This window comes from Podarcis erhardii (genome assembly GCF_964252035.2).
Source record: "Podarcis erhardii genome assembly, chromosome: 3".
In the NCBI taxonomy this organism is placed as follows: domain Eukaryota; kingdom Metazoa; phylum Chordata; class Lepidosauria; order Squamata; family Lacertidae; genus Podarcis; species Podarcis erhardii.
Window position 1 is genome coordinate 54,690,195 of NC_138507.1, and position 61,238 is coordinate 54,751,432.

The following is a 61,238-nucleotide window of genomic DNA, read 5'->3' on the forward strand; positions in this document are numbered from 1 at the left end:
GGCCATCAATTTAAATCTGACCCATGGCTCTGACTTACACACTGATTGGGACAATGCAACAGTGGGCAGCCTGTGGCCCTCAGCCTATTTTTATGCGGATGGCAAGTCCCTGATAGATTAACCCTGAGGAAAGCTTCACAGCCCTGATATGATAGCTGTCAATGTCACAAAGATACTACATTCCCACTCTGCAACTCAGGCTGCATGCACAACATACATTTGAAGCACATGACTTCCCCCAAAGTATCCTGGGAGCTGGAGCTTGTTAAGGGTGCTGGGAATTATAGCTCTGTGAGGGGTAAACTACAGTTTCCAGGATTCTTTGCAGGAGGCCATATGCTTTTATTGTATGGTGTAATCCCCTTAGGCATCTTTAGGGGTGATGGATGGCTCCCAAGCCCTGCACCTTTAAGTTTTACAGCCTGGACGCAGAATAAGGGCCAAATTTGAGCAGAACCTGCCTCATCCACTCAAAGAGTTTTAGGCACCAGGGGAACTGATGCAGAAAGGCTGCTCTGTTCAGCTTTGGTGAGGCTGGAGGTGTGGGGGGTGGAATTGCCTTCGCCTACCCAGGCAAGCTTTTGCTTAAAATTTTGTTATTTAGCTCCCACACCAATAACTTCCCCTTGCAGGTTCTGCTTGTGTTCGATTTTAATAAAGTAGCCCATCATTTAGCCCACACATTGGTATCAGGTTTTATTTCAATGGCCACAAAACCAGAGCTTAGAAAGTAAAAAGTAACTTGTTCTAGTTTCAGGTCCAAAAAGGAACTGACTCCAGTTCACTCTCATCTCTTTACAGACTGAATTGGTTTGGTTTACAATTCAATGCAAGTTCATCCAAATGATTGTTAGTACTTTTTCAGCTTTGAGAATGTTACAAACTACTCTGCTGAAGTATAAATTATACATAAGGAGATATCAAAATACACACACAGTAGACTGTATATTATTTGGTCTATTTTCCCCCAACAATTATAATCTTTAAGCAGGCCAAAGTGCGGAAAGAATAATATTTTTTTAAAAAGAGAGAGAATGAAGCTGAAGATTAACTACAGTAGGAATCGTTCGAAGTGCTGGGGAATAGCATATCTGGGCTGCTGCTATTTTCAAGTGCATTTCAGACACATATCAGCAAATTCAGGTTGTACAACCTCCCCACATGCAAATAAGAATGAATGCTTTAAAAAAAAATAGCGAAGAGAGTCACACATCCCTGCAAACTTAGTGCAAATGAATCAGGATGAATGTTCACTACGCAGATCATCAGAAAGTGAACAAAAGGTGCAGAGGAAAGAGGGATTCACTGAGTCCTGTAATCATGGCTCCCCCACAAATACAGAGCAGATCTGCATATATGGGCACCTTCTTGAAAAGAGCCCTTGCAAGACATTTGACATTTTCCCAGATTTGAAAAGGCCACCAGGTGATTGGATTTTTAATTTGATTCAAAATGGATAAAGAGCATCTACTGGTAAAGTGATTTTATTTGTTTGCATGGAGCTCAGCATAGATACATACAAACACAAATGTGTTAATTATTAATGATCAGTATTAAAATTTGTTCTTTAAATTTGATTTAAGAAGAAAATATTTGATATTCAATATCCAACAGGAACAGGCTCTAGATCTGCAAATATTAGTAGCATGGTATTGGCAGAAATGTTCCTTCCTTGTCTATAAATTCTAGCTGAAAGGGGACCAGCTTCAACGTGCCATATTAAATTGGCATTTAGCACAGTGAAACTGCAGATGATCTTCTATGATCGTAGAAACAAAATGCTAGCAGGTTCATATTTATTATGCAGATGTATTGCATTAGAATACATCACTACACATGACAAAATTTCTCCTTAAACATTGGCTGTTAGAAAACTGCTTTTTGGATTATGCAGGAACAGCTGCAGACATTTGTGTTTTCAAAATATATAGTATTGATGAAAGGTAGTTCCTTTACAGCTCCATAAGTCCCTCCATAAAAATAGCCTTTTGAGTTCTCATGAAGACACACTAAAGGATTATCAAGGAAAAAGGCAGAAAAATAAATAGGGGAGGTGGGAGAGAGAGAGAGAGAGAGAGAGATGACATTGCAAGGATGCACAGAAATAAAATTTTATTGGCCCAATGTATTTTGAAATACACTTATTTTGGGGACACTACAGATAACAGCAATGAATGTTTCATATAATATAGCACTAACAATTATACAATATTACACAGGGTGTAATACAGGATGTTTTTGTAAGAAAGAAGCCCACCAAATGGTGGAGATGTGCAGAGACAGGGACTATAAAGGTGGTTTGCCTTGGCTTTTAATTCTTCCCTCTCTGTGACTTTTGGGGTCCTTGGTCCTTACTGCAGGCTTCTGCAACCCCCTCTTGCACATGCAGCTGTGCCCATTAGAGGACGGATCTTGCCCCATTTTCGTTTTCTGTTCTTTTTCAATTCTCCCAAAATTACAATTGCCAACCAAACATTGCATTCCATAGTCCTGACTTGTGTCAACATATGCAGCCTTATTTGTGCATCTGAACACAGACACAGAAATAAACAGCTAAATGGGTTTGAGTTATTATTGTTGCTATTCTCTGTACATATTCTTAGTAACCCATTCCTTTTTTTATTACAGCCTCTGCTTAGTTTTCTTCGCTACTAGGAAAGGAAGCACGTGACTGACATCCACGCTCGCTGTCGCTTAGGAGGCATAAGCAATGCCTGCGTTAATTTCACATGACCAGATAATCTTGAAAAGATCTCTAGTTAAAAGTAAAAGTTGGAAAGATAAATTTAGGCACCAAGCTTGGCGTGGGGTGGGGGTGGAAGCAGGTTTGGAGACAAAAACACATTCCCCAGCCATGATGACAAACAGCTTAGGAAAAAATCACTTGATACTCACTGTTAGTTCAGGAGTATTAAAGCAATATTTAGCCTTTCAATCCTCACTTACTTTTCATGAAACACGTTGCGCCGTCTTGGTATTCAGATTCCTTGATTAACAAAGCATTTCATGGAGACTTAAAGGGCAAACTATCTTAGATCCACTGTGCTGGCAAAACACTCTGGGTATTTTTGCAGTACAGAAGGAAAAGTTAAAATAATGACTTCTAAGTCAAACTGAGTATTTACAGAGCAGACACATGATGGTTGACCTGGCTAAGTATAGACCACTGGAGAAGCATTCACATTACTTTTCTTTATAATTATCTAGAGCCGATGAGGTGATCTCCATACAAATGGAAATATGATGTCATTGCAATATTTTTTAAGCCAGATATATAGATAGCTTGCTGATTGTTTCCTTAAATGAACAAAATGATCCCACATTTAACAAAAAATATTGTTATTCCCTTTAAACCAATGTGCCACTATCAGAGAGGAGGGGCCATATATATTGCAAGTGACTTATTTTATTTTATTAAACTCTACACTTCAGATATAAAATTCAAAGAAGAATGGTGTCGCATGTGTTTACTAAAGCAGAGAAGCATTATTATTATTTTTAAAAAATATGCCTCTTGCTATTGCATGATCTTAGACATTTAAAGGTTTGCACTGTTAAAAATGAATTCCCATGTTCTCCTGACCAGGATCCACATTAACAGAAGAATCCTATGTATGTATAATCAGAAGTATTCTCCCCATTGAGGATAATAAGTCTTACTGCCAGATAAGTGTATACAGTAATCTGTGGCACTCCAGTAGGGATGGGAAAATTTATCCATTTCAATTTATCTCTGTTTTTCAATAATCAAAGCTCTTTTTTAAAAAAAATACCCTACATTGTTTGGAATCACAATATGGCATTCATCAGGATCCAGGCCTAGAATGTTATGTCAGTAGCAGACTAAAGGTCAATTCACACAATTAGATTGACACGATGGGAATGTGAATCAGCTTTCAGTCAAGGTGTTTAAGTACCCAAGGTTGGCCACATTATTTTGTCAGTTGAGGCAGAGCATCCTGCAAGCATCTCTCACTGGCAAGAAAAATACAACAATACATCAAATAGGAATTTGTTGTCTTTTCATGATGCCCAAAACCAGCTGTCTGAGGCAGCTGCCTCACTCTGCCTAGTGATAGGGCAGGCCCTTTCAGACTGTGCAGATGGATGGAATCAGAACCTGGCAAGCAGCAGGCTGTTCCCCAAACAAAAAGACACTTCTATTTTTTCTACCTGATATGACCAATCAGAAGGCACCTTACTGTCTATCAGAGAAAATCAGCACATCAGGAACAGGCAGTTTCATGCCGAAATGGTATAGTCCTAGGAGTGGGATACAATGTGATTCTTAATGTGGATGTAGGTGGCAGGGCCAACCCTGCCCTTAGGCAGCTGCCTCAGGTGGCAGATGCTGAGAAGCAGGAGGTGTTCAAAAACAGAGCAGTGTGTACCACACAACCTGCCCTGGACCTCTAACCTAGCCTGCTGCACTCAAGTGCCCTGGAGGGAACTGCCCATTCACCTCGGTTGAGGGATGGGGGAGAAATGCAATTCAGTTTGCATTTAAGGAAGAACTGACCTTATTCACGCTTTCTGAAACAATACGAGAACCCAAATGCAGCCATCCTTTGAAATCTACACTTTCCTGAATTTTGCATTTCAGTTCTCCATCCAAGTTATGTGTGCGAAAAATGCAGGGAGTAGTGGAAAATCACAACAACAAAATGCCTCCTGTGATGGATGAAATGCTTTCCAAAAATGTGCTCAATGGGCAAAGTTCAGTTGGTAGAGCATGAAACTCCTAATCTCAGGGTTGTGGGTTCAAGCCCCACTTTGGGGGGGAAGATTCCTGCATTGCAGGGGGTTGGGCTAGATGACTCTCGTAATCTCTTCTGATTCTATGAGTGTGGTTAGGAGAAATTCGTACTGAAATATTGGAGAATTTTCATGAAACCTTTTTTTCAAATTGCAAACTGATGTGGAGGACTAATCTTAAGCGTGGGGAACTGAGAAACAGAGAGAAACTGAAATGGGTATGTTTTCCAATCCCCACCAGTGTTGGAGCAAGATTCAGCTGCTGGTTCAACTAGCTGTTTTTGTGAGGCATAGGGTGGGGCATCTTGTCCTTCACCTCCGACGTTAAAATATCTTATGCTAGCCCTGCTAGCACCATTCTGAAGGATGCTGTGCATGGGCTCCAGGGAAAACCTTTGTTCCTTTCAGCTGACAACAACTTCTGACATGCCCAATATGCCAAGTTTTTTTAGCCCCACAACTTCACAACATTAAAGAACAACCTAAATAGGTATTGTGTGAAGCAGAGAAGTTGCCAGTTGACCTGATCTCATAGAGACCATTTGGAGGCCAAAGAAAGAACGAGAGCTCAAGGCAGCATCACCACTACTCTGGTGTAGAAGGGCCATGGGCTTGGTTTTTTTACTCAGTTCCAGCTTTACTAAAATTAGGCAACTGATTTATGCCTATCCAGGCCTGAGGTCTTCATGTGTTGATGCATCTCTAAACACAGTGTTCTCATCCCCTCAGGTTTCACAAGCAAAGCAGGATTCAGCTAATAAAATGGTCCCATGGAGAGCTTCCAAGTGGCCTCTTCTTAGTGCTGTGCTCACGGATGGCTGGTCACTATGGAGCACACATGGAAGCAGAGTGCTGAAAGGTACTAAAGGAGCATTTGGCGCAGACCATCACCACCCCCTGTCGTAGCCATGAGAAAATACTACAAATCGGTTCTCGCTACCCTTGCAAGATAGTCACAACATGCAGCCCATATCCCAAGTTGCCACAAAGTATGAGTTTTCTTGCCTACTATGCAAATAATAAAACTAAGCTTGTATTTATATGGCAAAGGCCTCATGCAAAGATTCCAGCTGGGCATCCACTGGTCTGGAAAGCATTCAGCATAAATGGGGGAATCTGGCTCACTTATCTGTTGCTTCCTACGGCCCCTCCAAACAGCTTTGTGTAAGCGCTTCACGGACAGAACTGGAAACCATCGCCCAACAGTTAGCTGTGCATCTGAACTGACAGCACCAATGGTTCTAACTCATCCTAAAGACAGATAAATTCAATTTCTTTGAGCTTCCTGTGGTGGTATCAAGCAGAACTGACTCACACTATGCTTTGTCAGTGGTGATGGTCTGATGGATTGCTCCTCAAATATCTGCAATATGGACTGTGAGAACTTCACTACCAGCCAGGATGTTAGGATCATTTCCAGAACTAAAATAATATCAGGTATCAAAAGACTCTTGTGAAATTTGAATGTTATTATCATTAATCAAATCATAATACTACAGGACCTATTCAGAAGTGGCCAAACACTTTCTACCCTGAGAAATATCAATGACCCCTTCTACACACACACACCATTTGGGGAATAAACAGCTGGTTTTATTAATTGCTGTTGCTATTAATAACTATTGTTGATATTTTAACTCTTGTTGCTCAATGTTAAAGGGAGTGCAAGGAGTTTTTAATTGGATGATTAATACTTAATTTATTATCTTTGTTTATTTAAGAAAATTTTGCACATGACCTTGAAGGGGCAAGTCTGTCCTAAAAGGAAGTATATAGCTCAGATAATAAATACAAATACTGCTGCTTTTTGGACTCATTTTTTGCAGTAGCTGCAGTCTTTTTTATTGTTACTGGGTGACAATCATTGGTGTCCATCCACTTTCACAATGGAAATCCTATTGCTGCTTCAGTGCCCTCCATTTGAAGGGCTGTCTAGCCCAAGTACAGTTTAAAAAATGAAGAACCCAGAGCAAGGAGACCACAGCTGCCCATCACCTTGGCAGCAGACTGAGTAGGCACATACGTCACCTAACCACAGTCTGGTGAGATGTATTTTATCCCCTATTTAAGTTGCAGTAATTACTTCTAAAATTTGCATCTATTATAAAATTAGCATGTGGAAATTGTATGCAAATCCATGCTCCCTTTTGTCGTCGTCTTCTTCTTCTTCTTCTTCTTCTGCTTCTGCTTCTGCTTCTGCTTTGATGATGCAATTCCTCCTCCTTTCCTTCTAGGAAATCTGCTAGACTCTAGAGAAACTGGCTTTTCCATTCTCTTCTTTGTCCTCCATTCTCCCACATGCCCCAAAATCAGTTCTGTCCCCTCACCTGGGCCACCAGGATCAATGATCAGATTTAGCTCCCCCTCCAGTCTGCCCTTGAGTGTTTTCTCCCATATAATTCTTGTTTTTACTGATAATTCCTTCGTCTGTTCTTCTGTAAACCGCTTTGTGGCTTTTTCTTTTTACAATCAAGCAGCACATACATTTCATGGACTAAATAAATTGTAATATCATTTGTTACTCTTACCATTACTATGCTATGCCACCAAAGTGCTCTAATGTGCAATTAAAATCTAAACACCACAGATGTAAGTTAATAACACCTGCTCACCTCTCTGAGCATCATTTTGGTGGTAGCTAGAGCTGGCACTGAATGGACATTGGGGGGGCTGGCCCTGAAGAGGACCCCAGCCCAGGGTGTGTGCTCCCTCAAGGGAGCCTTTAATATGTAGGCCCCTTTGCACCATACCTGATATAAAGATGGGCACTTTGCTGGTGTAAAACAAATGTATAAATAATGTGCCATCTCTTCTTTGGGGATCAGTAATGAACTTCCGTAAGCATTCCCCTCCAACACACAAAAATCAAAATGCAATCTGCCTATTTTCCTTTGCTCACGTGCACCCATCCTCATGAATTCCCACCGACTTAAGGTATTTTATGTCTGACAGCTTCATGTCAGTTCTTTCCCCCCCTTATGCTATAAGCCTACCGCAAACTCCAAAACACTTCTTAGTGGAAGGAGTTTGGCCTTTGAACTCCTTTCCTCTTCTTGATTGCTTGTTTTGTAAAATGACTACGAGAAAGCTCAAATGCAGCGGAGGTGTGATTAATTACTGCCACTGTCCAGTGCAGGTTCAAGATAATATAGGAGGAGAGAAGAATCTCAAGAATCCAAGTATTCCATTAATGACAGAGAAAAGTAGCAATAAGCTGTTTACTTTGCTGACGGAATCCTGCGCACAGGTGCTGAGTGTTCCATGGCTTAGATAAAAGATGGTTCAAGAGTCAAAAGAGCTCATTCAGACCTTTGAATCTTAATCCGGTGTTATCGATATCACATCCTGACCCCACAGGTTACAATGGCTTGGATACTCAGAGAAGTTAACTTAAGGAAGTTCATCAAAGGAAAGGTTCTGAGCCCCATGAACCCCTGAAAAGGCTTCGAACAATGTGGGTGGGGTGGTGAGGGCTGCTGGGGTGTGGTGGAGGCTTTCCTTAAGTTAATCTTAGGATCCAATCCAGTAGATATATAGGAATTTTTCTGCTCCTGTGAGGACAAAGTACAGAAGTCCCCCTCTGGGAGTGAAATTTGTAAGACACAGGGCATGGTCAAACAGACATTATTTAGGATATGGAGTCAGCAATGAAGACAGATGGTTTGGTGGAATAAAACATTTCAAACTGCTTTGTATCTCTTAACGATTTATCTTTCTTTGCCAGTCCTCGGACACATACACCCCAACACTTTAAAGTCCCTTATGGTTTAAATAAAAAGTGTTGCTTGTGGCATCTGCAGGCCTAACACATCAACTAGAGCAATGTTTCCCAAACTTGGGTCTCCAGCTGTTTTTGGACTACAACTCCCATCACCCTAGCTAGCAAGACCAGTGGTCAGGGATGATGGGAACTGTAGCCCAAAAACAGCTGGAGACCCAAGTTTGGAAACACTGAACTAGAGAGTAAGTTCTGCTGAATTCAGGAGGACTGATTTTTAAACATACTTTGGATCACACTGTGCAGTCTGCATTGAAATCAGTGGCACATAGGCCCAGTTGTGCCTGCAGTTTTCTAATCATCTTAATCCCATGAAAATTTAACAACAACCGTGCTGTTATAACTATACTAGCTGTACTGTTGCCATGTTTTCAGTGGAGTGCAGCAGTATCTATTAAAGTTGTAAGGGTGCAAATTTCTAGACAGCTGACTTCAAGGTGTGAATTATTGAGGACGGGGGATATTTTGGATTCAATATAATGAAATTTCTCGTTTTTTCCAGTCCCATGATTCTTGGCAGAACTGTTGTAACTTATGTGGTCTTGAACCTAAAGAGGTTTTGCCCTTGCATTTTAAAGTCAAAGCTCCTGGTTTCTCTGCACACATAAAAAAAAAAATCTGTCCTTTATTGAAGTGCCAGACTGAAAGCTGAACTCCTGAAAACCTAACCCTCTGTGTCTGTGAAAGATGACTCATCTTTTCCAGGCATCAGGCCCAATCCTAGGAGATGGTGGACACTCACACCTTTTTGTTAATTTCAAAGGGTACTATACATTCAAGTTGTCCTCAGAGAGGATCGTATATCTTACTTACATGCTTCACAGAGTAAGAGGTTTCAGCTAATCCAATGTACAAGGAACTGGCAGTCCAAAACAGAACTAGCTGCTTGCCATCATTCAGAGATACAGTCCACCCATCACATGTTTACTCTTGCCCGTGGAAATAATGGACCTGAAAATCGCTTACTTGTGGCTGGATCCTGCCTTCAATAAAATAGCAAAACAACAATAAAGCATTAAAGCGTCATCCACAATGGCCTTTAATTGGTATGAGTTATGGGACTCATTCCTGAAGAGGACACACGAAATGGAGACACATTGCCTAGTGAAGTGTGTGTTATTTACAGCTTCTCCCATACATCATCTCAGTTCCATGGTCTACCCTTTAAGTCTCCAGTTGCATACACAACCTCCACTCAGTGCCATTCCACATCTGTGAAACTGACTGGCTATAGAACATGGTGATCATAGTATTATGGCAGGGTCGGAGATCACACATCTTTAGCATGGCGTATGAAAAAAGAGGCCAGCACATTCTAAATGCATAGAACCAGGGCATCTTTTCTGCTCCTTTTAATTTACCCCCCTGCAGCCTAGATTTCAAAGCTTGTTATTTTTGCAAAAGCAATGCACTTTTGTTGTTTGCTCCACTGGGGGCAGGTTAGATTTCCAAACCTGAAGAGCACTTGAGTGCACCTCACTTAACTGGCTGTGAGAAGAGGCATGGCATGACCTTGGCAAGAAAAGCCATGCCAGTTCAGCTTGCAAGCTTATCATAGTTTTTAGCTGGCTGACAAGTATATTGCTGTTCCTTTTCTGCATTGGTTTCATTTTGAAGTCCCACAATAAATTATGAGCAACTTACACAGTCCCCAAGGAAACAGACTGAAGTGGACAAGAGGAGAAAAGTTGTTTAGTGCCAACCCAGCCATGAGGCAAGATGAGGCAACCGCCTACACAGGGGCAGCAAATCCCAGTGTAGATTATTCCACTCCCTCTTTCCCTCCCTGATGTAGATCTTCGGTCACCCCTTCTTCCCTGACAGGGAGGGCAATGCCATTTTGTGGTTTGCCTTGAGATCAAAATGTATTTGGTGGGCACTGACATTGGTGGCAGACTTGCCTTTCAAGAATAGAAGTGCACATGGGTGACTTCCTTAGAAGGGACATCAGGGTTGTGCACCTTTAATTATGATCCCTCCCAGTCTCTCCGACTGCCATTGCTCAATGGTGGAGCAACTGTTTTGCATGCATAAGGTTCCAGGTTCATTCTCCTCCGTTTCCAGGTAGGACTGGGATGGAGACAACCTGGCCTGAAACCTTGGAGAACCATTGCCAGTGAATGTAAAGCAATACTGAACTAGATTGACCAAGGGTATGACTCAGTGTGAAGCTGCTTCCTGTGTTCCCATAATTTTACAACCAGTACTTTCAGTAGCAGTAACACTGGTTTGTCTATTTTTATGAGGATGAACCAAATGTCTGGAATATTCCAGTGTTAAACTACAGTAGCTGTTGACACAGGATAACTGCTGCTACCTGCGTTGTTTTTGCTGCCTTGGCAGCCCCAAAGTGACCATCAGGTTGTGTATCCATAGCAGCAACTGGAGGAGGAATGACCGCTGGGAGAGAAGAAACGCCATGGTGCATCTGGACTTCTTCACGTTCCTCATCTGCAATAAAACATGTCTCTCCCATATCGGTCTCCACAGCCACATCAGGCGCTATAACTCTCCAAAAGCAAACGCTTGACTTCACCCACCCAAAGGCGCACTCCTCCATTGTCTCCTGAGACAGACAGATGCCAACAAATTAGGATAAAGTGTGACTGCAAACGTTTAAAATGCAAGTTTGCACACACAATAATGGGCTCATTTATGGCACTTCAGTTAATCCAGAATCACTATTGTAGGCCAATTTGTTGTCAATACACTCCATAAGAACGTTCCCAGAAAAATGCTATTCTGGAACACAGGGCACTGCCTTATACCAAGTCATGCCGTTGGTCCATCTAGCTCAACACTGACTGGCCACTCAGTGATACTAAGTAAACCCACTGTAAAGGGGAGTAACCAGAGCGCACTTAGCCCTGGACCCTCTCTAACTAAAAGTTAACCAAGCCCGTTGGCTGTCAGGTATGAAAGCTCGAGACAGAATTTGGGTACAAAGAAGCAACAATAATAATCTGCCAGGCCTCCCCAAGAGAAAATGTCTTGAGCATTCTAGCCTATGCCCACATTACCCACCTGCCTACCATGGCAGTTTCTGATGCATCAGATAAAAAGAGAGGAGGTGAAATCTCTTACAAAAGGAGGCATGTTTGCTTAAGGCATACAGACTTTGAGAAAAGAGAGGCTTTGCATAATCTCACATTAACAACAGCAGCAGCAAAATATTCAGCTTCTCAGCTTTATCATAGGCAGGTCAATACTTTCATATATTCATAGGACTCGTGCTGGTAGCTTACAGCACCAGGAAAGTATGCCTGGATGAAAGCTTATACAGCATCAAGTATGCTTAACCATGCCACTGCTGTCAGTCCTTCACATTTCACGAGCGTATTGCTTCGGTAGCAGAGCTGGTGTTTCATTGCCCTTCCAATCCAAATACTAATATAACAGAAATGCTTTAACACTGCCTCGCCTCCCTGAATATTGAAAGCATTGGAATACATGAGCAGGCTTTTCCTTTCCTTTTCTTAAAGTGCACTGGCCTCATTCATTCCCATCCTAAACGCTGAGCTGTAATCAAAGTTTCAGAAAAATACAGGCTCCACTGCAAGGAGTTTGTCTTTCATGATGTTCTTCTGTAGAAATATTCCCACACTGTAAATATATGAGGCAACTTAAAGCAAGCACCATAATACATTGTGTTAAGGGCAGCGTAGGCTGGGTGAGTGGAATATACAAGCTATGAAATTTCACAGAACTTCATTAGTTAATCTGAAGATGGTAAAAATTTAGGACAACCGGGATGGTAAATGGTCTGAAAATGACAACTGCAAGCATACCATATATTTAAAGTACATAACTTCCCCCCAATAATCCTGGGAACTGTAGTTTGTTAAGGGTGCTGGGAATTGTAGCTCTGTTCCCAGGATTCTTTGAGGGAAGCCATGGACTTTAAATATACGCAGCCACAGTTGAAATAACTATGTATGTTTAGCTTGGAGAAGAGACAATTAAGGAGAGACATGAAGGCTGTCTTCAAATATCATTAGTAGCAGTAGTAGTATTTATTTCAATTTAATATCAGAAGGCTGTTGTGCATAAAACAGCACAGACTTGCTCTATACTGTCCCAGTGGGTGGAAATTTCAGTGAAGCATATTGAGAGAAACTTCCTAATGATAACAGCATTGGGCATGTTTTGGGCAAGGTGGGTTCTCCTTCACTGGAGGTGTTTGAGCTGGGTGGTCATCTGAAATGGATGCCATAGTTGCATCTTGTGTTGTAGATGCTGCACTGAGCACAGGGATGGCCTAGATCTGAGATGGGGGACCTGTGGCCCTCCAGATGTCTTAGGCTTCGACTCCCATCAGCCCCAGCCAGCATGGCCAAGGGCCAGGGGATGATGGGCGTTGTAGTCCAACAACTTCTGGAGGACCACAGGTTCCCCATCTCGGGACTAGATGACTTCCAACGTTCCTTGGTTCAGGGTTCTATAACTCTATTGTTTCGCCTATTTTTGATATTTGTAGGCTGATAATCTACCTACTAGATAGCAACATTTTTTCTAGCTGCTATTTCCCTAAAATTTTACCACATTGGAGCAGGGATGATGTAAGAATGCTTGCTGATTGTTCTTGGGTCTAAGAAATAGGAGCAATGCAGTGTGACTTTATTCAAGCTATATGCCCTTGATCAATATTATTGTGGTCATACTTTTCTCTAAGGCAACCTTCCCTGGTGCTCCACAGATTTTTGAGCTGCAACTCCTATCATCCCTGACTATTGACTCTGCTATTTGGGGCTGATGGAAGATGGAATCTGAAGGTCATTAGGCTGGGGAAGGTAGGTGTAAACAGTAGGAATTTAAACAAATTTTCCTGTTCTGGGGCAATAAGGCTTTCAGAATCTGTTGTAACAAGAGTTAGTTAGGCATTTTGGGGTGTTGACTGATGGCTATGAAATTGCACTGACCATGTGTTTGCTTATATACCTCCAATAACACTTCCCCAATCTGTACATATAGAAAATAATAGTTCACTACAAAGCCTTGCTTATATTTTCAGTAATGAGCTCCATCTACTGAGGGAAATGGGAGCACTGGCAAAATGCCCTGTGTTGCCCAGAAACTTGCACAATCTAACACCAACCTAATGTGTGCCAATAGAAGATATTGTTGTACCTCGTCTGGGGACAATACAGCAGTCAACATTTAGTCAACATTCTTAAATGTGTCATTTTATTCTGCTAACACAGTGTGCTATCCACAGTTAATTTAACAAATCATTAGCATCATTTATTTGAATTCCCTTATTCCAGAATAATTCACTGCTATGTAGGACACAACAAGCAGTCATAATAATAATAATAATAATAATAATAATTTATTATTTGTACCCCGCCCATCTGGCTGGGTTTCCCCAGCCACTCTGGGCGGCTTCCAACAGAGATGAAAATACACTAAAATGTCACATATTAAAAACTTCCCTGAACAGGGCTGCCTTCAGATGTCTTCTGAATGTCAGGTAGTTGTTTATCGCTTTGACATCTGATGGGAGGGCATTCCACAGGGCGGGCGCCACTACCGAGAAGGCCCTCTGCCTGGTTCCCTGTAACTTAGCCTCTCGCAGTGAGGGAACCGCCAGAAGGCCCTCGGAGCTGGACCTCAGTGTCCGGGCAGAACGATGGGGGAGGAGACGCTCCTTCAGATATACTGGACCGAGGCCATTTAGGGCTTTAAAGGTCAGCACCAACACTTTGAATTGTGCTCGGAAACGTACTGGGAGCCAATGTAGGTCTTTCAAGACCGGTGTTATATGGTCTCGGCGGCCGCTCCCAGTCACCAGTCTAGCTGCTGCATTCTGGATTAGTTGTATAATTAAGGTTTAAAGCACTCTGGAATTCATGGTTTTGAATGTTCTGCTGAAACTCTGATTCTACTGGATTTTGAAGACTCCATTTGCCAGATATAAACCTTCTGCACCATGCCATCTTCTTCACCATACAAACAGGCAGCAGCAGTATCAGTTCCCAACCAGATCCCAAAACCCTACTGCAATATTATAGATTTCTTCTTTCCAAAAATAAGGGTGCTCAAATGTGTTGACCAATGGTATAAAAAGGTAAAGGTAAAGGGACCCCTGACCGTTAGGTTCAGTTGCGGACGAACAATAAAATATTGATTTCTCCTAGAAAGCTAGTGACATTTTTTTAAAAAATGAATGTTTTCATTACTATTACAGCTAGGATTTGTATACATTCTCTTTATTATGCAAGAAGGTCCCGTCTCTATCATTTTTAGAATTAAATTTTAAGCAGAATTTCTCATCGTCTCACAATGACTAGCTTTCCTAGGAAAATATTTTTGAGTCTTCTGTGGGTGAGCTGGTGTCAGCCACCTACTTAAGCTATCTATGGAATGAGGGTGACACACTGTGGTCAGAAGAAAGCATGACTTCGCTTTAGTTCTGAATGTAGTATAAACACTGAAAACTGGGAAACACTGGCCTGTGAGCGCTCGAATTGGAGAACAGCCTTTATCAAAGGTGTCACAGATGCTCAAACTCAGGACAAAAGGGAGAAACATGCTAAGAGGAAGGCACGCTTGGCAAACCCTCACCATGATCAACTCCAGCCTGGAAACCTATGTCTCCACTGTGGGAGGACGTGTGGATCCAGAATTGGCCTCCACAGTCACTTACAGAAATTGGAATAATCTATCAGGAAACTCTCCCATGCATGCACCACAAAATGGATGGGAGGAATGAGCACAAATAGGCATGAGATATGGGTGGTGAATGATGTAGTTAGTGACTAATTTCTAAAATGCACTGACAGTTGCCTAAACCAGAATTTTCCTCTATACAGTGCCCAGCTGAATGAGGGATTTGTTGAGGAGAAAGTTTGGTTTTTGCAGCTGAAAGGCTGTGAGCTCCCTTCTCCCAATGCAACCTGCTACACAGAGATGAGAAAATCTGTGGCCCTCCAGATGCGGTTGGACTACAGCTTTAAGCACCCCCAACCATTGTTCATACTGACTGGGGCTGATGGGAGTTGTCCAACAACATTTGGAGGGCCATAGACTCCCCACCCACAACCTATTACTTTCCACCTTTCACCCAAATCTCTTGCTTTTTATCTCTCCTGCCCATGTGAGCAAAGTGAGGCAAAGGTGAACAGACAGACATACAGCTAGACTTGCAGTGGTGTAGCACATTATTATAGAAAATTTGGTCTGCAGTGCCATCTCATTGCCACGTTCTTGGTTTTATCGCCTTGAGTCTTGTCAGGGAAAAAGGCGAGGAATGAATGAACGAACAAATGAATGAATGAATGGAACAAGGAGACCCATCAGAGACTTTCAGTTTACGGGATTTTTTTTTTCCTTACAAAGATATCTGCCAGACCCTTAAGTAACAATAGGTAAAGGTAAAGGGACCCCTGACCATTAGGTCCAGTCGTGGCCGACTCTGGGGTTGTGGCACTCATCTCGCTTTATTGGCCGAGGGAGCCGGCGTACAGCTTCCGGGTCATGTGGCCAGCATGACTAAGCCACTTTTGGTGAACCAGAGCAGTGCATGGAAACACCGTTTACCTTCCTGCCGGAGCAGTACCTATTTATCTACTTGCACTTTGACGTGCTTTCGAACTGCTAGGTTGGCAGGAGCAGGGACCGAGCAACGGGAGCTCACCCCATCGTGGGGATTCAAACCGCTAACCTTCTGATCGGCAAGTCCTAGGCTCTGTGGCTTAACCCACAGCGCCACCCGCGTCCCTTACTAAGTAACAATACAATAGTACAAATTAACTAGCTCAAAGGTTTCCCAAAACTTTGCTACAGACACTCTTGCTGCTGTCACAAGGTGAGAAAGGAGTTCCTTACTTTTAAGGTCTTTATTGGCTTCAGAGGAAAAAGTTTCTCCCCTTGTCCTCTGCTCAACTAATGTTCCTCAACCCTCTCTGGGGCCACTTCCCCCCACTCCCCTTGCAACACGCTCCTGCACCTGCAGGCTGTCAACCTTCTCTTCTGAGCAATCCCTTGGTGACACATTAAGGCAGAGAGGAAAAATGTGTAGTATTCATACTCAGGGGTCACCAAGTAATTTAACACCCTTCCTTCCACAGGTCACAAAAATAGACAGACAGATTTTTTCCATAATATGACACATATTAATCTCTCTGAGGATGATGTACAGCCGGTAATCTGCAATGCAACCCCACATCATAAGATGCGACATAAATTTAGCTTCTTGAAAGGCTCTTGGACTTATTATGGCATCTCCCTGGGCAGTGCTCCTCAGCAGGGACCTTAACCACATTGCATGCTCTGCTGCTCTGCAATAAACCACACATCTCACACGGTGCTTCCAGACATGGGTGGTTTAGCAGCACCCATGGTTCAGACTTTGCATTGCAAGAAATGGCTGACAAGGGATCAGCTGCGTTGTCTGCACAGCTGGTGGGAATGCTTGAGATAGGTTTGTATGTGGCAGATTGCTAAAGATATACTTGGGAGAGATTACCATACAGGAACCGCTTCTATCTTGATTATTTTCTTTAGTTGCTAATGATGCTGTTTTGTATTTGGTTTTATGTTTAACAGAATATTTTAATTTTTTCATGTTGCATTAAATATCTATTTTGTATTTGACCCCTCATTTGTCATGTTTTATTTCATGTTGTTCTGGTAGGTTGTGATCCACTTTGAGATTTTAAGATTTTTGGAGTCTTACCTATTCCCACCTGGACATTCCAGGAACTGAAAATGGATCCTATGTTGTACTACTGACCTATCTTCCTGACTTAATGAATAAAAGTGAACCCTCACACTTCTATCCGCTGCAACTCACCTGGCCTTGGTTTCATAGCATCATACTATTGTTGTAAACAATAAAAATCTGCCCTTTTCCCCTTATGTGGTATCCAAGAGCCCGTATAGAGTCCTTACGTGGGTTCCCTATTGGTAGGAGAAAATAACAGAGGTCAACCAGAGAATATTGAGAAGCAAAGCAGCTAGTAAGCCTGATCTTTATTGATCTGTTGCAACAGGGTGCTCCCCTGACCCGCAGGAAAGGAGGAGGACCTCGAACAATGGCGTGCAAGGCCTTATATAGACATTTTAAATTCCCTGCCCTGGAGCTTAAGACCACTCCTCCATACATCATACATGCATCACAGAAGGGGTGTAACCCAAGACCACCCCCCACAAACATCATGCCTACATCACAGAAAAGGTGGTCTACAACAGAAATTTGAATGTTGTTGTTTTTCCTGTCTGCCAGGTAATCTGATAATGCCTTATCTGATTGCCTTTCCTGGTAATCTTTTCCTGGTAGTCTGTCACCCTTTGAAATGGTGATTACTAAATTCCTATAAGAAGGAAGGTTTTTTTCACCTCCTCCCTCTTTGCAGAGAAACATCTGGTCAGCTTGGGAGTCAAAATGGTTTCAGGACTGTCTTCCTGTGCTGCTTCAGACATGTGGTTTATATATTTATGTACATGTTTGCTTGGTACATTTATTAACATTTAATATATATCTAAGACCTTAAAATTCTTCCAGTAGCACCTTAAAGACCAACTAAGTCAGTTCTTGGTATGAGCTTTCGTGTGCATGCACACTTCTTCAGATACACTGAAACAGAAGTTTCCAGACCCTTCTATATAGTGAGAAGGTGGGGAGGGGTATTACTCAGAAGGGTGGTGGGAATGGGTGATTGGCAGATAGCTGTGATGAGCCTGTTGACGACTCTTAACGACTGCAATAGGTCTTACAGGAAGGTCTTACAAGACCTATCCAATAGGTCTTACAAGACCTATTGCAGTCGTTAAGAGTCGTCAACAGGCTCATCACAGCTATCTGCCAATCACCCATTCCCACCACCCTTCTGAGTAATACCCCTCCCCACCTTCTCACTATATAGAAGGGTCTGGAAACTTCTGTTTCAGTGTATCTGAAGAAGTGTGCATGCACACGAAAGCTCATACCAAGAACTGACTTAGTTGGTCTTTAAGGTGCTACTGGAAGGAATTTGTTTTGTTTTGACTATGGCAGACCAACACGGCTACCTATCTGTAACTTAAAATTCTTATTACACTATGACCTGCTGAGTTAGCCAGCTCCACTAGCTCCATCCTCCATCAATATCTGTGAGATTCAAAACCATACCTCTGTAATCATGAAACTTGCTGTGGCTGACATCCAGAGGCTACAATCTCATGTCATGCTGCTCTCAAGAATTTGTCCTACATACTTAACTTATACCAGGCAACTCAAAAACCTGCAGTCAGAAAGATCTGAAATTGGATAAGACATAGACGATGAAGCATTTTTCTTTTTTGAAAAAATGTGCTATGCAAACATAATCAATAATTCTAACAGCAGCCTCAGTGGGCTGTATGGATCCATCTTTTTCTTATAGGTCCGGCAGTTTTATTGATTTATTTTAGGGTCCTTGTACGAGACCACCCAGCTCGCAGAGGGTCAAGATAAAAGTTCCAGCTGTCTTTTGTAACAAGGAGCTGTTAGATAATTATTAACCTTTGAGTGACTATCAGCCCAAATGTTATCTTGGGGGTGATTAGTTTTCTTGGTTGTTTCATATGAGACTCCCTGGCTTCAATGCTACACACACCTCTTGGTACTGGATGGATCCCTTTCAAGCTGTCACGTGCAGTCTTAGCTAAAGATGCAGCACTAACCCCATTTACCTGGGAGTAAGCCCCACTGAATTCAGGAGGACTTATTTCTGAGCAGACATGGTTAGGACTTCAACCATAATCACGGGGAGTCAGCAATCTCTACCCTGGGAGCATAATATATTTCTTTATACATATGAGCCCCTTTTTTTCAGTGGACAGACTGAATTGTGGCATGCCCTTTCTTACCTACTTGTCTTATTCCCATCTTCTTCAAATCAACAAACTCTCTGGGTGTGAGCATGGGAGAAACACACACAGTCACTCAGCAGTCTCTCATACAAAATATGTCGGGGTTAAACTCAGCAAGCTTCATGCTCATGTTTGAGATACACAGTTCAGCCATACACACTAAATGAAAATGATGGTGCTGACTTTTACACAAAATATTCTGATAGCCAGTCCAAGATGCACAATACATGAAATCTGGCAACGGGGCCCAAAGGTTGGTTGGTTGTTTGTTTAAAAAACTTGTTCCGATAGGCTAGCAACCAGCTTTCCACTTTTCATCATGCTTTCCACTAGGTGGCACTGTGATATGCCGCATGTTAAATTTTGGAATTGTAAACACCTTACAAATGCTGGATACTGTTTGGTCCTTTCTTTTATTGAATGCCAGGCATGCATAAAGAAAACATTCCCTGGACTCAGTGAAGTAGAAAGGGTAGTCATAAATCAACTTTGTGCCAGGTACTAGTGGGAGTGTGCAGCCACTTATTGCTTAGTCTAGCTCTGCATTCATGAATTTCTGAACTCCTCATCTGGGCTGACACATACTGGAATGTTTCTATTTAAATGCAAATATTATATGATGCAGCAGAACCCTGCACCATTTTCTTGCAAGAGTGCAAATATAATGAACTGTGTCATTGCTTGAACTCCCTCTCAGACAGGTGAAGAACATTAAAATAGAACTGGAGAGTTGAAAGGTACTCCGAAGGTCATCTTAGTCCAACTCCCTGCAATGCAGGAATCACAGCTGCTACCTGGCTGCTTTGTCCTATGCTGCTGAGTACCATCTAGGCTTGGGGCTGAAAAGACAGTGAGTGGACTGTCTGGCTCTTATCTTTGTGAAACCCAAAGATGCCCAGAGAACAACATGGATTTCCTCTGGACTCAGGATTGGGGAGACTACAAGGATGGCAGCAGTAGAGCACATATTACACAGAAGGTCATGGTGTATATGTGCTGAGTCAGCATGGTTTGTCTGAATACAGGTGCAGTGCCAGCTATAAGAGCTTGCTGTGCCACCTTTCAACTAGCATGCCATTACAAACCATTGCTATGGACAAATGAAATGGAACACCTACAGAAAGAACACATTTCTAAATTGATAAGTGCCAAGTCAGCATGCCTCTGGATAGCAGGTGCTAGGGAACAGCCCACTTATCGTGACCTTACTGTAGGTGTTTCATTTCACTGCACTCAGGTCCTGCTTGTGGGCATCCCGTAGGCATTGCTCTGAGAAGAGGATACTGGACTGGACTAGACGGACCCCTGGACTGAACCAGCAGGGCTCTCCTTATGTTATTATGTGTGCTTGTTTTCAGTGGGTTGCAAATGCTCAGTGGTATATTGTTATATTATGCATCCCAGGGTTGAGAAGACATTAGATCCTGTTGCAAAGGAACAACAAAATCATTTCCTTGCAGCCTTCCCTGTGAAATTTGAGGCAAGATATTAAAAGTAGCAGCACCTCTTATAAACACTAAAGCGGGTGTAGTTATGTTTTAAATAAGCAGTCAATATTGTCTAATTGCCTTTTCAAAGAAAGATTTCACTGAAATGAATTGAGAAAAAACCAAACCACAGGACCTTTAACCACATTTTATATATCCATGTAAACTGGGTTTGTTTTTTTTAAATCACTCTTCACAATTCACTTCTAAAGCTGGAGAATTGTTTTTAACACACCACCTGAATATGTGAATAGCATTTTTGTTTACAAAAAAATTCACTGAAACTTGCATTTATACCTGAGCTGCTATGAAGCCGTTAAATGTTTACATCAGTCCAAGAAAGAATACCTAGAAAATGTAGTCTGGCATTTGGTGATGGCAGACTTTGCTCTCTATACAACTGTCTAGAAAGGCTCAGCAGGCCAACTCACTCTTAGAATTCGTGGGCAGAGTGGTTTGTTTTGCTTTCCCAGGCATTTTAAAACTTAAACTGATGCTGATGCCTCCTGCAGTTTAGGAGTGATTGGATGTTGTTGTTTTAGTGTTTAGGGGTTTTGTTTGTTTGCTTAGCTCTGATGAATTGGATGTCACCTTGGGAGCTTTTTAAGGTAGAATGGATGATTCATAAATTTTATAAACAAATATTTGCTGTCCGAGTCATTGTGGGATGCCTTCTGCTGGCTAGGCTGGGAAAACCTTTAGGCTTGCTGACACAGCTACTTTGACCCAGTTGGACTTGGCAGTGGACAGACGTAAGGCTGTGGGAACCTGTCAGGATTTGCACGCCCCTTGTTCCCTATTAAGAAACTTTGGAGAATGATAGCCTCCATTCATGAGGGTGCCTGTTACTGAATGTTGAACATGCCTCTAGCAAACTGCTTGCAGTTTGAGCCAGTGGAGATTCCCTGTCCCAGGCTTGATGTCCTTTACTCACTTAGCCCTGCCTGGTTAAGGTCACTTTAGGACTGGATCTCTTCACGGCAACCCATTTCAGAGCAAAGTTGACAGACAGCAGCCCAGCCAGCCCACTTTGCATATTCTTGATAACATTCTAGCTCCTTTGTCACATGGGATTGCTTTGGAAATGAACAGTAAAAAACAACAACACAAAACCACAATCTGGGGGGTTGAAAGCTTTCCCAGTGTTTCCTAAGGATCATGTACCGTAACTCCCTGCAGCAATGCTTCAGTTCCAAAAGTTCACACTGCAATAAATCACATCCAGCAGTGCCACAGACTTTTTGTTGTTGTTGTCTTTGCTTAAAAAGATTAAGGAGGCTGCTCCTTTGGAATCATTAACGTAGGCTGATTTAATGGCCCAGTTTACCTGTAACATTAAATCAAAACATGACTTACTTAGCATGAAGAAGCAAACATATAAGCTCCAGGAGAGATCATGGCTGCTTTGCTCATTTTGCTGCTGTGCTGCACTGAGCTAAACCATGGTTTGGTTTAGAATGTTGTTCAAACCTGGGCTTGTGATTTAGGTCTCTCCAGATAGACGATGAACAGAAACCATAGGTTTTGGCAATGGTTCACAGCTAATGGTTATCTGAAAGGGCTGAACCAAGCAAAGTCAAATCATGGCTTAGCTCAGCACAGCACAATGGGGAAATGGCTGTGGAGGAGCAAAGTGGCCATTGACCACAACCTCCTTCCCATGTTTGCTCAATCACATGAAGCCATGGTTTGGGTTAGTGTTACATGGCAATGAGGGCACTGATATACATGCAGACCAACTGTATTTTTCCTGTCATGCATAGTGGCTGGATTGGAATGACAGAGAGAGAGAATCCACAGAATCCACAGAATCCACAGTCATTTTTGTGACTGCTAGAGAAAGCACTACTATCAACACAGGGATAGCTGGAGGCTTTCTTCTTGTTCACACTGAGATTTCACTATGAGATCTTGTATGGCAGAAGATGAGTTGGCTTGGCGAACTGACCCTTAAATACTTAGAGAATTTATGTAAGAAAGTAAACAAAATCCCTTGTGACTGCAAAACTCAAACTTAGTCTCTCTCACTCTCACACCCACACACACCCCTCTGTCTTGCCTTGGTATTGATAGACTGCCTGTTTGCAGGAACCATTCATTTAACATTGTTTTGTACATACAGGGAGAAAAATGAACATGAAAAGCCCCAACAAGTTTGGCTCAAGACTGATATGTACCTCTGCAGATTACAGAAGAGCTTGTGAAAACAAGGCTGTTAAAGCTGGAACAGACTGGAAAGACAGTCACGCATGAGATACTAAACTGGTCATGAGACAGGGATTTGTTCTCACTGATGTAGAATAATAACCAAATAAAATGGTGTGTTAAGTGATGGTCGGCCATTTATTTCAGCACAGGGAAGTTCACACTGGAAACAATTGACAATGGTATGAACACTTTATACTATCAAGGGAATAATGAACCTTTTGTTTATTTATTTACAACTAGTAGACTCAAAGCTGTCATTGCTTGGGAATTCTAAAAAACAACAAAAACAACCAGTGCACATTTGGAAATCAGTGGTTAAAATCAGTGCAGTTATGAAAATTTCAGTCCATCATCTTGACTCAAAATGCCTTCCAACTGTATTCAAACATCAGTGAAAACCCACTCCTTGATTTCAGGAAACATCATGCATTATTTGGTTACAAAATCTTAAGAGGCGTCTAAACACATAGTGAACAAACAACTTTGCAAAATATAAAGCAAATACTTACATCCTGCTTTATAGTCCTGAGATGCTCTCAAAGAAGCTTCCAAAAGATTCTCAAAATAAGATCACATTCAAACCTGGTACAGGAACCAAAATCACTCAGTGTACATTAGGGACTAGGATTATTCAGGCAGCATTTCCTGCCCTCTTCCTTGTCCTGCCCCGATGTCAGACCAGGCAGCAGTTCCCACCAAAATCTTGAGTCAAGGGAGTATTCTTGAGCAGCTGCATCTTGCTCTGCTCATGATGGAATGGAAACAGACTTCCCCACTAGCAGTTGGCAAGCAGCAGATCCTCTGAGGCGCAGGGGTGGGGAACCTGTGGCCCTCCAGATGTTGTTGGACTCCATCTTTCATCAGCCTCAACTATCATGGCTGATGGTCAGGGATAACAGGGGCTGTAGTCCAGCAACATCTGGAAGGCCACAGGTTCCCCACTTGCTCCTGCACTCAGGCAAGGAAGGGGGGCTGAGCAGCTGGATCTCGTTCAGCACATGATGGAACAATATGGCTCCTGAAACAAACTGATGTGCTGTTGCCCTATATTACAACAGCAAGCAACCAAAAAATTAAACCCTGCATCCAAATCAAATATGGATAAATCTTTTCAACTTGTATATATGGCTTCTAAAACTCCTCAGTTCAAGCAGTTGGAGCTTTGAAGGACAGCTGCTACAGATTTGGTCCAGAGTATTGATGATTTACAGATGAATCCTAAATGTGTATGTGTGTGAGATCTCTAACACAGCCACTGCTAAACCATGGTAACGCGTCAGTGGAAACATGGGAGGCAGAATGAATTGGTTCCCAACAGAACTTTAGAATTTTTGATCCTGCTCTCCCCCCCCAAAAAAACACACACACATTGGGCCTTAGATACAAGGCTGCTTCTTACCTGCTGCTGAATGCTCTGTTTTGGGTCTGCCACTAGCACAAACATTGCAGGTGGTAGATCTAAGCCCAGCTCTGTGCACATCCCACAGCACATCCACATCACGGTGGATGCATGCCACCTTCCACAGGTGGAGCACCTTTTTGCAAGCAGAGGGGTACTTCTACCTCCTCCAGCCAGTGGCTCTGCAGGTCAAGACTGCACTCTTATGGCATTTTAGTACGTAATCCATTTCTTTACAAATATACTAGATAAGCAAGAAAGAACCTGGACATGGAACTGCTAGTTTGCAAAGCAAATAAATTCCTCCAAAAGCAAATCTGCACTCACACTTGGAAACTCCCAACACTGTTTCTTGTTAGCCAGCTGCACAAACTCTGGCCTGATGTGCAGAAACAGCAGGGGAGGTGGCAAATTAATTATCATGGCATTTGGATGCTGCCCTGTAGCATAGAAGTTTTCTGGACAGTTTGTCTTAAATAAGAAAGCAACTGGAACACAAAGAAGACACAAAACCCAAAGCAACATAAATACAACCAAACAAAACCTCACCACATGCACAGATTTTAAAACTGAACGGTCCACATTACTTCCAGTTGTTTAAAAGGCCTGGATGATGAGAAAATATCACAAAGACAGTGCCAAGTGAACCTTCCTGGGAAGGAAGGCTGCTCAATAAATAACTGGGTGGCCACTGCTGAAAAGGCCTTATCCCTGGTGTTTACCCACCTCACTTCATTCCTTAAGGGTCTCCAAAGAGCACCTTAAGGTTGGACTAGGTACATAGGATAGAAGGCAGTATTTCAGATGACCTGGTCACAAGCTACTCAGGGCATTAAGAACATAAGAAGAGCACTGCTGGATCAGGTCAGTGACCCACATCCTGTTCTCAGTGGCCTACCAGATACCTGTGGGATGCCCAGAAGCACTTTCTCCAGCTTTAAGGCACTTTAAGTTGGGCCCAGAAAAGCACTCGGCGCCACTACAGTTGCCAAAGCACAGGGATAATATGGTCAAACCACCTTGTTCTCAATTGACAGCAGTTTCCATGCCATTTTAAAAAGTATGTAGCACATTGCAATAATCGAAACAAGCGCATGGGTAATGAAGATTGACTGCAAGTTGCCTAGAGGCTGCCCCAGTTTAAGCAACTTACCAATTATAAATTACTGTTAATAACGATGGTGGACACGCGATATTCCTCCAAGTTAATGTATGCACAATATTTGACTTCAAGGTCATACAACTTAACCCACATGAAAACACTCCCTGCGTTTAGAAAAGAAGAGTGGATATCACAGAGTTCTAGCAGGCTCCTGTGCTAGTTTTCTGGGTGCTGTGATTTATTTTTCAAGGGCGAAGGTGTGCTCAGTGATGCCATCAGGACAAGGCTTTGGGACAGAAATCTAGGGCGCCATTAGGCAAAACGAGAAGGAGTGTCCCTAAACCAAGGAGTCCTGGCATAGTGCAATAAAGTGAAGAAATACACTTTATACACACTAGAGAAGACAGGAGTTGCACCTGGGTACAGGCAGCGTGCCATTCCCTCACGTCCAGATGAGGGAAGAGGAGGGCTTCGGGGTAAATCCCCGCTGGCTTCCAGGCAGGCTCGAACCGAACACCTCCAGGCGAGCCATCGCTGGGAAAGGAGCCGCCTGGGCGGGCGGACGCGGCGCACGAGGGGAGGCCCGGGCCCGTTGGGAGCCGCCCCTCCGCCGCGCCGTCCAATGGGAGGAGCCGCGCTCGCCTTCCTCGCTTCCTTTCTCCCGCGGGAGGCGGCCGGGCGCTGGGCAGACGGGGAGCCGCTTCTCCGGCGCCGCCACCGTCGTCGAGGGGGCGTCCCGAGGAGGAGGCAGGCAGGCGAGCGGGAGAGGGCCGCCGCGGGCGTTTCAAAGCGGCGGGCAAAGGGCGAAGAGCGGCGGCTGGGCAGGCAGGCAGGCAGGCAGGCAGCCGCGAGTCCCGCGGGGCCATGGGTCGCTGCAGGCGGCGGCGGCTGCTGCTGCTGCTGCCGGGGGCTCCGGCGCTCGCCCTCTTCCTGCTGCTGCTGCTGCCCGCTTGGCTGCTCGGGAGCTGCGCGGAGAAGCTCGGTGAGTCGGGGCCGCCGGGGCCATGTTTGAACGTTTCCTTTGAACTGGGAAAGTTTATTGCCGAGCGCGGAAGGATTGTGTGAGAGAGTGACTCTGTGTGTGTGTGTGTGTGTGTGTGTGTGTGTGTGTGTGAGAGAGAGAGAGAGAGAGAGAGAGAGAGATTCCTAGAGAATGACTGAATGCGACAGCACTGGAAAAGCTCGTGGTTTAACTCTCTGAAAAAGATACCAGATGTTCTTTGCCTTCGAGGGATCAGATTCCTGGAGATTTAAAACAGCATTTGAGATTTCTTCCTTCATCGTCTTTTAATAATAATAATAATAATAATAATAATAATAATAATATATAATATAATTGTGCATATTGTGGCAGAGCGGATGTTTTTCTCACCTTTCCAATAAGTAGTTTGTGGCTGGTCAGCTTGTGTTTATTAAATGGTTGAAAATGCAGGACTTAAAGACTAGAAGGTATTTAGGATGAACTGGCACATAACAGGACCAAGGTATGATTTGCGGTGCTACTCTTGTCAGCAGATGTTGTTGAAGTCCAGACTCCATCCACCTGCGACCATTGGCCAAACTGTCTGGTGGCTCATGGAGTTGCAGTCCCAAGAACATCTGGCACACCAGCTAACCTTGTGCTAGATATATATTCTACTTTACCCCAATTTCCACATGGAAGAGCCCTAGCTCAGCAGCAGAGCACATTCCTTGCATGCAAAAGGTCCCAGTTTCAGTCCTATAAATCTCTAGGTAGAGCGGGGGGGGGGGGGGGAGAGACTGCCTTGAAACCTAGGAGAGCTGCTGCCAGTCAGTGTTGACATTACTGATCTGGATGGATCAATGGTCTGACTTGGTATAAGGTATTTGGCTTCCCAGTGTTGTTCATCACAACAAAGCTTTGAAGGAGATGGAGTTTATTTGCAAATAGAATACTGGGGTTGATGGACAGCAACTTGTCCTGCAGTGCTCAAATCAAATGTCAAGACTGTCCCATTTGCTTCCATGAAGAGATTCCTCCTTTGTACACATACGGCTGCCTTCTTTTTTGAAGGGAATGAAGAAGCCTGATGCATGGTGTGTGTGCAGAGATGTAGATTGCGGGAGGCAGTAAAAGACTGACTTGGGAAATTAATAAGGCCAGAGAATGCACACTTAATAGGACTGAAATGCAACGTTACTCACATTTAATATAAGATAATTTTCCACATTTTGACAGTTGGTTAATTCACTTGCTGCTAAATAGCTTGGCATCTTGCTGGGAAGCTGAGCATCAAAAGCTTTCTGAAAATCCTATCTTGACCATTAAATAGTATGATGAGAAGTGTGAAATTGAATGTTTGCTTTTTAAATATAAGACGGTCCTTTGATTTTTGTGCTTTCCATTTCATTGCTGCATTTCTGCCTGTAAAACTTGTTTAGTTTGGCAATGCATTCCACAGGGACGAAACTATGCTTTATTTCACCCCGGTTGAAGACTTAGTTTGGCACCCCCACACATATATTTGTGTAGACACACACACACTCAGTGGCACCCCTCTGGAGGCTTCATCCAGGGCAAAAAGCCTGGATAGCCCTGCCCCTGCCCCTCCATAGCTAAAGCTCTGCATTCCCTAAGGAATCTGAAGTAGACAACCTGTAAATCATGCAATGGAAGATCACATATACTTTGTTCTCTGTTCTTAGATGCTTTGTTTGTGGTTTCAAAATTAACGGTAGTTTTCCTTTGCTGGAATCCTGTGCACGTTTACTTGGAATTAAGTCTTGCAGTGTGCTCATAGAGGTTCACTTCCAGGGTTCACCCCTGGTTTGTTATCCTTTTATGTTTGGTATTCCATGCAATTTTATTTCATTAGCTATGTGTGCACTTCTTAGGTGAACTTTGCTTTCTGTAACTCTTTGTTCATGTAGGAATTTCCACTGCTGAAACCTAGGGCTGTCAATAATAACTTGAGAAAAGACGATGGATGAATGTAGGCTGCCAGGGCAAGAGTCTTATCTAAGCGACGCTGTGGAGGTACATTGATTTTGCTGGCTGAAACAGCTGAGGTAGAAAGGAATCTCCATTACGTGCTGTGGAACTGTGACATCTGGCAGTTCTAGAGGGAGGACGGTCTAAATATTCTAATTAAAAAGAGATGTTTTAACTGCACACAAGAGCTTTCCTTAAGGGTATAGAATTGCCAAATAATTTTTGCTATGCCAGTTAAAAATAGAGATTTTTTTCCTCTCCTTTTAGTCTTCGTCCTCTTCCCCTACCCCCCCACCTTTGCTTTGTCTGTGCCAGTAGAACAATGAATTATGCTGTCTTAGCTGATTTTAGTGCTTTATATAGTTTGACCCGGTTAATCCATGCCTAGTTTAGCCATGTGTCTAAGTAGCAGCAAGATTATAACAGTAACCCATATTTTAAAGTCGATGCATGTGGACTGTTTTTTTAAAAAAATCTTTTGATTTTCAATTTAGAATAGAAACACAAATTATGAAGTGCAGTTTTACTACAAAGCATAGTTGATGCTATGTAGTGCAATGGCTAAGAACCAGTGCCGAGAAGTCCCCCGTTTAAACCTCAGTTCTGCCATGAACATACTAGTTGGTCTTAGGCCAGCCATTACCCCTTTCTGTGCTAGCCCCGACAGCAGCAGCAACATGCAAGTAGGAGAGGACTCAGCTGGTAGAGCATGAGACCCTTGATCTCAGGGTCGTGGGTTCCCCCGCGTTGGGTAAAAGATTCCTGCATTGCAGGGGGTTGACTCTCAGGGGTCACTCCAAATTTAGTCCTAAGCCTAAGCAAAGAAACTGATGGTGGTAGATGATGATGATGATGATGATGATGATAATAATAATAATAATAATAATAATAATAATAATAATAATAGCCTGCCTTGAAAGATTGTAAAATGAGAGGATGTGAAATCCTTCAAACATTCAAAGTACTGTATAAATATTAAGACATTAATCTTCTGCAAAAGTTTTTCTAATGCCTGACTTGGTCTTGGGTATGTCAGAGGATAGGCATGGCCAGCAAAAGATTTAGTGTTAACTTTTGTATGTATTGATATTATCTGCTGTGATGTCGCTTGAATGACAGTGAATAATGAGAGTTGTGGTTATTCATTAGCTTGTTAAACAGGCCATAGCTGAACGAAATCGATACCCAGGGGTCTCCATAAGATTTTAACAATTGGAATGGGTACAGTGGTGCCTCGCAAGACGAAAAGAATCCGTTCCGTGATTCTCTTCGTCTAGCGGTTTTTTCGTCTTGCGAAGCAAGCCCATTGACGGCTTAGTGGATTAGCGCTATTAGCGGCTTAGCGGATAAGCAGATAAGCAGCTTAGCGGCTTAGAAAACTCTTACTGTAAAATCTCGTTTATGTACCTAACGCATTTGCTTCCAAGACAATTGGAACATAGGAAGCTACCTTATGGGACCATTGCTCCACCTCTGCTGACAGACAGCGACTCTCCAGGGTTTCAGACCAAGGTTTTCTCTCAGCCCTGCCTGGAGATGCTGAGTATTGAAGATGGTTGTGGGCTTACTGTACAAGCTTAAACTGTGTGGTAATTATTTCTAGTGCGAGCAAAAATTACATTCCCGGCAACCTCTGTGCTGCTCCTGTGAGAGACTTCTGGGCAGAGGTGTCACCCACAATTTCCTCCCAACAGCGTGCTAGACCTGTCTCCAACCTGTTCAGTGGAAAGCTTTTTGCTTTCTCTTTGCCCTCTCTTTCTCTCTTCATAGAGAGACAAGGAGTAGGGTTGATGCTCTTTTGTGTTCCACTAGCTGAGAGATAAAACGGGGAAGGAGGCACCAACCAAAGGAACAAAAGAAATGAGACACATCCAAGTTGCACAGGAAACAATGCAGTTTATTGAGGTCCCATACATTTTTTTATGCCACCGGGCAGGGGTGGGGGTGCAATTACACACACGCATGCGCGCGCGCACACACAACAACAACAACAACAACAACAACAACAACAACAACAACCTGGAGCTGCTTCCTTAAAATAACTGCTTGGAAACCATTGCACACTTCTCTGAAATAACTTGTAAGGCATCCTAGAGGGAGTTTTTATGCCTCTGGGCTTAAAAGCTGAAGTGCATTCCAACCATGGCAAACTGCTCCATTGGGCTGAGGGAAACAAAAGCAATAGGGAGTTGCTCTTGCATGAGTGCACACTTGTCTCCTGGCAGAGACATACTTTTTGTCACTATGTGGGAGTGCTGCTGCTAGTATCCCAGTGGCGTTGGTATCTCCCATTTGAAACAACTTCACATGATCAAGCTCCATGCCTGCAGAAGTAACAAGCTTTAGCATCAAACCTTATTGCTAAACGAAGTTGACCTGCACAAAATGGTGCTCTGTGGCATTTAACTTAGACACATACACAATCATTGCCTGAAAGAGTAATGCATTTCCAATGACATAGTGTTGACTGTATTATCTCAGCCCGATGCAATCTGTGAGACATGTTTTGGGGGAGTTGTGTGAACAGATACTTCCATATACAGAAAATATAGTGTCAGCAAGGAAAGATCCTGTTGTAGATTAGGCAGTATGTCTGTGCTTGCATGTTGTATTTCCCAAATTCATCCTTGTGATCCAAAGTCCCGTCTCAACAGCAGCATAAAAATGTCTGTGGAGTTGTAGAGTCTTAAAGAGAAAGGGCAATGGAGCAAAGGGTGAGAAGGTGGTGTTCTAATGATGTTTGCTTGTTTTCTTATTAAAAGAGCAGTGCAGGTGCAGTGCAGTAGGTAAAGGTAAAGGGACCCCTGACCGTTAGGTCCAGTCGCAGACAACTCTGGGGTTGTGGCGCTCATCTCACTTTATTGGCCAAGGGAGCCGGCGTACAGCTTCCGGGTCATGTGGCCAGCATGACTAAGCCGCTTCTGGAGAACCAGAGCAGCGCACGGAAACGCTGTTTACCTTCCTGCCGGAGCGGTCCCTATTTATCTACTTGCACTTGACATGCTTTTGAACTGCTAGGTTGGCAGGAGCAGGGAGCAGAGGCTTTGACAACTTCTTCTGCCCCATCCTCAATCCTAGGTAGAGCTGCTCTAGTTAGTTTGGTGTATCAGACTGGCTAGAAATGATCAAAAATGCGTTGGATCCTGGAGCGTTGTAGCAACATTTTAACATGTTGGATCCTGGAGCATTGTAGCAACATTTTAATGCCATATATGGATGGTTCACATGCACCCCAAATTTTAGCAAAGAATATGTAACTCCCACGACTGATTGACATCAGTCAATAAGTAATCCTGCTGAGTAAGTGTGCTTTCAGGATTCACATGCAAAAGCCTGTTTTACAGCCCTGACCACATTTGCATGTGAACTTTGACTTACATATCGCAGCCGGTTTCTTGCTTGCCGGGGCAGTCCTGGTTTTGTCTGGGTGTGGACAAATACAGTCTGCAGTGTAGTCAACCACGTATGCAGCTGATGCTGGCAACTGCCCACTCCCTTCTGTTGCTGGATAGGGAAGTTCTAGCCATTCAGCTCTGCAGCTGATGGGTTTTCACATTAAGCTTGGCTGTGCTAGTGTACACCTGGCTGGGACAGGACTTCTCACATGTGAAATGGACTAAGGACTTGCAGAGCAGCATTTGTGGCTGTTACTGTCAGGGAGGAAGCCAGCTCCCAACCCAGCTGTTCTGGCTTTGTGAAGTATATGTTTCACAGCCCAGTCCTATGTGTGTCTACTCAGAAATAAGTCCCACTGAGTTCAGGTTCTTGTACGTAGGATTGCTGCCTTTGATGTTTAATCACTGCACTTGTGACTTCTCCCCGCCCCACGAGCCCCTTGAGCCAGATAACAAAGCTTGTGAAATTTATTTCAAAAAAGGGAAGTTATCCAATGCTTCCATTTATTTACGAATGACTAGATTGTGAAATGTGAGTTTTTAAGCAGGGGCTTGTATACATCAGTTGTGAAACTTGTTAAGTTATTATGGAGACTTTTCAGTAGACTTTGTTGTTCAGTGAATTCTGTGGAATTCAATCCCCCCTGCCCAACTCATTTCCCGTACATGCAGTACACAACTTTTTCAGTTTCTCGGGCTTCATGCTTTCGGGGAGCAGCTTTCTCACTGAGTCGCCTCCTGAGAACTTGGGCAAATTGTAAATTTTGAGGATGTTTGATTGCTGTTTTTGTCTTGTTATTCACTATTATAATTTGTGCTGCTTTATTCACCACTTCATGCGGATTTCTTCATCTCCCCCCCCCCCCAAGCAGGATATAAATCTTTTTTTTCTTCTTTTTTTTTAAATGCATCAAAGTTCACAGTCTATTCATGCAGAATACTGGCCAGGCCTTTTGCCTTCCTGAGTGAACAGAGAATGCAGCCAATGCTCTCCTCTACAATTTGTAGCAAAAACCAGTGGCCATACTGTCTTTCAGAAAAGTTTATCTTCTGAAGGGAGATCCCTGTTCTGGACCCAGATCCCTGATCTGGACCCTCCGAGTTCGTGGAACGCAGTTTGAAAACCACTCGCAACTGTATGTGAATTGGGTTATAAACATTGATGTTGGGTGAGCAGGAAATCACTAGTTCTGTTGAATTGGAATATAATTGTTGAGTAACAAATGTAACTTTCTGTATGGGGAAAAAGAATAAAATATTATAAAAAAGAAAAGCACTAAAGTAGTATTTTGTTTTTAGAGTATCTTCTTGAAATATAAACACTTGAGAGAGACAGATTCATTGTAGCTAAGGTTCTTCTTTAAAATAAAAATCGAGCATCCTGGTATTTGTGTGTTTATCAATATGTTCCAAGTTCTGTGCCTAGTGTACCAAGTTAAGTGGGATGAGGCCAGTAGCAGTATACAGTGGTGCCTCGCAAGACGAAATTAATCCGTTCCGTGAGGCTCTTCGTATAGCGGTTTTTTCGTCTTGCGAAGCAAGCCCATTGACAGCTTAGCGGATTAGCGCTATTAGCGGTTTAGCGGCTTTTAGCGGATCAGCTGATAAGCGGCTTAGGACTTAGGAAAAGGGGGGGGGAGGGAAAAAACCCCGCAGGAACTCGCAAGACATTTTCGTCTTGCGAAGCAAGCCCATAGGGAAATTCGTTTTGCGAAGCGCCTCCAAAACGGAAAACCCTTTCGTCTAGCGGGTTTTCCGTCTTGCGAGGCGTTCGTCTTGCGGGGCACCACTGTATATACAATGGAGCAGTTCAAGAAAACTGTGATGGTGGAGAAATGCTCCACTTTTTAATGTTTTCTCCTGATAATCTGCTAAGGCCACTGCTGGAATTGTGCACAGCCAATGCTGCCAATCAGATCAGTGTCTCCCACCAGAAGAGAGCGAAAGAAAGAAAGAAAGAAAGAAAGACAAATGTGTCATTTTCATTCCCTTTGAGTTTGTTTGTGAAGGTCCCAAGCGCAGTGTGATGCTGGAAGGAATCAATTAAATGAAGGAGAGGACATAGGTCTTCTTGATACACAGGTCTTTCTAAAACTAAGACCTACCCTGCCTTAAACGATTTTAAAGGGTAGTCAATAAGTAGAGCTTGAGAAGTAAGTATCAGGTTTCTTTGTTTAATTCATGATGCATTTTAATAGTTCACTTCTTTATGTCTTGCAATGGCACCTGGTTTCCTCCCTGAAGATTCTTGAGTACTGACACATCCTTGGCTTGGACCGGGGCAAACATTTTGGCTCCCTCTTCCCCCAACCCCAAAGCATCTTGTTTCTCTAACAAACCTTAGTAAATATTTAGCCACCCAGGATTGTCAGACCAGAAAAACTTGTGTGAGCTGTCCCAGACAAAGCCCTTCATAACCTTAAAAGTCCATATTGGGCAATGTAAACAGACACCTATGGGGAGGAGGGATTCCCGACATGCATTCCCTTTGCATCCACCTTCGGATATCCCTGAAGCCTCCTCTGTTTGGAGCAAGAGGCTTCGGGACGGATTGAGCTGCATGATGTTCCCCAACTAAAGAATCACTGATGTATTTTGAATAGGAATCACAACCCCAGTTATATTATCCTGGTTTTATATGTTCAAGTATGTGTGTCTAGAACAGCCTTCTCTAAACTGGTGTCTGCTAGCCATTTTACAGTAGAATACAGTTTGCACTTTTACAAATGCCGCTCATTTTTCCACTCTGCTTTTGTGATAAGTTGTGCCTCAGCAGTTCGAAAGCATGTCAAAGTGCAAGTAGATAAATAGGTACCGCTCCGGCGGGAAGGTAAACAGCGTTTCCGTGCTCTGCTCTGGTTCTCCAGAAGCAGCTTAGTCATGCTGGCTACATGACCCAGAAGCTGTACGCCAGCTCCGTCGGCTAGTAAAGCGAGATGAGCACCACAACCCCAGAATCAGCCGTGACTGAACCTAATGGTCAGGGGTCCCTTTACCTTTTAGAGTTTGCACTTTTACAAATGCCGCTCATTTTTCCATTCTGCTTTTGTGATAAGTTGTGCCTCTATCTTGTGTGGCAGTGCCTATGCTATGGAACTCCTTGCCTGTTGACAGGACCCTTTGCTATGCTGTGTTAGATGCCTGCTGAAGATTTTCCTGTTTCTGCAAGCCTGCCCAGTCACATTATTTAAAATCACAGAACTGTAGAGTTAGAAGAGACCACGAGGGTCGTCTAGTCCAGTGTTTCCCAACCGGTGTTCCGCGGCACACTAGTGTGCCGCGGGACGTCGGCTGGTGTGCCGTGGGAGGGAGGCGAGTCGGACGCCCCGTGCTCCACGCAGGGAGCGCAAGGCTTGCGGGCAGCAGCCTGCAGCGCGGAGCACGGGGCGCCCTCCGGAGGACGCCCCGTGCTCCACGCAGGTGTCCGCAAGCCTTGCGCACCCGGGGGATCTCCCCCCGGGAGCGCAAGGCTTGCGGGCAGCAGCCTGCAGCGCGGAGCACGGGGCGCCCTCCAGAGGACGCCCCTCCAGAGGACGCCCCGTGCTCCGCGCTGGTGTCCGCAAGCCTTGCGCACCCGGGGGATCTCCCCCCGGGAGCGCAAGGCTTGCGGGCAGCAGCCTGCAGCGCGGAGCACGGGGCGCCCTCCGGAGGACGCCCCGTGCTCCGCGCTGGTGTCCGCAAGCCTTGCGCACCCGGGGGATCTCCCCCCGGGAGCGCAAGGCTTGCGGGCGGCAGCTGGCAGCGCGGAGCACGGGGCACCCTTCGGAGGACGCCCCGTGCTCCGCGCTCGTGTTGGCAAGCCTTGCGCACCCGGGGGGCGCATGGGGCGCCCTGAAACAGAGGGTTCCCCATGCTGCGGACTGTAGCCTGCCGCCGGACACGCGGGGCGCCCTGAAGCAGAGCGCCCCTCGCGCCAGGCAGACATGGGCCAGCCCCACAAGCTCGGGGGACAGCGGGGAGGCGCAGCACCGCCATCCCACTGTTCCCCGACCTGGTTTTTTTGGGGGGAAATAAAGGAAAAAAAAATTTCCTTTATTTCCCCCCTCAAAAAAGTAGGTGCGTCCTATGGGACGGAGCGTCCTATGGGACGAAAAATACAGTACTTACTATTTCATAATAAAGTAATTATAAAATACTTTCTTTGTGTTTATTTGATTCCTATTAAAGAGAGTTACTTTATATATAGTCAATATAGGCACAGAGTTAATTTTTTAAACATTTTCTAATGGTGGTGTGCCTCGAGATTTTTTTCATGAAACAAGTGTGCCTTTGCCCAAAAAAGGTTGGGAAACACTGGTCTAGTCCAACTTCCTGCAATGCAGGAATCTTTTGCCCATCGTGGGGCTTGAATCTATGACCCTGAGATTAAGAGTCTACCGACTGTTCTACCCCAGCTTAGTGACATTTGTTTTAAATGTTTCTTATTTTATCATTTTACATTTTTTGAAATTGGATTTGTGTGGTTTTAGCCATACTTTATATATAGTTGTGCACCGCTTGAATGTATATATCTTTAGCAAGTGGTCTACAACAGGGTGGATAAAAATCAATGATTTTTTTTAAAAAATAAATAGAATCTTTCTTTTTTTTATCTTAAATTGGATTTTTTTGATTTAAATTGGATTTTTAAAATAAAATGCTTTTGGAGGAAAATTCTTTCTAAAGATATTTTTCTGTTTAAGTTACATTATAGTCCAAAGGCTATTCATCAGAAAATAAGGATTTGTTTTAAGTTTTTCATGTGTGCTAAAACTCAGTCTAAGTTTAACACTGTTTAACCACATCAGTTAACAAACATGGATACATATGCTATAATATTATTTTAGTTAAATAAATTGTTTAAATTGTTATTAAGGAAATGATTATTTTTCTCCTTCCAATAAAGTACAGCAGAAAAGTTGTCCAAATATAAACACTTAACTTATTAAACCTCACAATAATTTCATAATTATCTGTCTATGTATTTCTAATAGTATAACCAAATCAGTATTTTTTTATATAACTGTAAAAACTACCCTGAAAATTTATTGTTCCAAAAATGAAACCTTCATCTGGTTGTAAATATTAAGATTATATCAGCAAGAATGAGTCTTTCTGTATATAAAAAAAAGATTAAATCAAGTCTTACTGACTAGTGATTTAAATCGTGATTCAAACCAACTTGATTTAAATCAAATCCACCCTGGTCTACAATGTTAACAAATATATACAGCTCATACTGCCCATCAGCCTCAGCCAGCATGACCAATGGGCACTAGGTTTGGGAAGGCTGTTCAGGAATACTGTATACTCTTCACACAGATACTGTTCTATAGAACTACGAAAGATGTTCCGCAGCAGATCACTCTGGAACTAAGGAGGCAGTTTTTAGAAAGTCTTGCTCCTATTTACTCCTATTCAGAAAGTCTTGCTCCTATTTTTACTCCAAAGTATGTTGGAGGCTGCATTTCTGTACACTTACCTGGGAGTAAGCCACATTGAACTCATTCGAACTTACCATACTTTTGATTAGATGTGTATAGGATTGTGCTTTTATGTTGGCTCCTAAGGAAACTCTTCCCAGATCTATGAGACTGGTGGACTTTTAACTTAGTTGCTGTATTTGTAAAGGAATGAGTGAAGAGGGGGAGGAGAAGCTTGATAAATAAAGCTACCCTCCCCCAGAAATCATTCTGTTACTTCTGAATGCAATTGCTTTTTCGGATGTGCTGTGCAGAAATATCAGGGGACTGTGCAGGCAGTATGACAATTCATCGTCATCCTGTTTCAGAATACAAAAGGGAACATCTGCCAGTAATGAAGCCCAAGGCTACATGTAGGTGGAGGAAAGAGGCTCCCAGCTTAGGTCATTCACTGTTAATATCAGGATCATTTCCTCCTAAACCATTTTCTTCTAGGCAAAAAAAAATCCCATGGGTCAGAATGTAAGCACTGTATAGCGCTCATGCAAAATCATGCCTTTGTGTAAACCAGACAGAGGTAATCCCACATTCTTGTGTTTTCTGATTTCTGTGTCACGCTAGTGCAGAGGCCCAAGAACGTAATTCCTTCATGAGCAACCTCCTAGGGTCACATGCTGGTGGTAGGTGTGGTTCCACATGAAAAAAGCGGGTGGACCAACAGAAGTGGTCGTGAGGAAAGGGGTGTGACCTGCACAGAGTCTCGAAGGCTGGATAGAGTGGCCTGGGGGGTTGCATTAGGCCGCTGGTTCTTAGGTTCCGTACCCCTGTTCTAATGGAATGGAATGTCTGTGTGGGGAGGAAGAAGGCAAGATCCCCTACTTTTCTTTACAAGGAGCACAGTGTTTTGTAGAGTCTGTGTGAGGACATTCTGTCTACCAGAGTGAGAACAGTCACTTGGTGCAGATGAACATTTTACCACACCTTCTGCTGCTCACCTGTGTTTGACCCTTCAACAAGATGAGGTGAACCTTCCTTTCCCTTTATCCTGATGATACAGAAGATCATGTTATCCTGCGGTGAGAGAGCTCGCCCATAAGATAGTTGAGTGACCTGGTTGAGCAAGAAGGTCTGTATTCCTGATCCTGCCCCACTGTAAGGCAGAACAGGAGCATTTAAATAAGTTTGGTACATGATGGATTTCCATGGTAAACAGGAAGTGTGAGTCACACAGAAATTTGGTAGTTTCTTAATTGGGGGTTCATGTACCGCCCCCCGTTCAGTCTGACCTGTTTCCGAGGGTTTATTGAGAACTTGCTTTAAATTTTAAAATGAAAAAAATAAAATAAGGAGGACTTACATTTTGAAATAGTGTAGTAATTTGAAATAGGTATGTGCCTATTGATGACAGCTTTGATGGTTCCCTTTCTGTGTCCTCCCCAGGAGATGGATGTGGGCCTATGATAATCTATCAAGACAGTGGAACACTGGCGTCTAAAAACTATCCGGGAACCTACCCCAACTACACTACCTGTGAGAGGAGAATTCAGGTGCCTCAGGGGAAACGTCTGATCTTGAAAATTGGAGACTTGGATATTGAATCCCAGCAATGTGAATCTAACTATCTTAGCATCCACAGTTCTACAACAGTGCATGGTATGTAACGATGTACCAGTAAGACTGGATGCATTAAAATACTTAGAGCTCTAATTAACTCTTTGTTGAGCAAAGTAAGAAAGGCTACCCTGAAACCAGTCCTATTTAAGATTTGTTCTTGAGCATTGGGTGTTTAGGACTGGGATGGCACTTTCCCCACTCAGCTAATGTAATTTGGTATGGTCATGCACAGGTGTTTAACCTGTAGACATCCAGATGATGTGGGATTCCAGGTCTAACCATTTGCCATAGAATCATAGAATCATAGAGTTGGAAGAGACCACAAGGGCCATCGAGTCCAACCCCCTGCCAAGCAGGAAACACCATCAGAGCACTCCTGACATATGGTTGTCAAGCCTCTGCTTAAAGACCTCCAAAGAAGGAGACTCCACCACACTCCTTGGCAGCAAATTCCACTGTCGAACAGCTCTTACTGTCAGGAAGTTCTTCCTAATGTTTAGGTGGAATCTTCTTTCTTGTAGTTTGGAACCATTGCTCCGTGTCCACTTCTCTGGAGCAGCAGAAAATAACCTTTCTCCCTCCTCTATGTGACATCCTTTTATATATTTGAACATGGCTATCATATCACCCCTTAAGCTCCTCTTCTCCAGGCTAAACATGCCCAGCCGTTCCTCATAAGGCATCGTTTCCAGGCCTTTGACCATTTTGGTTGCCCTCCTCTGGACACGTTCCAGTTTCTCAGTTTCCTTCTTGAACTGTGGTGCCCAGAACTGGACACAGTACTCCAGGTGAGGTCTGACCAGAGCAGAATACAGTGGCACTATTACTTCCCTTGATCTAGATGCTATACTCCTATTGATGCAGCCCAGAATTGCATTGGCTTTTTTAGCTGCCGCGTCACACTGTTGGCTCATGTTGGAATGGGCTGTTGGAATTTGGAAGGCTACAGGTTAACTAGTCCTGTTTTAAGGGAATGTTGTTCAGGGTAATGTTTAAGGTACAGTTGTTGTTATATTATTAGAAACTAATTTACGGATTGCCTTTCACTTAAGTTGCAATTTGTTTTATAGTACTATAATAAAAACAACCAAAAATATATTTAATAAGATTTATTCTTTATGGCATTACTTTGCCATATTCCTGTACTTAATTATTTAGAAGCTGGTTACTTTTTCCATTATGTCTGTATTCTGTAGAGCAGGAGTGGGGAGAAAGGTAGATGAAGATCTACTGTTTGATCTCTTGAGTGATTCATAGTAGATCAACATGTGTTTCTGACTCCAAATTGTTTAACAATAACAACGACAAAATGACTCTTCCCTCCACCCTAAGTTATACGGGTGAAACGAAGAAGGCCAGAGGAGGGGAGCATATTTTTGTGTAGAACAACTGAGTTCAACCCTAGTACTCATAGTTCTCTAGTTCTTTGACTGGTGGATCTTGGAATTCTTTTAAAATGCAAGAGTAGATCCTGCAGGCATGATGTCTGCCCTCCCCTGCTGTAAAGCACCAAACAACATTTCCTGTTCCATCCCACTTGTTGTTTTCTCTCAAGAGTCTACACACCCACACACACTTTTTTTAAGGCCTTGAGACTTTTTGCTGACCTGTCTCTCTCTCATGCATGGATCTAGACTTTTAGCATAGGTTCTCATCGTCATTTGGACAGGTATGCTGCTTTGAAAGCGCCAGACCAGTCAGCCATAGATTGAGTCAGCAGTCTTAATTACATCTGAGCAATAGACAGGTCATTGAGAAACGTAAGCAAGAGACAGCAGAAATACATTTGTGGGAAAATATGTGGAGGCAAATCTTGTGGGAAAATGTGGGAGTGGGTGGGAAGGTTAGGTGCAATGATCTCCAAATTATCAAAAAGTATTCTCCCCCCCCCCCCCAGCTCGTGTGGCACATGGCATGACATATTTAAGAATTAACAGAAGTGATCTATCCTTGCTTGACTAACAATTTTTCCTCCCTGTAGTTAAATTTGAAATCATTTGGTTAAGAAGCCCTATGTGGGGAGATGGATCTGATGGTTGAGGGTCAGTAAGGGGTTTCTGCACACTCTCACTCATACCTCTCTATCTCCATCCAAGCAAGAAAAAGAAATTACCAGAATTCAGCGTGGTGCTCACATATTTAAATGATGGCAAGAGTCAATCTGTGTTGACTTTGTCTGTTTCTCGGGGCCTCCATTGCCAAACTATTCACCAGGTGGCAAGGATGGTCTGGCTGTCATGCATCAGAGCTGGACTCAGCTGGACTTGTGGCATTTTATTTTCCCTGCGATCTATGACAAATGGTAACTGATGGAATGTGTATAGCATAGTGTGGTCAAGAGCTAAGCATCATTCTTCATTTAATGTTCCCTCTCTTTTGTAAAATTGTAATATAGCTTAAATTAAAAAATCAATATCATCTTAAATTAAAATTTAAATTAAATTAAATTAAATTAAAAATATCAGCTTAAATCAAAAAATCAATTAATGAAATAATTTCAAATGTACAGTGGTGCCCCGCAAGACGAATGCCTCGCAAGACGAAAAACTCGCTAGACGAAAGAGTTTTCCGTTTTTTGAGTCGTTCCGCAAGACGAATTTCCCTATGGGCTTGCGTCGCAAGACGAAACGTCTTGCGAATTCTTGCGAGTTTGTTTCCTTTTTCTTAAAGCCGCTAAGCCGTTAATAGCCTCTAAGCCGTTAATAGCTGCTAAGCCACTAATAGCCGTGCTTTGCAAGACGAAAAAACCGCAAGACGAAGAGACTCGCGGAACGGATTAATTTCATCTTGCGAGGCACCACTGTAATGCCTTTTTTGGCTGATTGGTTTTAGAAGTTAACTGTAAAGGTGCTTTATAGCTAATAATTCATGTGAAAAAGTAAGACTGGTTCCAGGTTGACTTCTAATAGATTGTTTCCCTAAATTTTGATGGGTAGATGGGAATATTAAGAAAACAATATGATTTCTTTTTTAAAAATTGAGAATGAACAGTTAAGTATTCAAATACAGAATTATTTTTATATGCCTTTATTACAATGTGCCATCTCAAGAAAAATATGTTTGTTTTCCCCCTGTGTTGTGATTGCATTTAAAACTTGTACCTGGTGATGCTATCTTGCTGAGTCTATGCAATATTCAGTTGCCTTTGATTGTTGTACTCTTTCTGTAATGGATTGCTGCACTTTAAGAATGCTGTGCTTCAAAGGCTAGGGAGCCCCAGCCGTCTACAAAGCTAAAACAATTTGCAATGTTAATGCCAGCTTTTATCTCCTACAGAACACAGAATTGCAAGAATTTGGTGGCCTGAGTAACTTCAAAGATTACAAACAAAAATCAATTAATTATGCACATGGATAGAGGAATGCACCGTAGACGATGAATACATTTGTACGCTTTATTGTTTCTAGGCCACAAACACGATTTCAAATACTATTTGTTCTGCATTTAGGACCCTACTGTGGGAATGTGCCTGTCCCAGAAGAAATCATCTTAGATTCTAATGAAGCAACCATTCACTTTGAGAGCAGGTCCCATGTGTCTGGAAGAGGCTTCCTGTTGTCCTTTGCTAGTAGTGATCATCCAGGTAAAGTACAATTCTGCACATCATTGTGGACTAATGATTTTGGGTTGGTGCTACGCTCCATCCAGCCTCCGTCCCTCTCTCCCTGCCCCACTCTTCTGCCCTTTTCAGAGCAGATTTGTCAGTGCAATGATTCTCTCGCCCCATCATCTTACCTGGTTGCCTCTTTGCCTTGTCTGCTGTGGAAGTAGAAGGTAATACCCTGCCTGGTATTACCAGCAGATGTTTTAGAAAAGCACCTGGCCTAGATGAATGTGCTTAAGTTTTCTAAGTAGTTCAAACTGGTTTTATGGGTTTGGCCCCTTAGCCAACTGCTTGACCCACTTGTTTTCCCTCTAGAAATCAAGGTCTGGATGCTATTTCAATAATGTGCTAATTCATCTAATAGATGGCACTGATGAAATTTGGCTCTTTCATGCACCTGAACAGCTAAGTGCATTGGCCGCCATATAGAACTGGGAATCCTAATTTTGATCCCATTGGCTCATTTCTCATTGGTTAGGCCTTATTATCCTTGGGCTTCTTCATCTTCTACAGGTATTTGAGCACTAGCTGATATAAACCAAGACTTTTCTTCAGACAAAGTTTTGATTCAGTTCCTTAAAGAGAACTCTTTTTTTCATGGTAGTTGAGACGCATCGCTCAGGCTGAAATCTTTTTGCTTCAGGCCTCTTGCCTTGGAACAAAATCCTCACTGTACAAAAATATTCCAAAAATGTCTGTTGGAATTCTTTCTACCACCCTCACTTGGCCATTGCTTCAGGATGTAGTAGGATGTGACTGATCTCTCAATGAAGTTGTTGCTCTGAGGGTAGAGTCTAGAACAATTGCTCCTGTGCAGAAGAAAATGTGTATCCAGATGAACAAATTGGGCAGGGGGGGGGGGACCAGGAGCAGAAGCTTGCTGGCAGAAGCAAACACTGAATAGGTGCTGTGGCTGCTGAGGGAGGTTTGAGAAAACAGTTCAGCTGGAATTGACTATCCACATCCAGTTCAGCTGGAATTGACTATCCACATCTTCTCTGTGTGATTCCCAAATAGCTTTTTTTAAAACCTTTTGCAGATCTAATCACATGTCTGGAGAGAACAAACCACCACGTGGAGAATGAATTCAGGTAAATATAGGTTTTGGTGGCAATACACTCTGGTTGTCATGTTGCATCTTGCAATTAACATACTTACAGCTGTAGCCGGATACAGTCCATGACCGTTTGTGCTGCGTTTGGAACCCTGTTGCCAACCACAGGAATGTGTTTTTCTGAAGATACTCGGAGGTATCTAAATCTGTGATTATCTTCTTACATGGGAGAGGCAGTGAAGTCTTCCTTGGAGAGAGACTTTGCATTCCACAGTAATTAAGGAATGCAGCTTCAGACCACTGAACAGCCGTTATCTGTAGCATAACCAGTAATGCCAAGGGAAATTAGGGCAGTGCTTTGGGTACTGAATACTCCTGTCTTGGGGGTGGTTGGGTTTTAAAACTCTAAGCATCTTGCAGGATCAGGCTGGAGGATTGAAAGCTGATCCATGTCAGTTTAAATTGTTTCTCGGTTCTCTTGAATAAATACCCTTGGCAGTAAGTTTAAAGAGTAATGGCATGTAAGCCAGTTGCTCAAGGTGTGAACAGATGTAGTTGTGCTGTGTTATCTTTCCTTCAATTACTATTGTTCCCTGAACATGTAAAATGCTAGAAGGAACTAAGCAGAACAAAATTCATTTCCATTGCTGCTTATGTGGCTACCTGTGCCATTTGGAGCACACGAATATGCTAGAATTTAGAAGAAGAAAAACCTTTATCTTTACACTGTTTGCTTTACAAAGTGCATGTGTGCGAGCATTGTACATTACACCAGTCACAACAAGATCCTGTCTTTTCTCCATGGCAGCAGGTACTGTCCAGCTGGTTGCAGAGACATAGCAGGTGATATTTCTGGGAATATAGTGGAAGGCTACAGAGACGTAAGTACATGGGATAAAGGAAAGGTCTAGCGCAGCCTTCCCAAACCTCCTGCCCTCCAGATGTTTTGAACTGCAACTCCCATCAACCCTGACTATTGGCCTGTCTACCTGAGGCCGATGAGAGTTCTTGTCCAAAACATTTGGTGGGCACCAGGCTAGCAAACACGGTCTACAGAAAGCTAGAGATATGACAGCATTGCTTTCTGAAGAATTTTTTATTGCAGATAAGCACAACCTAAAAGTTTAATGCTGGGCTCAAAGACCAGTAGAACAACCAGTTGTGCACAGTGAAGGTTAGTGCATTTTGCTGAAGACAGGAACTAGGAGAAATGGTAAATTATTCTTAGGTTACCTCAGTTCGTTGAAGATGTTGGCTAGAAAATCATTTATTCTACCACTGTGCAATCATAATTACAAAGTATGGAATCGGAAAAGAATTGTGCATAAAAGTATTATGGTGGTCAGCTGTTCTTTTAGTGCTAACAGTGTTACAGATTACATGTGCATATGCATTTCATACGTGCACATTTCATGTGGGCTTTAAACTCAGCCATTTATTTTTGTTCAGGTCACAGTATAATAGGTATAGTTCTTCAGGTACAACTTCTTATTCAGTTTGCAAAATGGGCGTAACTGATCTGCTTTTTAATAGCAATAACCAAATTTAGGAACATTTTCCTCAGCCTTGCCCTGCATATAGTATGATATCTTCAGCATGTTGTTTTATTCGTCTGTACATATGATATGGAAATGACACTCTGTTAATTATTCTCTGAGGAAGGATGTGTGTGGGAGGATTACTACACTGTAAAATATTAACCTTAGAATATATTTGTCCAACAAGTAGATTTCTCTTAAGTCTCTTCAGCATGTTTTCACATTTAATTTAGGTAATTTAGCATACAGAAAATTGCTACTTCCTTTTGCATTTTTGACTTGAATTTTTTTAGGGCACCGCGTTTATTCGTTTTGTTTTATTGTGCTGACTGTGAGTTTGTTTGAATACTAAAATCTTGCCTTACTTTTCACTTGATTTCTGCACCTAAGACTTCCTTATTGTGCAAATCTGCCATACACGCTGGAGTAATTGCAGACGAACTGGGTGGTCAGATTAGTGTGATTAAACTGAAAGGAACAAGCCGGTATCAAGGAATCCTAGCCAATGGCATCCTTTCTCAGGAGTAAGTATTGGTTGTGTTCATGCATAATGTGTGTACTAGTCAGCCATGATACACACAAGCCTTTTCTTGCACACAGAGCCCCTTCACTCCTTCCTTTGTGTGAGTTGGAAACTCTTGTTAACCATTGTTTTGTTCAAACTATGTACTGAAATGGCCACGTTTGGAGCATCATATTTTCACTTAATCAGCCAAGATGCGAACAGGCATTGTGCATACAGCTGCTTTCATCCTCCCTTCACATGAGTAGGCAAACAGACCAGGAACTCTTCCATTATCCATAATTTCCCTTTGGATCGAATTAGAAAAACAATGGGTGGTATCCAGTTTAAGTGATCCATCAGCACAATGATACTTGCACGATCCATCCACTTACATGCTGATACTTCATTCTGCCTTCTCTCTTTGTGTACCCCATAAATCTGTTCTAGGGGCTACCCCAACCCTCCAGAGCAGATTCGGGGAAGATGTGGGCGAGGGGAGGGAGGAGAGGTGGGGGAGCTCAATTGCACAATTGATTTCATTTTAGGTACTGTTAATAGTGACAGGCACTATCTATTCTCTTTGGGTGTTTTGAGTTAATAAACTGAGAGCTGTTTAGATTTAAAGTGCACTGAGTTATGCAGGCTCATGATAAAATTGCAAATGTATCACTGGTCCCCCCCCCCCTTGATATTCATATGGCACCCAGAGTTCACATATTGTACTAAAAAGCTCCAAAAACATGCAAGTTGCATGTCCCCTTCCCACAGAAAATTATGGGACACATTCAAGCCAGAGTTCAATGTATTGAAGCCTCGTTGATTTCAAGTGGGGAGTTAAGCACAAGTCAACTGCTTCTTGTTATACTGTACTTACATCCTGCTCTGTTTTGAGAAACCCCAGAGCACCTTAGATGGGGCTCCCTAATGGTCTGGTCATTGTTCGCCAGAGTTAGGTGATCCACGACCAATCCCTGAACTGTATAGTACTTTAAAGTATTTATTTTGGTGCATCAAGTTGTAGAATCAAAAGGCAGGGTAAGAATAAAGCAGAACTATTTCAGCTTAAAATTTCTTGTATATGAGTAGCTAATCAAAATGATAATGTCATCTCTTTTTCTTACAGTGGCTCTCTGTCAGATAAGCGGATTATTTTTAATTCAAATGGTAAGGCTATTTTTTTTTCATTTTAGACATTATTAATGCATAATCCAGGAAAAGCCAAAGCACTCTCCAATTAAAATAAATACAATTTGGGGCCGAATACAATGAACTACTATATTTTGTTTGCTTGTTAATGAAGAATGTATATACCACTTACTTTACAGGAGATCTCCAAGTAGTTTACAAAGAACCTATCTAAAATATTCATTTAAAAATAATAATGATAAAAGCAAATATTAAAAACTAGTTATTATAACATAGATCAAATTCTTTTGTTTACTGGAGTTAGGCTAGGGCTCATGGGTGGGTAGAGAAAGAAAGCATTTTCAGAAACTCTTAATGATATTTGGGGGAAAATTAATCAAGTCTTCTAGGTTGATGATTATAGTCATAGTTAATACCATTATCTGAAAATACACTTTCCTCCCTTTTTTTTCCACTTTGGAAGGTTGCAATCAGTCACTGAACCTAGAAGGACAAAATGCATCCGATGGTCAGATCACGGCGTCATCATTCTGGGATGAAACCAATGACATTGGGGAGGTGGTTCCGTGGTCTCCTGTTAGGGCCTGGCTCAAAGTCCAAGGGCCTTCCTGGGCAGCAAACCAGAGCAACTCTCGGCAGTGGCTAGAAATTGACCTGGGAGAAAGGAGAAGAATAACAGGTCAGTTGTCTGTCATAGCAAGAGTACGTCTCTTAAGTTAGATTTAAGTTTAGTGTCATTCACTTATCGGTTGTGACCCTATGCAGCTTGCTTACCGTTCTTGTAAGCTAGATTTCCTCAGGTTTTAAGTGAGGTTTCAAATGGTACTCCGAGCAAGGGCTATTTACAAATGTAATGTATATATGTCTCTTAACACTGCAACAATTACTTTCTGCCAAAAAACAACAACTACTAAGGGTTGTATCCAATGTTAATCCTACGTGGAGTAGACCTGTTGAAATTAATGGACATTGCTTACTTAGGACCATGAATTGCAATGGGTCTACTCTGAGTAAAATGTAGGTACTTACAACATTGAGTTGTTAAAACTAGCAAAGACCAATTGAAATACACCCCACCCCCCGAAAGGCCTTTAGGCCAAATTTTACTGCCCACACAGCTGCAGTTCAGGAGCAATATGCCTTTCCAGTAACCAAATGGGAAATATTTTATGGTTCGATTAATTGCAGAAGGCCCAATGGGGCTGAGGTCCTCTTCTTATAAACAGCTAATAAGCCTTTATCATTGAAATGCAGAAAGGAATTCCTCATACTTGCATCTTCTATCGTCTTTTTGGAATCTTGTCGGTTATAATTGTGTTCTTCTAAAGCTTTTAGACAAACAAAACTAAATATATATGAATTCTTCTGGGTTGTTAATGAGGCTCCATTCTTTTCATATATCCCTCAATTTGATCTTATCAGGAGCACCTTAGATGTTTTCCCTTACGCCTGCCATACTATGCTGAAAGTCTAGGACTTGCTGTTCTTGTAAATAATAGCTTAAGGCTGGGGGCAGGGGAGTAGGGCACCAATTGCTGCACCCAGATAACAGGTTGCACGACACTGGGTGAGAATTTATTTGCAGGGCCCTGATAAAGGACACTTAGTCCCATCCTGAAAATGGTTCTTTTGCCACTATTCACACAAAGAGCCATGCTTACACAAATGCAACCACATCTGCCCATGCCCTGCCTTACACACTCTCACATGTGCCCCACCACCTCCCATTGTTCCACATCTCACATCTTCTGCCGATACCCAACAACTAGGGACAACATTCACTGTTACCATGATTGGTGATGAGAGTGTAGTTCTATTCTGGATTTGATCAAACTATGCATTGTGTTTTTAATACATAAGCTTCAGGCTGCAGCTGTGCATGTGCTCTTTTCTTTTGTGCATAGGGGGTGACGTGGATTAGGATTAGGTTTAATCCTTTCCTCCCCAACTGTGATGCTCCCCAAGACTCCCTCCTCCTTTCTCAAACACACCTCCTAATAACACCAATAGGGATTTTAAAGTTTCTTTTTTATTATCAGTAGCTGCTGAAAGAGGTATGAACCTTTTGGGGAGAGGGTGGCATGACTCTTTGTGCACTGCAGTCCTGTTTTGGATTGGGTTCCCTTTGCTTGCTTTTGAGTAAGAAAAACCACACACACAATTGCAGGATAAATGTTAAATGTAATTATAATTGGTACCCCAATTTCAGATGAGCCACTGCACACTTGGATATGGGGACCCTTTCCACATTACAGAAACACCTGTGTAATTAGCTGGAGGCCTGTTTATTATTATTATTATTATTATTATTATTATTATTATTATTATTATTTGCTGAGATCCCACTCACCAGCTTACCTGAATCTGATTCACCCGTCACATGGTAGCTATTCAGTGGTCAAAGACGGGTGGGATGTGGCCTCACTTCTACTCCAGCAGACCTATAACCATCCCACTTCTTCTATGGACATAACTGAGGCTGACCTAACCACCCCGTTTCCATTTTGTCCCATTTTTGCAACTGTTTCTTGAGTCCATGTTGCTGGCATGCTTTTGCAGTTTTGCTGGACAAATTGCCAATGCGAAAGGAGAGGAGAGCATGTCTGTTCAAATATTAATTAGCTTTCATTATCGGTTTTGTAGATTGTGGTGTGCTCACTAGAGACACTTGCCTGTAAAAATGATTCTTGCGATCCAGAGCCTGTGCAAGTGTGATGTTCCAGATGAGCTTCACAAGTGCAGGAGAGCCTTTCCCCTATCACTATTGACAGTGGGAGAGCCCTAGCATGTACATCTGAGGATGCCTTTACAAATAATATAGTAGAAAGCGAAAGGTTTTCAGGTGGCGACATTTCTTAATTTTGCTGCAGATATAAATGAGTGATTGTTGTTTGAAGGAAATGTATGCTTATTTTACTATTATTAAGCAACAGACCAAAACAGATCCCTTTTGTTTACTTTTTCTTTCATTACAAGGAATTAGAACCACAGGGTCCACAATGCTCAATTTTAACTATTACGTTAAGACGTTTATTGTCAACTATAAAAATAACAACTCAAAATGGAGGACTTACAAAGGAATCCTAAGCAATCAAGAAAAGGTAACTGGGGAAGCGGGGAAATAAAGGGCAAGGGGGAAATGGTGGTTGCCGGGGGGGGGGGTTGTTCTCCTGCAGCCCAACTTCCATCTTTCATCCTTTGCAGACAGCTGGAGCTACTGGATTGTTATACTCAAATCTTGTTTACTCCAATGGGTTTTCAGCACCTTCATTGCACACGTTGTGTTGTCTAGGTTTAGTTGTGACTTGGGTAATTTGCCCTGTCCCTTACTTTCAGAAGGCTCCAGTCTAGTTTTGCCATGGAGAAATGATTTCATTTGAAAACATTTGTAAGGAAGCTAGAGATTCCTCTTCACTAGAGGAAGCTGGATGAGCAGTTTGGCAGGAAAAAAATATTATTTGGGCTATGAGAAGAAGCAGGACAGTGTACTAAAGTGCCCTCTTTGCCATTTTCTTTCTTTATAGGTACAGTAAAATATGCTTTTGCATATACATACATCCACCCACCCCATGGACAGAGCCTTCTTCCTTCTTCAAATTTCACTGTGGGGGAAGCAGATCGGATTGTTTTCAGGGAGACCTATATGTGATGCAGCAGCTACTTGCCCCTCAAATCTTAGACTGTTCTTTGCCCTCCTGTAGATAACAATCTGCATTTTTAAAATCTTGACTCACAACCTACGGTGTGGGGGCGGGGAAGAGCTGCTTGTATTGTGAGCTGATTTTGCATATACTTTAACATTATTTGAGAAGTATTTTCTGTGAAACTACTGCTTGTGGTGGAGCAGCTTTTTTCAATTTATGTTTATAACTTTTAAGTGTTAGAAATCTTCCATTTTATTTCCCCTTCTCCCCTTGTCTTGAAAGCAGGACTTTTCTGGTTTCTAGCACAAGGTTGTAATTGCACAAGGATCTGATAAGGTGTGGCAGGGATATATGCAGAATATTAAAGCTGCAATCCTGAGCACACCTTACAATAAACTTAAGGGCCATTGAAAGCAGTGGGAATTACTTGCAAGGTTTGCTCTGTGATGGTGTGCAGCACATCTGCCCCCACAAAGAATCCCGGGAACTGTAGTTTAAGGGTGCTGGGAACTGTAGCTCTGTCAAGGTTAAACTACAGTTCCCATGATTCTTTACAGGGGAGATGCACTTTAAATGTGGGATGTGTTTTCAAGTGCACATCTACATTTCCATGCCCTTTTTCAGCTCCATGAATCAGTCTAGAAGAGGCATGGACTCCTGCTCATTTGACCTACAATAGGAATTGGAGAAGCTCAGCCTTTATCAGTAGGAGATAAAGCAAACACTCTGCAAGCAAACTCTCTGATAAAGTCTCAGAGTTTGCTTGCAGCTTAGTGAGAGAAACTTACTTTTTTGCCCCTAAATACAAAGGGCAAGTTAGAGATCAAATCTGGAGAAGTTATTATCTCCCAGCATCATATACTCGTTTTGGATTTTTTTTTAATTACTGAGTTAGCTGCATTGCACAACATGGGAATCTGCTGCAAAGATACTTCAAAAGCGCTGTATTCCACATAGTTGAAAAAAAGTATGGGCTATCAACATATGATTGTAATTAATATTAGGCCTTCTGTGAAACCTTATACAAAGAATTATAAAAAGAGAGGGTTTTTTAATGGTATTAATTTAAAAGAAGTAGTATGTTTATCTTGCTTTCCACTGGCAGTGCTGATAAGTACTGTCCTGTCGGAAGAAAATCTCAAGAACACTTTGAGAAAAATAAAACAGCCATCTCCCCATCGCTCCGGCTTCTTTGGCAATTTCTCCTTCCCTTGCAGATCCCCTTGTGTCTCCACCCCCACACAGTTCCAAAACTTCCTCCAACTCCCAGAAGTTGATCTTAGGGGAATGGAGAGACTGCAGGGGTGAGGAGGCATTTGCCAAAGATCATCTTGATCCCTGTTCTGCCGACAGAAGGCTCTGCTGGATCAAAGTTTCTGTCCATGGGGGATTACCAGCTGGATACCATTCTTTGGTGGTGGTTACTTTTTAAATCTAAAATGAGAAATGTGCTGCTCTTCCAATCCTAGAACACTGAAGTTTCCAATACTTAATTCCCTTTACTAGCAAAGTGGATGGGCCCATGCCAACCAGCAGGGCTGTGAAGCAGGATCACCCACAACAGACAGGGCATGGAGTACCTGCACACATGGAGGGGCAGTGTGCAGGGGAGAAGGCTATTATTTTGCACACGCCCATTCCACTGTTTGTGAAGTGGGAGGAGGACTTGTTGCAGGAAAACAGTTTTAGAAACAGTAAAAGAGTGGCATTGATTAATGCTGTGTTGAGGAGAGGAAACAGGCACCAGTAATGGTGGGGGGGGGGAGAATTGTGCTAGAATTGTACAGGGCTAAAGCCTTCCCTTCAGTTGTTAGGCTGAGACTGGCTCTACCGGTTGAATTCAAGTGGTATAGTGCTGACTCTACAGCTTGCTGTGCATCCGGCCTCAAACTCTGCCACAATCTGAAGGAGGAGGAAGAGTTAACTACTCCTTGCTGGCCTTGGACTGTTTGGAGTTGAGCCTGGTTGCGCAACAAGCTGCTCAGCTGGTCACAAACCCTCTTTTGATTGCTGTACTGCTCCAGTTTAGGACTGCCTACATATTGGAGGAAGAGCTTTAAACTCTGGAGGGTTGAGGTCTTTCCTCGCCATCCCCCAGTGAATCAACACAGGCTGCTGTTGATTTTTATCCTCTGTGATTTCAAGGGGAGAAGTTGTTATTCATTGGCTTTAAACCAAATAATGTGGTTCATTTTCCTTTCAAACGGCAGGTATTCAAAGCCAACTCTAATCATGGAGATATAGTCCGGAATAATTTCATTCCCCCCATAGTAGCCCGCTACGTGAGAATTATTCCACAGAGCTGGAACAAAAGAATAGCACTGAAGGTGGAACTTATTGGTTGTCGCATAAACCAAGGTAAGCCGTTTTACCATTCGGGGGCGGGGAGAGGTTTGATTGGCAGCAGGATCTGAATGCCCTTCAAATGTTTTGAGGTTCACTTAGTTCCACCTTTTGCCTTGCAGTTAACAGCTCCCTTATGCATCCGCTCTGGCAGAGACCAAGTCAAAGCACAGGTGTCTCGGTTAGAAAAGAAGACAGAACCATCACAGAGCCCATACCCTCAGAAGAAGGCAGCTTAGGTAGGAAACACCTTTCATCACCTTAATGAACGGCAAAAGTCTTAGCACAACTCCTACCACAGACTCTGACAACTTTTCAGAAGTGATAATGCGAACCTATTTCTAAACCACCTTTTTGAACCCCAGTTTTCAAATGCCTGGGAACAAAATGTGATTCATTGGGGGTGAGGTTGGCAGGGCACATTCCTGTCTTTGCTACATGGTTTTTACTTTATGAGGGCCAAATGACCAGAAACAGTGTCTTGTGTTCTGGATATATACAAGGCTTGAGAGGTATCCAATGCTTAATACCGATCTAAAGTGGGTGCAGGTCTGAGCACACGGAGTGGTACTCAACACAGTGGAACACATAATCAAATCGTAAGTTAAGCCTGGTTATGGGCAAGCCTTCTGCACCCAGATGCAACCACATTCCTCTTGCTGCACTCTTTCCCTTGTGCAAATGGGGAAAGAAACCAAGAAGAAGGCCTCAGTTAACCATGGCTTCCTACTACATGCAAGCTAGAAACTAGGGTTAATGACTTTCAAAACTTGGCTTGTTTGGAATCCATTGTGCACAATTCCTGGCTTGTACGTAACAAGAAGCCATGGTTAACAGCAGCTCCCCACCCCTGTTTCATGTGAAGGGAGGAGTGAAATGGGAGCAAAGGGTGCAAGGAGGTCATGCATATCCTTGCTTGTTAAGCCAGGATTCAATAATGTGAATTAAGTCTCACTGTTTCCTGGGTTCTACATACTCCCCCCTATATACCAGTACTATGTGATATGTAGTCCAGCCCTCAATCTAGTTTTTCAGCTGGGTTTTCAGTACATTGTAACTTTTTATCTTCATTTCTTTTTAAGGACTGAATCTCACTACCATAATCGTTCCAGTAGTAGTGGTGCTTTTGCTGTTCCTGATATCTGGAATTGGTATCTATGCTGTTGTACGAAAGTATGTAACTCTCACTTCTCCCTCTTCAGAGTTGAAAAGCTTAAAAATTCTTGTGGTGGTATTTGGACACATAACAGCCTTTTCCTTAGCTGTTTAGTAGGTTAAAGAGTAACTGGCAGATTTACCAGCTAACAGGAATACACCTGATGATTGCCTTCAGTGGTTTTACAGCAGAAGAGGAAAAATGCTATGACCAAAACCTATAACTGTATTTGCATTATTAATACGAAGTCCCAAGCTTAATCACCGGCATTTCAAATTGTGCCGCCTGGGCTTCCTCAAGTCCCCTCTCCAGCTCCTCATTGTGCTCCGACTCGTCCAATGAGCTCCTTCTCCCAGCTGATGTCTCCATGAATTGCAGGGAATGGGAAACGGGCTCTCTTCACGGAAGGAGTCTTCCAGCCTTTTAGAGACAAGCGAGCTAAAATAGGAAGTTCCATGAAAAACAGCAGAAAGATTTCCACAATGATTCATTCCTCACCTGAGGGCTTTTCTGATCGGGAAAGAGATGACCTATGCAAAAGGCTCGTGGGCGGTGCACTTTCTTCCTCTCTCTTTCTAACCAGTTGCAAAGTCCATTCCCACCATTTTATAAATATAAAACAAGGAAGAACTTCAAGACTGTCATGTAGTTGCACCCCAAAGGAAAGCAGTCCACTATTAGTAGTTCATTGCTTTAAGTGCTTAAATACAACCTGCAATTCATTTAAGCCTGCATTTCTAAACATCCTTACTTAGGAATGAAATTGTAGTATGGTTGGTCTTTGTAGTTGGCCACCAGAAAAATAATGATTGGCTAGTAATTTTAGGCACAGTCTGTAGATTCCGATGGCACCTGTCAGGGGCATTACTGAGTAATTAGAAAGATTTGGAGCACAAGCCCATGAAACAAATATGCCTACGTTAATGCATATTTACATTATACAAATTTAGTCTGATTTTCAAAGGGAAAGGAATTTACTCTGGCTCTTGCCATCATCCTATTTTATGTGGGTTGGTCTCTCTGCCCTACCTGGCAGGAATTTCTACTTAAGTATATATGGAAACTGAAAGAAGCTTTATCCAGTATCATATCTGTCTGTTTACCTGTCTGCCTCCCCCTCACACACACACCCTTGCCCAACTCATTCGGCAAATCAGGATGGTGAGTGGATGGGTCTCACCAGTATTCTGCTTTGCATTGTGCCTAGCTACCCTGTAAGCATTTTCTTAAGTTTTCAAAAGAGGTGGTAGATCCAGGGTTCAGCATAAAGACCCAGGTCTCTGTCTCCAAGGGACACCCAGTGCCTCTAGTAGCAAAGTTGGGGAAGATCAGTGCCTGAAAATCTAGCCTAGACAGTCAGTAGGAGTTGACAGTCACTGGTTCAATGGAACTGACTGAAGCCAAGTGCTATTGTTGCTGTTCTTCATTATAGGAGAGGAAAGAAAGGAGGTGCTTATGGCTCATACGACACCGGGAAACCAGGTGGGTGGTAAAAATCATGGTTTTGTTCATCATCTGACAATAATGAGAAAGGGAAATGTTTATGTAGTTGTAACAATATCTTTGTGTGCAGTGGGACTAATTCCCCTTAAGGATCTTACACGCAAATAGCACAAGAACTTTTAATATATGTAATGGATGGGTGGAACTGGAGCAGTCATTGACAGCAGCCAGCGACAGTTTCCTGTGCTTAGTACTTCCTGATCCTTGGAATCACTGTGGCTTAATCTGGATGGCTTGGATCACGCATCCATTATCCATGTCAATCTCTACCAGGGGATAATTTAATAGGAAAAGGGTTTTGTGGAACCATTTTCATTAAAAGTTTTGGGTCAGTGTTTTTTGATATCACACTCTTGCGGACCTGCTTCCATGAGATGCTCACCAAGTCCAAATTTAGCTTTGCTTTGAAATTCAACAGTGCACTGCTGTTGAGATGCGTTATTGGGGAGGGTGATCCAAAAATGATCAGCAAAGCAGCTGATTTAAAATTAAGTGTGTTCATGACTCCAAGAGAACGTCCAGATGATAAATTGCTGGGATCAGAGAGTCCCTTGTGTGACCATACTAGATGAGCTTCTGCTGATTTTTTTCACACACACATGCACGGACACACGCACACGCACTGCAGCTCTCACCCCCAATATCTCCATTCCAGCTCTCAAGGGTGACTTGTGAGGAACACAAGCAGCTGCAGGATGGAAGGGAAGATAGTTGTCAGGATTTAGCCCTATGTGCTCTGTATAGATAGACTGATCTCTGCTAGTGCAAGCTTCTTTTAACCCTAAGTCTATTACATGTCATCCTTTCCAACACAGTCTGAATCAAACTGACAGTTTTAAATTTTTTTGTGCATGCAATGTTTTATATTGGATCACATTGGAGATTTTTAACATTATTAGGACTTGAACTTCTAGGTTTCTGGAAACAAATCAAACAACCCTTTGTCAGACACCAGTCTACTGAATTCACCATCAGTTATAATAATGAAAAGGATACGCCACAAAAGCTAGATCTCGTCACAAGAGAGATGGCAGGTAACTTCACTGTCTTCTGAAAACAATCCCTATGTAGCACGTAAGAAACGTAAAGAACAGGCTTAGTTTGCCCATCTGTAAGGATTGGCAGAATAGAACTTGTACCATTTTAAAATTTATTTATCATATATCTATTATTGCCCTGCCAGTGTGTTCACATAAAACTGTTGGCATTCTTCTTCCAGATACCTGTAGAGTAATGGCTTTGGCATTCCAACATTCTTCCTCATCAGGTTACCCATGTGCGATATCAAAGACGTTAAGAAGAGATTTCTCAGTCAGGCCCCTCTAGCCCAGCATCCCATTCTCACAGATGCCTTTGCAAAGCCTGCAAGCTTGACATGAGGATTTTGCCTGACTTTCTATTATTCCTAGCATTGGCTATCCAGAGGCATACTGCCCTAACAGTGGGGGCAGAACACAGCTATCATGACTAGTAGCTTTTTGGAGTTGAGCTGTAATTTGTGGTACCATCCTTTTAGATAGGATGGTGGATAAATTTGACAATTGTGTGCATGTTTTCTTGCTTAGTAACTCTAACATTATAGTGCACATTTTTTTCTTTCTGTTGCACATGGCTCATGTAGCTTGTATAATCAATAGCTATTGCTCTACTAAGGATCTAATGTAGGAATCTGTTTTTGACCTTTGATAGACTGAAGACTGGGTTTGTCAGTAGAGCGAGAAGGATGGTTTGATCTTGTGACGAGAAGGCAGGGGGAAAACAAATGGTCTCTAATAAAATTTGTGCATGGAGGCAGGAGTACTCCAAGGAAAATCTTACGATTCTTATAAATATTTATTGCTTGTTGCCATAGGCCATTGCAAATAATGAATTAAAAATGCCCATTGACACAAACATAAAACATGAGTCGGTATGCTTCCTATTTGTTCTTGTCTTGAACTTAAAATACATATTTGAAGCATCCTGGAAATGTGCTTAATTTTAGCTTATTCAAGTTAATTAATTGCCTTGACAGTCCACCCACATTTGATTCAAAGTACTTGCTTGAATTTTCTTTGCTGCAGTTGGGAAATAATATCCCTTGGTCAGACGACTCAGGGATAACAGAAAAAATATCTGTCTCCTGTAGGAACAATAACAGTTTCTTTCTGGGAGAAGGCAAATAATATAGCAGATTGCTCAGCACAAATTAAGGTGGCATCTAGTATTTGGTGTGATCTGAGATTCTGATGTGATTCTTTCTGTTTCCCATCTAGATTATCAACAGCCTCTCATGATAGGAACTGGGACAGTAACCCGAAAGGGATCCACTTTCAGACCCATGGACACAGAGAATGAGAAAAAAGGTAGTGCCGAGACTGGGAACCATTACCACTGCCCACAGAGAGCAAATCGGCACGATTATGCACTGCCTTTGACCAACCACGAGCCTGAATACGCCACTCCTATTATAGAGCGACACGTAGGAAGAGAAAACGCTTTTCCTTCAGAGAGCTGCTATAACATTCCTACTGCTTCCGCTGCGCATAAATGTTCCCTTTCCACAGGCACTTTCACTGCCTTGTGCCAGACTGAAACGGGGAGTGAAGATTATCAAACACCACAAAGTCAGAAGGAGTATGACAAGCCAAAAATGAAAGCCTTGCCCACACTTGACTACAATACTGGCTATCAGAAGCCCCAAACCAGTTTATTGACAGATGAGGGCTATTCGACACCCAGATACTGCCTAAAACCGGTAAATCAGACTGCAATGACAGCTCTTCTGTAACCTTAAGGACCAGCGGAAACTCACTGCCATAATGTTTAAAGCACTGGATTAGATTTAGAGCAAAACAAAATTTGCTCTTGGCTGAGGAGTGAAAGCTGTTCGTTGCTGCCTTTGCGGTAGAGTCTTCAGGCAGTCAATTCTCTGCAGCTGTGATATTGGTGCTCCACTCTAACATTGTGCAATGTGTACATACATTTTTAATTTAATAAAAATAACTTAAACTTTAATCTGTTTTGTCCTGTGTGGGTTGGGGGCTGTCAGTGAGAAGAACTGGTCACTGCACTGATTTCTAGACAAGGTAGGACAGTGTCCTAACAAAACAAAGCACGGCGTCTGGGGTTGTTTTCCTGTTGGTAGTTGTGCTAACTAGTTCTGACATGTTACACAGAAGTGGGAGCTAATTAAATTTAAAAGCTAATTTCCTCGGGTCATATCCTATGCTGCAGAACCCCCTGCTTTGAACAGTTTTAACTGTGTGGATAAATCTGTACTTGTTCTGGGTAAAATAAGTTTTGAAAAAATGAGGGATGGTGCATGGTATTGTGATGAGAAGTGATGCTAGTCAATTGCCACTGAGAAATAGCGGGCTCTTCTGTTTCATGGATTTAACTGCGCCTGTAAATGGTCCATTCTTTAGCCCCAGATTAGGACAAGGGAAAATACCAAGACTAGAACACAGAGCTGAGTCTCTGCCATGGCCCTAAATATGCACCTCTTCTCCACCATAAATTGCTAATACAAAAACAGCGTAGTTGAGATCAGGCAGCCAGTAGGTTTCTAGAAGTAATTTTTCAAACTCACCTCTAGTTTCATAATAGCATCTTCTGAAGAATCAGTACATATACTGCCCACTCTGCAGTAAGCCCCACCAAATATTGTGGATATTATAGTAGCACAACCTAAGCCTAGCAGTAGTAGTTTGCTTCGGGTCTGCCATCTCATTAAAAATGGGCTCTGCAAGTTGCATATGGAAATATTTTTTGCTAGTTTACTCGCAGATGCTTAGATATTTCGAATGCATTGTTCACAGGCTCCTTGTGGCAGCTTTGTGTTAAAAAATGTTTTTTGTGACTTTGTCTCAAGGGTTTCTTTAAAAAAAGGGGGGGCAGGAAAGATGAACTGGAATAGCTGTAAGGATCTCTGCTTGTTATACTGACTTCCCCATCTGATTCTCACGACTTTCCCCAGGCCACCACCTACTCCCCAAGCCACCTACCTTTCTCTCTGTCCTTTTCCTGTGCTTTCGCCTGGCTGGAATGAGTCCTTCAGCTCTGATGATGTTTCATTCTTACTTAGATGGGGGATGGAGAGATGTGTGTAGCCAACGGGCAAAATTAAGAGTTCCATCTGCTGCCTCGCCCCCTTTTTCCTCTGGCTCTGCCCACTACTGGTATGCGACCCATGGGAGGTTGCTTAGGACAGCAGGTAGCCCTCAGGTACCCCCACCCCTGACCTGACCCCTTCCTGTCTTTCCTAGCTCTGTTGTTCAAGATTCTCTAGGGACCAGTTCATGCGTATATTTCCTACAAAGATGCACCCTGCCAAGTGTACAGCTGATGAAACAGACACTTGCATAATCTTCACACATTGTGGTATTCCTAACAAAAAAAAATCCTTCCAGTGGCACCTTAGAGACCAACTAAGTTTGTTATTTGTATGAGCTTTCGTGTGCATGCACACTTGCACACAAAAGCTCATACCAAGAACTAACTTAGTTGGTCTTTAAGGTGCTCCTGGAAGGATTTTTTTTTTATTTTTTATTTTTTTTTTACTATGGCAGACCAACACGGCTACCTACCTGTAACTAGAACTAAGGTATTCCTATCCCTCTTGCATATTTTTCTTCCCCTACAGCAGTACACTTCTCAGCTAAGAGAAATACTCTGCTAGGGTGAAGCAGCCCCCTAACTGGATAGGTCAAGGATTGAATCTAGAACCTTGTACATGGAAAGCATTTGCTTTTTCATATACATTGTGGCCCCTGCCTTCCCTCCTGTGCAGTCTAGGAACCGTGTTTTCTGGGAGCCAGGCTTTCAAATAAAATGTAATGCCAAAGCTTTCAGCTCTCTTGATAAGACGACTCCTTCTACTGAGTGCAAATCCTGGTATTGCAATAGCAGGGTGTCTGGTACAGCTGGCCTTGGCAGTGTCCTTGTCAAAGCAAAGCCAGGGAGGAAGATAAGAGAAGACTGCAGCCAAAATGCCTTGGCTGAGAGCAGGCATTAGAGGTTGTGGTGAGATTCCTAACCATGTGTGGAGTTATTCGTATTAGTATCCGTATATATTTATTTATCCATCCCCTGCGTTCTTCCCTGACAGAGACTCGGGAATGTTATCATTATCAAAACCCAGGAGTTTGTAAAAAGCTTCGATTTTAAACACCACCACCAAATGCTTCTAAATATTTCTAAATCTTCACTCCTTTAAAGGATTGCTCCATTGTTTTGCAAATAGGGAACGATAGCAGTTTGCTTTCCTCTTAAATGAATTAGGTATGTCTCTGGTTTCCACCAGAAGGCTCAGGCCACACAAAAGTTATTTGAAGGACATCTAGAAGATTGGACTACACCTCACAAATACATAACAATTATTATTTAGATTCATCCAGATTTGCTCATCCTTGTTTTTGATTTTTAATTAATCTACCACTATGTCTGTAAAGTGTTTAAGAGGAGCTTACAATATTATCTGGTCTTAAAGTGTGTTGGTGTTTGACTCACACTTGAGAGTTCATGTAGCAATGAGGCATTTGTGAGTATAATAGCACACATAGCTTTCCCCTCAGTCTTGGGGTGGAATCCGATCCAGGGCAGTAATGACCAAACATAATTAGCTGCAGAGAGTTTGTTTATTGATCTAAATGTAACGACCTGGTGTTCACATTCCAGTTTTTATGGACAGGTCTTGGCAAAATGCAGCTGTACTCTGAAAAGGAACCTATAAAGGGCAGTGCTACACTTTACCATAGCTTCCACCCTCCTCCCTGCTGAGAGCAACAAGGGTAACTGGTTGCAAGTATGAAGGCAGGCGAGGCTGGTGGCGCAGTGCC

At 42.7% G+C, this 61,238-nt stretch overlaps 1 protein-coding gene across 4 annotated transcripts; it reads left to right on the forward strand.

The window, feature by feature from the left end:
• The first annotated feature begins 26,246 nt into the window (after positions 1 to 26,246).
• On the forward strand, positions 26,247 to 58,416 carry DCBLD1 (discoidin, CUB and LCCL domain containing 1). 4 transcript variants are annotated; one of them, XM_081856180.1, is made up of 15 exons: positions 26,247 to 26,544; positions 38,753 to 38,965; positions 42,375 to 42,509; positions 43,570 to 43,621; positions 44,396 to 44,465; positions 45,513 to 45,646; positions 46,751 to 46,791; positions 47,237 to 47,452; positions 49,750 to 49,874; positions 52,628 to 52,775; positions 52,883 to 52,999; positions 53,843 to 53,933; positions 55,349 to 55,398; positions 56,319 to 56,453; positions 57,675 to 58,416. In XM_081856180.1, the coding sequence occupies exons 1-15, from the start codon at positions 26,427 to 26,429 to the stop codon at positions 58,187 to 58,189; spliced, it is 2,160 nt and encodes a 719-aa protein (XP_081712306.1). In that variant the 5' UTR covers positions 26,247 to 26,426; the 3' UTR covers positions 58,190 to 58,416. The 4 variants fall into 4 exon arrangements, with proteins under 4 accessions (XP_081712306.1, XP_081712308.1, XP_081712305.1 ...); XM_081856179.1 differs by having other exon boundaries at positions 26,248 to 26,544; positions 44,393 to 44,465; XM_081856181.1 differs by having other exon boundaries at positions 26,249 to 26,544; positions 44,393 to 44,465; positions 56,334 to 56,453.
• The last annotated feature ends 2,822 nt before the right edge of the window (positions 58,417 to 61,238 follow it).

What these genes read in the sequence shown, in the direction of transcription:
- DCBLD1 (XM_081856179.1), top strand. Translation starts at nt 26,427, where the DNA reads ATGGGTCGCTGCAGGCGGCGGCGGCTGCTGCTGCTGCTGCCGGGGGCT. An exon ending in TGGTTGTCGCATAAACCAAG is followed by an intron (nt 52,776 to 52,882) that starts GTAAGCCGTTTT and finishes TTTGCCTTGCAG; the next exon opens with TTAACAGCTCCCTTATGCAT. An exon ending in ATACGACACCGGGAAACCAG is followed by an intron (nt 55,399 to 56,318) that starts GTGGGTGGTAAA and finishes TAACATTATTAG; the next exon opens with GACTTGAACTTCTAGGTTTC.